The sequence below is a fragment of the Dipteris shenzhenensis genome, chromosome 19 (genome assembly GCF_047967505.1).
Source record: "Dipteris shenzhenensis isolate YYH24624 ecotype China chromosome 19, Dip_SZ_1.0, whole genome shotgun sequence".
In the NCBI taxonomy this organism is placed as follows: Eukaryota; Viridiplantae; Streptophyta; class Polypodiopsida; order Gleicheniales; family Dipteridaceae; genus Dipteris; species Dipteris shenzhenensis.
This window is the reverse complement of record NC_141614.1, coordinates 16,457,295-16,529,383: the sequence shown is the minus strand read 5'-3', so window position 1 is coordinate 16,529,383 and position 72,089 is coordinate 16,457,295. Positions and strand designations below refer to the sequence as shown.

The window sequence follows — 72,089 nt, the reverse complement described above, 5'->3', positions numbered from 1 at the left end:
CTCGTGGATTGTTGATGGAAGTTGGATGGGTTTTTGTGTGGATGTTCTATGGGAATTAAGTGGGAAGATGGCAGATCTACCATGTCAAATGCTTGTTTGTTTATTATTTTTAAGGAGCCAGTTTAAGGGGATTGACTATCAGCTTTGACCATCGTGAAGCCTCAATCTTATGCTCTGTGGGATTGACTGTTGACAGAGCCAGTCAAGAGTTGAAGGTGATAACAACATTGACCACGAGATCATTACAAATTGGACTGTTGACTATTGCTACGCATGTGGATGTGCATGTTTGACTTGAAGCATTGAGCAATTTGGAAGAAGTATCTTATGTAAAGGAGTGCATAAGGGTGTGAAGAAAATGTGGTGCTACTACTGTAAGTGATGAAGGGCACAATTCGAGTGGTTTACAAGCTTTTCTTTGCCACCGGGCACGCGTACGCCGTGTACCACTCACTGCCACCCACACTCTTTCCGGCTTATTTAGCTTTCTTTGTGAGTTCTTCAGAGGTATTTGAATTTGAGGTCCCTGTGGCTATTGTGTTTGAGCATGCTGGATCTGGAACTATGACTGTTCAGAGCAATGTTTGAAGGCTAAATTGTTGGTCAAAGTGGGCATACAGTTGACCATTTGACCTTGTTTAGCACGCAGGAAGAGTAATTTTGACCCTTGTATTAAGTGTCTCAGAGAAAGCTTTTACTGTGGGTCAGGAAGTGAAGGTGTTGATAGTATGCTGGACAATTATTACTGACAGTTGATTGTCATATATCAAGCCATGGGGAGTCTTAAGTTTGCAAGTATAGTTGACTATTGATAGAGTACAACCTATTAGTACAATCAGTTTGACCAAGAATTGCAAGAGTCTGAGAAGGGTTATTGATGCATGTTGCAGCTTGAGGTTACTGACTTGGTATCTGGGAACTGCCTCAGGAGAAGAGTTTATTGAAAACCTCTGTCAGGTGCTCGTGAAGCCTCAGTGAAAAGGGCCGCATGTGTTGGTAGGGGACTGCACTTTCCCCTTGGTTTTTTTGTTGTCTTGCAAGTGTCCTCTTACTGTGACATCATGGTGGAGGTCCTAATCTTTCTAGGCAGAGATGGGGAAGATGTTGAGGCATATTTGAGGAACTTCGTGAGGGCGAGCCGCATGTCAGGATGGCCAGATAGGATGTGGGCTTAGTACCTTCCTGATTTTTTGGAGGGGATGGCACTGGCCTGGCACTGAACATTGCCGGATGCAGTAAAGGATGATTGGGGGCTGTCACAGAAGCCTTGAAGAGATGTTTTGGGGTGGAAGAATCTCTGCATACCTTGTTGGTTCAAGTAGACCAAGTAGGCCAGTTGAGGGAGAATCAGTTAAAAGTTTCGAGGTACGTTTTGAATCAGTGTGGGGCAAATACGAGGCAGTTGTTGCAAGGGCCACAGTCGCAGAGGCGGGGGGAGGCCATGCACAGGCCGAAGGTGACCTCAGGAGGCCACCTGTGTTGGTGCCCACAGCAGGATTGGAGCACTTGAAGCTAAACCGGTTCTTGGCGGGCTTGGAACCACAGTTAAGGCAGAAGGTGCAAGGGAAAGACCCCCAGAACTATGCAGCTGCATTGCAGGCAGCTTTGGCCAAGGAAAAGAAGAAGATGTTGGAGGCCGAACCAATTCAGCGATTACCATTGGTTCCAAGAGGAGCAGGTACATTCTCGGTTGCAAATAATGCTGATGGCATGCCTTCCACAAGTGGCAGCCAGTTGGAAAAGAACCTGGAGAGGATGATGACTGAATTCAATGAACTGAAGCTACATATGGTGCAGGCCCCACTCGCTAATGTGCCAAGGATGGAGCCGAGGGTCCTGAGAGACCGTGGCAACATTGTGTGTTTTGAATGCCATGAGAAAGGCCACGTGAGATATGATTGCCCAAGCCTGGCCGCGAAGAAAGAAGATGATAGGCCCGTCTCATTGTTAGATGCAGAGGAGGAGCCAGATGGGAAGGATCTTGACGTGGAGGTATTTGCTAGAAAGAGAGGACATGAGGATGGAATGAGCAGTGGTGCAGACGAAGGCCGTGGAGGGAAGGTATATGAGAGAAGGAAGAAAAGGAAGCCCTCTAAACGAAAGATCGGTCTGATGGATTTCACATTGGGCCAAGGTGTGCCAGACTATGATCTTATCACTGATCTTCATGGGGTGAAGGCAAACATCACTGTTCTGGTCAGTCCAGCTCTAAGACAGCAATTTATGGTCAGTCCAGCTCTAAGACAGCAATTTATGAAGGCAGCCAGCTGATGAAGGGCGAGGAAGAAGAAGGGTGCCGTAGATGCTAAGAATGTGAGCCTCGATGTAAAGGATCAGGTGCCAGTTGTGGCGGCCTCAATCAATGGCCTGCCCATCAAGAATGCTTATGTTGATGAAGGAGCAGCTGTCAATGTTATAAGTGAGCAGACCATGAAACAGGTTGGTCTAAAAATTAATGCCCCGTCCTTGTACAAGATAAAGATGGTTGATAACTCTAGAACAAAGTCCCCAGGGGCTATCACCGGTGTGAGGGTGGATGTGTGTGATATTTCTGCCTTATGTACCTTTCATGTGCTTCCTACCAAGCCTGATAAGAATGCTTATCCCATCATTTTGGGAAGGCCTTGGCTGCGTCAAGTTGGTGCGGAGGAGAAGTGGGCAACAAATGAGCTGATCCTACATGATGGTGATAAGAAAGTAAAATACAGTTTGAAGAATGCGAAGAAAGAGGCGGTGAAGTAAATCTCTTCTGAATCTGCAAGTACAAAATATGATGGGTATGACTCTTGTACGGAGTCAACCACTTCTGAGGAACATGAGGTTTTGGAGGTGAAGGTGTGCACTTTAACTCTGGGTGCTTTGAGAGTCTCACAAGAGGATGCTGCTGCTGTTGATAAAGCTGAGAAGAGGGCAGCCATGTAAGAGATAGAGAATCAAGGTGGAAGCCAAAGATATGTGCTAAGCAAATCCATAATCATCAATAACAAAACTGACGGTACAATGCTCATAAGTATGAAACCCTAGACTGCCTAGACCTAGACTACCACATCATCACCTAGGTGGCACACCCTAGACTCCGGAAATACCCAACAAACCCCCCTACGGAGTGAGGGTGGAGGATGTATGAGGAGTGAGGATGGAGGATATATGAGAAATCAACAACTGTCACTATCACAATGATACAGACCATAAAGACTCAACTAAACATGGTGCAGTCTTAGAGGCAAGTGAGCATGGCTCAGAGGCTAGTGAGAGCATGGCACAACAGGCTCGAGGGCTCACCTAGCATGGCTCAAGGGCCCATCATGCATGGATGTACAAAGACTCAGTGGTCTAGAGAGGACATATCTGACCACGCATGACAACATACATCGATAATATCAACATACCCCCCCCCTTGCAATAGGGAGGATTACCAAAAAGTGAGCGGAGAAAAGTGAGCAGCCCCAAATAAGCGAGCAAGATTAAATAGGTTTCAAGCAAGCGAGAACCTCATCCAGCATCTTATTCCTCTCAATATCATTGGAACAATTGATGTGATCATAAGCAAATTAAACATATTCCAACAATGAAGGCATGCCTGAAACTCACAATTATCTTCTCTTTCATCCCCATACTATCACATTTGAGTCATCGTGGAGAGGTAGAGACACAACAATGCATAAAATTTGCGATAAAAAAAGCAAACACTACTCAGATTTGAACATCCACACAGCAAGATAATGATCGATCACAAGGTAGAATATATGACTGAAAATATGTAAACATGATCATGAGCTACATATAAATATCATGTCTTTTATGCTTGTAGAAGATCGTCCATACATTCGATCCAAAAACATGGAAACAGAACCAACTATGTCAAAAGAAAAAAAACACATTTTCATCATAAGGATTAATTTTGCTTAGTGAAAATACCTATGTAATCTGGACAATACCATGCTTTAAAAAACTTAGGGAGCCAAAAAAGGATTTTAGCCCTCCATACTTCTATTATGACCAATGTCTAAATGATAGTTCTATCGGAACTAGAAATGAATGCATCTAAACCACTATGTTGATTGCTCATCCAGTATCCTATAGACTATTATGTTAAACTTAATACGTGACCACAAACTCAAGCATAAGAGGAGCATGATTCAAGTGAAATAATTGGCAAAGACACTCTGTAACTAGTACCCTACTACATCTAACGGAAAATATGCACCAGGCGTTAACAAGCTTCTATTTCCGTCCCTATAAGCAAACTCGTATCCTGTAGTATGAAAAACTTTAAGGAAAACATTGCACTTAATGCATCAATTAAGCCAGTGACCACTCATCAAGCACAATCAAACAATCATCAAGGAAAGTCTAGTCAAGCAAGTTGAAGCAAAAAACCAAATATCTATTCGGATCTATGCCGTGGTGTATCCGCCAACCATGAGTAGCAAAAGAACCTATGAAAAAAGCAAAATAGCGATTATGCCACTCTATCATGATCACTTCCATGCTACAAATAAGGCAAATAAGGGAATACATAGTCGTTTCAGGATACTTTTAGGGTTCATTCCCAACCACTAAAAAGAGAGCCAATGCTATCTATTTATATTCATAAAATCTTTATGAACATTATCATGTTCAATATAAGGATAGGAGCCAACTCAATGGGTAGTCTTAAACAAATATAAATACTATTCGAATTTTAACCTTATGCAAAAGCTTTTTTTTTAACACAAAGTAAAACTTGATTATACATATAGATGGGAATAAGGTCACCATTGTAAGTATGTATTTAGTAATTAAGCTGAAAATATTCCCTTAGAAAAGGGTCATAGCTCAATCAACATAGTATCCATATTATATATCCAAAATTTACAAGATCTCATTCATACCATTAGAATGTTTTCATCACTTGTCATAAGTACTAACCTCAATTGACATTATGTATTTGGGTCAGAATAGTTTTTAGTATAGGATATAATGGAGCAATACATTTATGTAATATCTAGTGATCATAGTTTCTAATATAGGATAAAATGGAGCATAGAGTAATGTTGTCATTCAAAAATGATAATATACCTTCTTTGACCATATACAAGTATCATGCATTCATAAAAAAAGTTAGTCGTAAACTGCCCATAATGCATGTACATTAAATCTTCACATGTTAGAATGTGAGAAAGGGAATAATTTAACTATGAAATCAGGGATCATAATGCATTATGGGCCCATTAATATAATGTGCCCATAATGCATGTACATTAAATCTTCACATGTTAGAATGTGAGAAAGGGAATAATTTAACTATGAAATCAGGGATCAATGTAGGAAATGGTCTTCTATGCACACATGTATGCTAAGGGTCCATCTAATACAATATTGGAAATTGATGTGAGTATAAGTGTATGCATCCATCGATGATGTATATGAGTGTATGCATCCATTTGTGATGTATATTGTTGTACTAATCCATGGTGCTTTACGGCTTGAGTTGTTTGTAGCGCAATTAATCACAACAATGTTGTATTTTTTAAAAGAAATATGCCATAAAAATTTCATGCTGCAAAACACACACGATAAAATGGCATTTGTAGCATTAATCCAAGCATTTCCTGCAAGCAATCTCCATCCCTCCCTTTCCTGCTTACTCTTTCGGCCACCTCCACCCTCTTGTTGCCCTTCAAGACTGCCTCTTGTCTCCTCGCCTCCTTGCTTCCTCACCTCCTCACCTCCTTGCTTCTTTGCCTTCTCACCTCCTTGCATCATGCTTGTTGCTAGATTTTCCAAGGCCGTCCTTCCCCTCATTGGCTAGCTCCTCTACTCCTCACGTCATCCTTTCCCTCATTTTGGTATCTCCATTGAATAGCTTGGGGGTCTTGTTTCTGGAGGGGGAAGCATAAGAATGGCAGCACGTTAATGCACTATCATTTTTCATGCTTTTGCCACCCAAAAACAAGACCTGCAAAGCCCTTGATTAAGCTTGAACGAGCCTCTTGATTTTGGGCGTGTTAAGCCATTTTTGACCATTATACCCCGAAAATCAAGAGGCTCATTCAAGCTTAAGCAAGGGCTTTGCAAGCATTGCAAGTCCTATAAATGAAATCAATCAGATTAGGAATTGGCAAACTCGATTTGGGAATGGTTAGAAATACATTATCTTTGAATAATGCCTTGGATCATGGGATGGGGTCCCATGAACCTGCTGCCTGTGATGACGAATGGTTCTGCCCTCGACTAAAGGTGACGTGTGTAGTAGTAAAAGGATAGCCCTCATGGAATCTCTAAGGGGTCTTGATTTTGGCCATGATTTGCACATTCTAGCACTTGAGCCATACATCAATTTCCAACACTTGAGGCATACAGTGGCTTTGCCCACGCAACGTTTCCAGCTACAATCCAAGCATCAAGTAATCTCATATTCTGTATCCAGAGACATCATGAGGGGTAGAGCCTCTTTTTGGTAGTCTCACTAGCAATATGTATTGAAAAAAAAATGTATTCAATTATTATATTCTTCCTTGTTATATGAATGCTCTTAATGCATCCAAATTGTAGAACTACTTCAATACTACTTCTTAGTTATATTGTATAATAACCTCCATATGTATGCTCGTGAGACAACAAAAAAGAGACCTGGTAACCCAAAAATGACAGCGCATTGACGTGCTACCATTTTTGGGATACCATGCCTCTTTTTTAATGTCTCATGAACATAAGAACAAGCACTTGTGTTCCTTACCTTTCTTTCCAATGGGGATCTTACATTATTTGATGCATATAGTTTTATTAAATAGATAAAATAAGCATGAAAACATCTAAATTGGCTCTTGCCATTCGATTTGATGTATGACATGATCCCATTTGGATTTGTAATCCCAAAGATACGGGGTCTTACTTTTAGGGCTTGAATGCCTGAAATAGACGCGCTGCCTATTTCATACATTTAGGCCTCAAAAGTAGGACCCCATGTAGGACCAAATGAGGTCCTACTTTTGAGGCCTAAATGCATGAAATAGGCAGCACGTTAACAAGCTACCTATTTCAAGAATTCAAGCCCTAAAAGTAGGACCCTGTATCTTTGAACTTACAAAACCCAATGGGATCATGTCCTATATCAAATCGAACGGCAAGAGCCAATTTAGATGGTTTTCATGCCTATTTTCTCCATCAATCAAAACTGTATGCATGAATATATCCATCAAGATATGCATCAATATATGCATCGATATATACATATGTATACATACATACATATGTGTGTGTGTACACACACACACACACACACACACACACACATATATATACACATATAGATATATATATATGTATATACATACATATATACATACTTACATATATACAACAAAATTAGGACCCCATTGGTTGCCTATTTCATGCATTTTGTTGTCTCATGAGCATAAGAACAAGCACTTGTGTTCCTTACCTTTCTTTGCAATGGGGGTCTTGATTTTGGGAGGGATATGCCAAAAATTGATAAACAACATTATTTGATGAATATAGTTTTAGTTGATGGAGAAAATGGACATGAAAACCATCTAAATTGGATCTTGCCATTCGATTTAATATATGACATGACCCCATTCGGATATGCAAGTCCAAAGATACAGGGTGCTACTTTTAGGGCCTGAATGCCTGAAATAAGCAACGCGTTAATTATTTGATGAATATAGTTTTAGTTGATGGAGAAAATGGACATAAAAACCATCTAAATTGGATCTTGCCATTCGATTTGATATATGACATGACCCCATTCGGATATACAAGTCCAAAGATACGGGGTGCTACTTTTAGGGCCTGAATGCTTGAAATAGGCAACGCGTTAACGCGCTGCCTATTTCATGCATTTAGGCCTCAAAAGTAGGATCCCATTGTGTTGCCAATGGGGTCCCTCTTTTGAGGCCTAAATGCATGAAATAGGCAGCGTGTTAACACGCTGCCTATTTCAGGCATTCAGGCCCTAAAAGTAGGACCTTGTATCTTTGGACTTACAAATCCAAATGGGATCATGTCATATATCAAATCAAACGACAAGAGCCAATTTAGATGATTTTCATGCCCATTTTCTCCATATATCAAAATTATATGCATCAATATATACATATATGCATCAACATATACATACATACATACATACATACAAACATCAAAAGTAAGACCCCATTGGTTTCCCATGTCATGTGTTTTGTTGTCTCATGAGCATAAGAACAAGCACTTGTGTTCTTTACCTTTCTTTGCAATGGGGGTCTTGATTTTGGGGGGGTATGCCAAAAATTGATCAACAACATTATTTGATGAATATAGTTTTATTTGATGGAGAAAATGGACATGAAAACCATCTAAATTGGATCTTGCCGTTCGATCTGATATATGACATGACCCCATTTGGATATGCAAGTCCAAAGATACGGGGTACTACTTTTAGGACCTGAATGCCTGAAATAGGCAGCGCGTTAATGCGCTGTCTATTTCATGCATTTAGGCCTCAAAACTAGGACCCCATTGTGTTGCCAATGGGATCCTACTTTTGAGGCCTAAATGCATGAAATAAGCAACGCGTTAACGCACCGCCTATTTTAGGCATTCAGGCCCTAAAAGTAGGACCCCATATCTTTGAACTTACAAATCCAAATGGGATCATGTCATATATCAAATCGAATGACAAGAGCCAATTTAGATGGTTTTCATGTCCATTTTCTCCATATATCAAAATTGTATGCATCAATATATACATCAACATATACATATATATATACATACATACACACACACACACACACACACACACACACACACACACACACACACACACATATATATATATACATATACATACATACATACATACATACATACATATATACATATATATATATATATATATATATACACATATATATATATATGTATGTATGTATGTATGTACATACATATATACATACATACGTACATACAAACATCAAAAGTAAGACCCCATTGGTTGCTTATGTCATGCATTTTGTTGTCTCATGAGCATAAGAACAAGCACTTGTGAACCTTACCTTTCTTTGCAATGGGGGTCTTGGTTTTGGTGGGGTATGCCAAAAATTAATCAACAACATTATTTGATGCGTATAGTTTTAGTACACATACATACATACATACATATGTGTGTGTGTGTACATACATACATGGATGCATGCATGCATGCATACATACATACATACATATTGATGCATATAGTTTTACTAGATGGGGAAAATAGGCCCCACTCCGATTTTTGTGGAGAGACCCAACTAGACAAATAGAGCAAGTCCAAGGGGTTGCTAGGGACAACCCCCCAATAGATGGAGATGCCCGATATGCAATTTTAGCACCAATTTTGAGATGTAAGCTGCATAGTCATGTCCAAAAAAAGTTGTCAATTCTTGCATTAAATGTAGGGTGGTGAATATATCCTATTCCGTCATGGGGCCGGAGAAGGCGGAGGCAAAAAATTGAACCTCCAAAAAGACTTCTTTTACCGGTCTATGGGGACCGACTCTTACTAGTGTTGAGAGTGGACAAGACAGCTACCGTTGGTGTGATATGGGAATCTCCTAGTCTGCAATTTTAGCACCTTTTGGGATGTAAACTGCATAGTCAGGTCCAAAAAAAGTTGTCAATTCTTGCATTAAATGTAGGGTGATGACTATATCCTATTTCATCATGGCGCCTACAGAAGACGGAGGGAAAAAATTGAAATCCAAAAAGACTTCTTTTGCCGGGTCTATGGAGCCCAGCTCTTACTAGCATTGAGAGTGGACAAGACAGCTACCGCTGGTGTGATATGGGAATCTCCAAGTCTCAAGTTTTAGGGTACATGAAATTAGATCATGCTTACGGTAACTCTAAGAGGTTCCAAAGGCAGGCAACATTCTTCATCATAACTAACTCAAATGCAACGCAGTGAAAATGCCATGAGAGTTGCTAGGTAGCAATGATTTTGGGAAGGGATATGATGATACTTTGTTGTGTTATGTAGGATATTAATTTCCATTAAATTTAGGACATGTTAGATATAACTTCATAAAATCCTAAGTCATGAAATTAATACATTACAAGTTCAAGCATAAATAATAGTCGTGAAGTTAATGCATTAAATATTCAAGCCTAAAGAAGCATTAATTAAGACCTAATGTACCGTACCAAACTTTGGCCTTACCCTCATTCCATAGACTTGGCAACGTAAGGCCAAAATTTTCATTCTTAAGAATATGTGGAAAGACCTTACGTTTGGCCCACTTTTGGCAAAAAATTTTCATTCTAAAGAATAGGTGGAGTGAAATTGGGTTTGATGAATACAAATCAATACTCAAGTTTGGACATAAATAAAGGTATCCTTTTGAAGACATTGGAACACATGAGAGAAATAATATTGAAGATACATTAATTTTTAGACATACCATTAAAGACAAATGACCATATAATGGATGAAATCCTATTGATGACACATGAATTTTCAATAGAAATGTCATTCAAAAGATTTGATGGATTGAATGTAGCTTTAATACATTATCCCTTTTACAAGGGTGTTTGAGTTTGAGGCTTGAAACATAAGAATGAATCTGTGTTGAAGCCTAGTGGTTTGTTAAGGATATGTGAAACTTATAGTAAAAGTACTTACAATGGAAGGGATTATATCAAGATCCTATTAAGGACATGTGAACATATAGTAGAATAATTCTACATAAAATCAGTGGATCAAACTTAATGGCTCAAAAGCAAAAAAGGATGATGGTGCAACCTAGGGGCTACTCTACGGCACTATGGCAACAATCTTTGTAGTTACTATCAAAGGTAGTGTAACTTTTTTATCAAGGAAAGAGACATGAACCACTCCACATGACCTAGATCTGTATGACCTAGGTTGCACCGACTTGTTTCTTTCATGGATAAAAAGTGACCCTTAGGTGATGCTATAGCACTCCCTTTTTTGGTCCATTATTATAGCACAATTGGGGCCTTTTGACCTAATACTAGCTACCCATCAAATATTTATTGTACATATTAGGGGTAATTACCAAACTACTAGTGGTAGTTTTGTCACTACCATTAGTAATTTTATTAGAGTGTTCCTTAATGGTAGTTCTCCTACTACTACATACAATATTACCAATAGTAGTCCTAATCCCAATGAAAGTACACATAATATTATTACGACCGTCCAACTTTAATCATCATTATATCTATGAATGCATATATATAGGTCTATCTATATCTATATCTATTTATTCCTCATCCAATACATTTGCATTTATTTTTGGTGCTTTGCTTGCTTTGAAACTAAAGATAATGTGATTTCATTATTGTTTGCATTCTTGTCAAACATGAGGAGTTGGAATGCATAAGAGTTGGGAGGCACATTATAATTTCTGTGCACATTTGAGCCATTTAATAGCCTATTGATTCTGATTGTTTTCTTTCTTATTAAATCCTTGATTTGGTTATTTCACACCAAACATCGCCATATCAATTCATATTTTTTTAATTCTAGTAATGTCCTATCACAGCATAGGATCATACAAGATAAATGGGTGCTCACATTTAAGATATTTTTGAGAGTCAGAGGATAGTGGCTGTAGACTACAAAATCATCACTTTGAATAAATTTGGCAAGATTCTTCTAATAGAAGGAATAATTTCTATTACACTAACGATGAAAGAAAATTATCGAAAGGCTGATACAAGGCTCAAAATCACATTGGTGCTACTAGGCTTAATAGTCGTAGGCTAGTAGTAGTACTAGTGTATTTACTAAGTAGTGTGCGTGCCTCTCCTCATTAAAATTCATAGTCTTCAAAAATATATAATACATAAGTCAAAATATTATAATTAGTTTTATCATCCCAGTGTTGAAACTGACTTAAATTCATAGTCTTCAAAAAGGTATAATATATAAGTCAAAATATTCCAATTAGTTCCCAGTGTTGAAACTGACTTAAATTCATAGTCTTCAAAAAGGTATAATATATAAGTCAAAATATTCCAATTAGTTTTATTGTCCTCATGTTGAAACCGACTTTCTCTTCCTTTGTCTCCTATGAGCTTCAAACCTTCAATCCATTAATCTCTCAAATAGTAAGAATGGTCTTGTATTAAGAGGCGATGATATCTAAAGTGATCTACAAATACTAAGAATGGTCTTATATTAAGAGGTGATGATATCTTAAGTGTTATACAAATCGTAAGAATGGTTTTGTATTAAGAGGTGATGATATCTCAAGTGTTCTACAAATAGTAAGAATGGTTCAAGTGTTCTACAAAAGTATTAGGTACCTCTTAGTGGTTGAAGGGAAGGAGTGATGATATGTCAAGTGTTATACAAATAGTAAGAATGGTCTTGTATTAAGAGGTGATGATATCTGAAGTGTTCAAATAGTAATAATGGTTTTCTATTAGGAGGTGATGATATCTCAAGTGTTTTATAAAACTATTAGATACCTCAGTTTGGTTGAAGGGAAGGGGTTGGAAGTATGGGCAAAATCTCTAGGAACTACAAGATGGTTGCAAGAACAATTTTGAATGTCATAAATGACACTTGGGTTTTTCAACATACGGGTGAACTATTTTTAAACATTCACTTCTTTCATGATTGATAACACTTTTAATAAGAAGAACCATTTTGAATGTCATAAGTGTTGATACAATCCCATGCTATGAAGTCTACATACAGTTTTTTTTCCCCGCCTATGGGTGAAGTGATGTTTACGTTACTATGTTCAACATATCAAGCAACGCATTTGTTTTTATTATTGAAGGAGTTTGATAATAAGACCCATTTCAAATGCAAAAGAATTGTTGTATCAGTAATGGAATCCGCTTTGGAGTGGAAATTCGGTTTCTTTCAAACCCACATATTATTGTTGCATAATGTGAGTATGGCTCCAATTGGAAGTTAAGGTAGACTATAATTCGCAATGTTGGTATAGTTACACATAGTAACATAAGTTTTATTTTTGAGAATCTTCCCAAATAGTGGTTTCCACAAAGCTATGTTGAGTACCTCGATAAGGAAATTGTGGACATTGAGCTCGCTCGCTTTTTTGGGCCCGCTCGCTTTTCCTCGCTCGCTCTATCGACTGCCTCTGCAACAGGCAAGGATAGGTAGGATGAAAAAACAGACTGACTGTCCCCTCAGGCTGACTCACAAATCAAAAGACAAACTGACTCACACACTCATTTCAGGGGGACTGCCCAAGGCAGAGTACCCATGGCACACTGATAAAGACTACTGCCAATAAACAACCTCTACCTCCTCGGAGAGGGAGAGATCTTCCAGTGTAGCAAAGAGAACCTCCTCCTCGGGTCCAGTAGAAGTAGCCATGTCGCCATCAGATGATTTCGCGTCGGCCACAAGTGCGGCATGCTCTTTAGCTTGTTCCTTGGCCATCTTTTTGTAGCATTTGTCTTTTGTATGACCCAACTTCTGGTAGAAATTGCACTTAGATGGCTTGGAAGACCGCTTCCCTTTGTACTTAGAGAGAAAAGCATTGGAAGTTAAAGCGCCCTGTAAGGCTTTGATGCGACGGTCTTCATCAATGAGTATGGCTGTCATCTCATCATAAGTCATCTCACGAGCCACACGCAAGACAGGAAGAACCTCAGAATCATGGATGCTTTTTTCATGTTAGTTTCGTAAACAAGTGAAACTTTTATATTGGTGTTGAAAGTTGATATGTCCTAACAAAAATAAATGTTTGAAGTATTCGCCAGGATTTGAAACTTTTATGCCAAAAAATAGAAAGTTTCGCCCAGGAATTATATCTTTTACTTCAAAATACAAAAGAAAATATATAAAAGAATACATGGTGTATCAATAATCGTGAAACTAACAAATATAGCTCCATAAACTTTTGCCAGGATTTTATATTAATATATAAGTATAGCTTTGATAAAAACATCCATGCTCAGAATATCGAGAAATAGCCTCGATGCTGGTAAGGAGCACTACCTTCTTGTCATCCTCATCAACATGGGCACGAAGGGCCTCAAGCTGATGAGTGAGGGAGCCTAAAGTGCTCAAATGCTCAGCCAACAACTGATCATGTTCATGCGCATATTGAAGAACTTCTGCTTGAGAAATACCTTAAGAATTATTGATCTTGGTGCTGAAGATATTCTCGAGCTTGTCCCACGTATCCTTGGTTCATTTGTTGAGGTCCAAGTGATGTATGAGATTATCACCCAGCCCTAGGCCAATATGTGCCAGCACCTTGTCGTTCTTCTCATCCCAAGCACGAATAGCAGTTGAACCTTCCTCACCACAGGGGCGAGGCTCTGTGCCCTTGACGAGGTTCCAAACCCCATCACGCATAAGCAACAGTCTAATCTTCGTTTGCCACATGGGATAATTTTCACCCTTGAATTTGTCAATCATGAATATGCTCTTGCTGGGCTCCATGGGTAGAAAGAGAGAGAAAAACCAGCAAATGAAGACTATTGAATCTGAGCTAGCTGCAATGACTGGAACAGGCCGATGTTAATTGTAAGGCACAATCTCCTTGTGCCCACGAACTATTGGCTTGAAGGTGCTGACTGTAGCTTCCGTGACAGTCGTAACAAGCTCAACAGCAAATAAAGAGTGCACATTTGTTGATCAACAGATTGAAGCAAGTAGGAGCCTTGGAAGTTGGCATCGTATATCTGCGGGCTGTATAAAAAACGTCACCTTAAAAAGAAATGCTTGCGCCACCACCGTGTCTCACAGTGCTACCTCTCTTCAGAAAAAGATCACAAACCTGTCGTCACAGTAGAATCCCTAAGCCAATTGGTGGTACTAATCATCATATAGAATACTGGCGTTCTTGGAGCGACAACTATGTCCCATTCGCCAGCAAGCATGACTGTAGGTCGGTATCTGCTCCACAAAATGGATTGCTGGCCACCGAATGAATTGCTGGCGATTCTGAAATGGTGAAGATTGCAAATGAGCAAGAAGGCGGAGTGTGCTGATGTAACGTAACATGGAGGGATCCCTGAGGCGACGCTTTTGAACAACCCGTCACTTTTCTATTTCACGAGCACGACTGAGTGCCCTGGTTGGTGGAGAGAGCCAACACCAGCTCCTAATCAATGATGCTCCAACCTTACGTCCCAACGAGCACCTCTTCCTGATATCTAGTCAAGAAACATCTCCATCTTCCAGCGAATTCTAGTCTAGAATACGTGATGATATGATTCTTGATGGGTTTAATTGCTCGTTTTGACGTCACACTCCTAGCAACTGAGGGAATAGGATTTGAGCAGACAGAGGGAAATAGACGGGGCAGCAAGGTAGACTGTTGGACAGCAGGGCAGGCACGGCGACCTGCTCTGATACCATGTAAGAGATAGACAATCAAGGTGGAAGCCAAAGATACATGCAGAGCAAATCCATAATCATCAATAACAAAACTGACGGTACAATGCTCATAAGTATGAAACCCTAGACTCCCTAGACCTAGACTGCCACATCATCACCTAGGTGGCACACCCTAGACTCCGGAAATACCCAACAAGCTAATGTTCAAATGTTGAATCCTTAGTTAGAAGATTGGGAGAAGGAGGCATATATCTGGATATGTTAGATGGATTCCCTCAGCTTTTTGTTACAGAGTATTGGCAGATGCGGAGGGTTACTAAAGTCAGCACGAAATCAAGTTGAAGCCTAGAGCCAAGCCAGTGGTTCATAAGCTTAGGAGATTGGGTGTGATACAGGTGGATGCTTTGAAGCTAGAAGTTGATAGGCTGCTCAAGGCAGGCTTTATATACCCCGCGAATGATTCAAAACGGGTATCTTATGTGGTCACCCCCAAGAAAGGAAAGAAGTGGAGGGTATGTGTGGATATGTGCCCACTAAATGCATGGAAAAAGAGGGACTACTACCCTCTTCCCTTCCAGGATGAGATATTGGATCAAGTGGTTGGTCATGAGAGATACATAGTATGTGATGGCTACTCGGGCTACTTTCAAATTGGGATTGTGGAGGAATGCAGTAGCTGCAATCTTGCTCCAAAAGGGTGATCGGGGGTATACACAGCCCATCTATTATGCTAGTCGTCGTTTATTGGATGCGGAAGGACGCTATTCTGATATGGAGAAGCAAGGGTCGTCCATGATGTATGCTGTTAGAAAATTCAGGTCTTACATACTGCCTAGGCCTTTTGTGTTCCTGACGGATTCAATGGTGTTGTCCTACCTTGTGAAGAAGGCTGACCCCGTGGGGAGAATTGTCAAATGGCTGGCTGAACTTCAAGAATTTGACTTCTCATTTGTGACGGAGCATTTAACACGGGCCACAATGGGTGATATGCTCACAGGGAGGGAAATGGCAGAGGAGGTTGAAGAGCAAATCAAAGGAGGGAACAAGAAACAGGCTGTAATTCAGTCCGCACAGCAGCCCCAGGAGGAGACAGGACCCCTATCCATTTTGTATTTTGATGGGGCTTTCCAGAAGAGCACGGGGAGAGGTAGCATTGGGGTGTATATATGCGATCCAGGGGGGCAAGAGGTCACTGCTGAAGGTTGCCCCTTCCTTCAAATCAATCCGAAGATCCTCGCCTTGAAAACCCCTCATAAGAGCCTAGAGGTGATGAAGAGTTTGGGAAATTGCACCAACATCTTCCGGTAAGCTTCCTGCTCATCAACAGTAAGGTCAGTATCCAACATCTTCGAAACATAGTCCTCCTGATGGTAAGTTTTGGGTTCTAGGAAACCCTCCATCTTATCTACCATGTTGAATTTTTTCCTTAGCCCTCTTTTATCTAGAAGTATCAAGGTTCCTTTTCCCCAATCCGGAGATATCCACTTCTTATTTATCAAATCTTTTTGGAAAAAGTCCTCCTGGTGGTAGACCTGTTGTCTGGAAGCGTCTTCTAGGCCTTGACTTCTTTTTACTCGTTGACGGCTCCTCTTGCTACTTCCCCTTCTTCGATGTGTTAGACCATCTTCTCGCTCCTTCTCTCTAGCTCTTTTCACAGGTATCACTTGAGGTTCCTCCAGGTAGATAGGTGAAACTGCAAGATGCACTTCACCCACCTTCTGCTTTTCCTTTTCTTCAAGTGTCAAACCACTTAAGCGTGGCTTATCCATGATCTCCACGCCAAAGTGATTAGCTCTATTATTCAAATTACTCGGCAAAGGAAACATATCACACCCTCTTCTTAAAGGCTTATCACAATTCGGCGATGTGAATGACCCCATTCTCCACAATTGTAACATTGACAAGGCTCATACCTTCTTTGATTTGCTCCTCGTCCCAACTTCTACTCCTTGCCCTGCCTATACTCCTGGTTTTGGTATGGCGGTTTGTACCCTCTCGCTTGTCCTCTCCCAACTCCTCCCAAGAGATTGAGGCTGAGAACCCACCACCTCCTGCATCTCCTTACACAATCCATCATCCTCTGCACTTCGTCCCATTACCTACGAAACTGTAGGATTCATAGTAGGTTTCTCTCTTTTCTTAGGAGCTTATTGCACTTCCTTACCTAGCTGCTCCATGCGAAGCATCTTCCACTCCTTGCTCTTTGCCAGCTCTACTGCTTCCTGGTAAGTAGCCACCGATTTCAATTCCACTTTCATGTGAAGCAGCCTACTGAGCCCTGCTATAAGCCTCTCTTTTTTCAACAATAAAGGAGGTTGCTCGTCTCCCAAGGCAATACACCAACGGTCCCAAAGCTTAACGAACTGGTGTGCATAAGAATCGAGTGATCCTCTTTGCACAAAATTTCGAATCTCTTGCCATAGCTTAGCTGGATCCTCCACTTTCCGATACTGCTGCAAAAAAGCAAACGCAAAAGTTACCACAATAGGCGGGTTACTTGCTTATTGAGCGGCTTCATACCCCTAAAACCACTTCCTAGCATTATCTTGCAAACACTATGAAAAGATTCGCAACATGAAAGCCGCATCTTGCCGTTCCTTGATGAGACATGTTATCTCCAGTTGCTCCATAAACTTCTCGTAATTTTCTCCATGTAACCCATGGAAAAGAGGGAAGTCTTGAGCCATGGTCCCTCTTCCGAACGTTGCACCTGCCTATATGATCACGCACCTGTGCGGCTGATCTTATCCACCAACAATTGCAAAATACCTCTTTATGAAACAACAATAAGTGCCACCTTACGCATCGAACTCAAGCTATGCACTTCACACAACCATCTCCATCAAACCTTGCTAATCTGTACTTTGCGGTTTCACTGAACACCGTCAAGCTTCAGCACAAATCTCCTCTCGTTGATCGATTACAATTCTTGCAGCTTGCTACTGCTTTCTTTCGTTTTTCATGAAATAGACTTCTATTAAGTATGAAAGAAACCCGAAAGGAAAAGCTCCAGTCGGAGATACAAAAAAGACCCATCATGGTCTAAAAACTCCTCAAGAGGTAGGAGTAAAAATCCAGGACTGTGGCTGAAAATGCCAAACCAACCCTGTGGTAGACTCAAAGAAGAAGGGGGATCCCCTCCATTCCCTAAGGAAATGGGCTCTTGCTACTGCTTTCCACCATCAACCCCCGCAATCTTGATCCTCGTATTCAGCCAACACTCACAAGAAACCTCCCTCAATCACCGTATTTGTGATAGAAATTCGAGGAGCCTCGCTCCTTTGCGAACAACGGGACAAACACCTATGTCCACCTTTGCTGACCCTTCACTAGTCGCTTCACTGAACCCTGTCGAGCTCTGTAGAAAACTTCTGTAAGAGATTCCAGTGCAAACCTCCTCTCACTGACTTATCTATCACCTCCTTCTCGATTCAACCAAGCAACAGACTGCTACGCGATCTCCAGACGCCCGCTTCCGCTTCACTTCTTGAAAGACAAGCTAGCAATCGTACAAACGCTATCATAGACACCAGCAAGCGGTTCTCACCTCGCAGACTCCACCTCTCGCCAGCACACAAACAAACAACACCTCAAACTACCAGCAGCCAAGGCCATGCTGCTCAACTCCTTACTTGAATCTGCTATCGTTCCTCAATCAACAAAACGAACACCCAAGCATTTCGTGCTTCACAATCGCTGCAATCCCCCCTTCTTGTATGCCGCGGATCAGCCATAAACTGAGCACTTTCTCAAGTAAAAGCGAAGCCATACTTACATGTAGGCCGATTACCCCTTGATTAGCTTTCGCTTTTTATGCCACAAAAGGCCCAACCAAGGGTAAGGAAAAGTCAAAGGAAACTATGTAATTTTGTCTAAGAAGACGCTAGATGAAAAGGCGAAGGAGGACTTTACAAATGGTTACCTCCAATCGGAAGAACAGGAGCAATATCAGTCAGAGAACGGATGATTCTTTTGCCACACCATCGGGCACGGGCACTCTAAGGGTCAGTGCACACGGCATAAAGAATGCAAGGCTAGTGCCACTTCAAGGCCCCAAACTATATGTTGCGTGTGAACCAAAATGAAGGTGCCTTTAATGCCCTAGCTGAGCTTACTACATAGTCTCACGATCTGCAGGAAGAGCTGCAGGGTGTTGGAGACTTGTAGGTGGCAATGCTTCATTGGACAGAGAGAGCATTCTGTCAGCTCCTAGAGCATTAAAGCCAATGCATAGAAACACATGGCAAAAGCCCATTGGCTGGAGCAGGAATGGCGCACCAACGCTGAATTTTGCAACCTCCAAAATGGAGGTGCAAATTTGAGCACCAGTGGCGCTCAAACTTGACCTCGAAAATCGTGAAGCTCCCCAAAGCTAGCCACTAGCTGCGCATTCGTGGAAGCGTGTGCACTGGACCTAAGCCCTAATAAGGGCCACTAGCTGCCTCTATAAAAGAGCACCCATCCCTCTCGTACTTTTTCTTTCACATCTTGCCTCCATCCTCTTCCCTATTCTGAGCCCTACGCAAGACACTCTCTCTCTCCATGGACCACCACCCTACTCCCATCCTCACATGGTAAGTTACTTCGAGCCCATCTCACAGCAACGCTAACCTAGCCATCCACCCACCGTCATTGGTCCTCAACAATCCTGTTACATCAAGAAAGATTTGGAGAGCATTTAGGTGACCATCTCTTCCTCTCCTGTAGCAGTAATGGACCCAACTCCTCAAACATCAGAGGTTTGGTCCTTTGTCCTGCTGTCACAGTCGTAACAAAGCTCTTGAAACTCCGAGGTAGTCTCCTTAGTACCATCAAGGCCAAATGGCATGAGTCTGTCTTCTGACCAACTACTGCCAGCTGATCCCTCACCACCTTGACCCATCTAGTTGGTCCCATCTAGTTTCCCACACTCTCCGAAGTTAGGGATAGTGAATGAGAGAAAACTGGGAGGAGGAAGGGAGAGCAGGGGCTGAAGAGGCTGATTGAACCTGAATCACCCTCCTTCTCGCAAGGACACAATCCTCCAGTCGTGGAAGTCGATTCCCAAGAGCGTATGAATCAAGGTCATCCTTCAGCAAGGTCCCTGCCTCCAGGCTCCCGCACCTATGAGCCTCCTACTTGAGCTCTGATACCATGTTAGAAATGACCCAACAGAGGGTACGCATAGCAGAAGACCGATAGAATAGCCCAAGAGCTCACACAATGTGGTGTGGGGTGTGGAATCACAAACTTCTTAACTTATGTGCATAAGATAGATGTGCAGACTCATCAATAGACAATGAACCAACCAGATAGAGAAACCACCAAAATAATATATTTCCGTCCAAAGCTATGGACACAATACAAAAGAGATAGATCCAGAGTCCCACCAAAGATGTGGTCCTCTGATCTTACCACAAGGTACTTCTCCTATCTGCTGGCTATCTCTAGACTCCAGCCCGCATGCTCCACCTCGAGCGTCTATAGACTTTCTGTCCAGAATGGTTCTCTCTACCTTACTGCCTGTAGATCAGCCTAGGTAGGCAGCCCTTTCTCAGCTTTGTCTGCAACTTCTATGTGCCTCCTTCACCTCCAAGATGTAGGCCCAAGGAAGGTCCTCCTACTGCTTCAATCTGCTGGTGGTTGGCTGCTCCAGAGAATGATTTATGATGGCCTGGAGGCCCTTCTTTTATAGGCCCAGGGGCCTATCATTAAAACCGACCAGTCAACTTCATACTGGCCGACCAGGTTGGCCGACGAGTCTGCTACTGGTCCAGCCCTTTAAGGGCTCTAAAAAAGATGGCCACGTTGCTTGAACGGCACAAAGTAGTACAATAAGGATACTTTTTCAGTAGCTTCTAAAGATGTCTTCTTGAGAAGAAAGAGAAAAGCTTGGATAAACGTTTCTAGAACGTGAGACAGAATGCCCTTGTTCCGGAAACGTTTATCCAAGCTTTTCTCTTTTTCTTCTCAAGAAGACGTCTGTAGAAGCTCTCGAAAAAATATCCTTATTGTACTACTTTGTGCCGTTGAAGCAAGGGCCATCTTGAACAAGTCCGCTTGCAAATTTTGGAAGAGAATTTTGATATCATCATGGGAGGCTATCAACTTGGAGATTAGTGGATTGCTCAATCCATGAAGACTTGTACAAGCGTATAGCTTGCAGTAATCTCTACTAAAATTGTATCTTTTCTCCCCCCCCCCTTTTCCTTCTTTTCTAATATGAAGTAACGCGATTTAAAGAAAACTTGGCTATTCCGTCAAATTTAGGCCATTTTTCCTTCATCGGTTGATTTTTAAGGTCAAGAATTGAGATGCTTCTTCATTATCTATCGCCTGTGACCAAACAACAGAACCAGTGCGCTGGGATTACCTGCAAAGACCAGCGCGATAGTCTTTTCTTTAATAGATTTTTTCCCCTGCAAGACCCAGTGCGGTGGATGGCAAAGACAAGCGCTATGGTTTTTCATGGCGCAAAAATTAACGTGGTGGTCTTTTTTGCAAAAACCTCACTGTAGCGCCACCAAAACTAGCACAGTGGTGATGGTGGCGCAAGTTTCTTCAGGCATCATATCACGTGTCGAGCTTTTCTGCTGCAAAAACTAGCGCGGTGGTCTTTCTACAAAAACCTCACCAAGAGGTGGTGACGATGGTTCAAGTTTCTTCAGACGTCATACCACGCGTCGAGGTCTATGGTATACTTTTGGCAGATTGCGTCATACCATGTCAACGTGGTGGGACAGTAAAAAGCAAATGTGTGTAGTGACACGTGTCGATATCTGTGGTTTTCAAACATGGATTTTTGACAGTCATTATTACATCATTAGTTGAAAAAAAACCGACGAGAGTGCGCGTCCACCTCAAAATTCAAAATCTCACCCTCCCCAAAATAGTTCCGCGAATGGCCCGACCCGATCGTGCATCGACCCTTATGCATATGCCTATGGGCATGTGGAAGGGCATGGTGGCATACTAAAGTAAACTACTCCTACCCAACTCCAATTTGATAAGACAACAAAATAAAAAGCTGAAAGTAGATTAAAAAGAAAAAAAGAGTGGAAGGCATCGCATAGTTACACAAGAGTGGAGCATTGATATCTAATATGAATCTCATCATTTTCTTTAAATATACAAGCATCCTTAATGATTGCATCATCAACTCATTAACATATATGGGACAGACAGATGCTTTAGTCCCAAATGACATGAGATGCTCCTTTTGAAAGGAAAACTCCATGCGCTCATTCTCAATCAAATACATCTCTAGCATATCTCCATCATCATCCATCAATTGTTCAATTTCATCTCTTACTTGTAACAATAAGGTGAAGCACAATGCTAATGGGTCTATGAGCAGGTACAAGGCAAGGTTGGTGGCCAAAGGATATGCAGAGACATATGGCATTGATTATGAGGAAAGTTTCAGCCCGGTTGCAAGGATGGCACTATGAGAGTAGTAATTGTTGTGGCTGTTGCAAAAGGATGGTCTTTGCATCAGATGGATGTGAATAATGCTTTCTTGCATGGTGATTTGAAGGAAGAGGTATATATGGTGAAGCTGATGCACATGCCACCAGTTGTAGTCGGTTAAACCCAATTGGGAGACTAACCGAGTCTACCCAAAATGATCGACTGGAGGTCAGTCTCGAAATAGACCACGGACCACACGCTAGAATCGTGGCGCAAAATAGAGCAACTCGCCTACGGTCTCTGTTCCACCCAGAGCCATCCGGGATCATCTGGGGCTCCAAACGGGCCCCGCAACTCGAGAGTGGGCTGCCTCGATAAATGCTCCATCTACCCTCAATGCGGTCAGTCATGGGATGCCTTCTCGCACTTCCATGTAGCCTAGTTGGCAGTGTGCCAACTCTATCTGAAGCCGTCCAGCCATCAGGCCACACATGGACCCCATCTGGCCTTCGTGAAGATGTCCGCAACATTCTCTGTAGTCAGATAGTACACCAAGTCAAGCTCTCCATCCATGATGAGCTCGCTTACAAAGTGATATTGAAGCTCAATGTGTTTTGTGCGAGCGTGGAACACAGGATTCTTTGCAATCGCCATGCAACTCTGATTGTCACATGATAACTGCGTAGGCTTGTTCTGCACTGCACCCATGTCCCCTAAAGTCCTCCTCAACCACACTACCTCACAAGAAGCAAAACATGCTGATTTATACTCAGCCTCGGTAGAAGAAAGAGAAACTGTAGGTTGTTTCTTGTTGACCCATGACACAGCTCCAGATCTAAGTGAAACAGTAACCTGTCACTGATCTCCTACTGTCCATGTCTCCTGCCCAATCCAAGTCACAGAATTTGGTCAAGATGTTGCCCTTGGTATAGGTGATGCCATATTTCAGCACTCGCATCCCTGCCCTCCAATGGTTCTCTCGGGGCTTATTGGAAAACCTACTTAGTACACCAGTCGCAAAGCTGATGTCCGACCGCGTGTTGCACAAGTAAATTAAACTGCCCACAAGCCTTCTGTACTTTGCTTCATCCACAACTGGTGATGAATCCTCATTTGAGAGCTTCATGTCAACCTCCATAGGGGTGCCAACTGTCTTGCACTTAGCCATGCCAAATGCCTTCAGTATCTCTCCAGCATACTTCAGCTGTGAGATGAAGATCTGTTTTGGCTCTTGCCAAACTTCAATCCCCAAACAGAATTGCATCAGTCTGAGGTCTATCATTTCGAACTCTCTTCCTAGCAAATTCTTTGTCTGCGAGATCTTCTCTTCATGGTTCCCTGTTCTGACAAGGTCATCCACATAAAGGACCACGATCATACACCTGCCTCCTTCTCTAAAGATATACAAATTTGCATCAGATGGGCTCCTCCTAAACCCATTTTGTAGAAAGTAGGCATCAATCCACTGGTACCACGCTCGTGGGTCCTATTTCAGCCCGTAAAGTACCTTCTTCAATTTACAGACTTTACCTTCTGAACTGGGGATCACAAAACCTGGTGGTTGTTCCACGTATACCTCCTCCTTGAGATCTCCATTCAGAAAGGAGGATTTTACATCCATCTGAAACATGGGCCAACTTCCCTGGGCTACTAAAACCAAAACACTGCGAATTGTGATTAGTCGAGCTGTGGGAGCAAAAGTATCCTGATAATCAAAACCATGTACCTGTGCAAATCCTTTTGCCATGAGCCAAGCCTTGTACTTATCCAATGTCCTGTTGGACTTGTACTTGGTCTAGTACACCCACTTGGTGCCGATTACCTTGCATTTTGGTGGTCGATCCACAAGGTCCCAAGTGTTGTTCTTCATTATGGAGCCATACTCCGACTGTATAGCCTCTATCCACCTATCATCACCCTGTGCCTCTTCAAGACACGTGGGTTCTTCAGCACGGATCACCTCTATCATCAAAGCATAGAGCAAGTGTTCCTGTGCCCTTCTTTGCTCCTCTAATCTCTTGGACCGAGAGTGTTCAGATGGTTCCTCCTCAATGGCTGGAGGTTCTCTGCCATCCAAAAGTTGCTTTACCCAATTCGGGAATGGCCATTGCCATTGTGGTTCTACAGGCTCTTCTTCATCTTCTTTATCTTGAATCCTCCCAGGCACCATTGGGGGAGATCGGTCTACTGTTGGTGGTTGTACTGGATGGATATCCTGGTCCTGGTTGTCTGGGAAGGAAGCATCCTCCTCCAATTGATGCGGCTGTTCTGAGAAGACCACATTGCGACTTACTATTACCTTCTTGGTAACAGAATTATAGAGATGGTAACCCTTCGCCTCTTCACTGTAGCCCAAGAAAATACACTTCTGGCTCTTCGGTTCCCATTTGGTCCTATTAGCATCAGGGACATGCACAAAACAGTCACATCCAAAAACTCTGAAATGTGTAGCTGAAGGTTTCTTACCAGAAAAGGCTTGCAGTGGAGTCATCCCGTTCACAGCCTTCGTGTAGCTACGATTTAGAATGTAAATTGTTGTGTTACATGCTTCAGCCCAGAAAGTCTTTGGCAAATCTTTCCCTTTCATCATACTCCTACCCATTTCACAGATGACGCGCATCTTGCGCTCTGCTACTCCATTTTGCTGTGGTGTATGTGGCGGGGGTTTCTGCCTCTTGATCTCGTGACTTTTGTAGTAACTTTCGAAGTCACTTGATGTGAACTCACCACCTCTGTCTAATCTCAACTTCTTCACCTTCCTCCCCGTTTCTTTCTCGACCATTACATGCCATTCTTTGAACTTACTAAAAGCCTCATCTTTAGTCTTTAGGAAGTATATCCATATCCTTCTACTGTAGTCGTTGATCAGCATCATGAAGTAGTAGGAACCACCCAAAGCTTCCGTCTCCATCTTTCCGTAGAGGTCCGTATGAACGAGCTCTAAAGGAGCCTTTGCCCTGCTTGCCTCTTTAGGAAAGGGCTCCCAATGCTGCTTGCCCATCATGCAAGCTTCACATACATCAGGTAGATCTATAATTTCTGGAAGGTTTGCAATCATTCCACTTTTATGCATCTCCTTTAAAGAATTAAGGTTTAGATGACCAAACCTCTCATGCCACAGCTTAGTGTTGCTCACATCGGCTCGAGCACTGAAAGCTGAGAGTTGGTAAATGTTGTTGCGCTGTGTACCTTTACCAATGACCTGCCCTTTAAGATCCAAAATCTGTGCGCCATTCTTATCGAAGTGAACTTTGAGGTCCCGATCCGTGATTGCAGAAACGAACAACAAGTTCCTCTTGATATCTGACACATAAAGAACATCGGACAACTGTTTTACAACTCCATCTGACTTGAGAGCAATCATACCTTTTCCTTTTGCTAGACATTTTGCATCATTGCCTTGAGAGGCTGAGAGAAAGGGAGAGTGATGCACAAGATTGCTCCTAGAAGAAGTATGTATTAGATATTTCCATAGAGACATATAGGCAAGACCATAGTCAAGAATAGGTGAGATATATATAGCTCCAACATTGTTCACATCAAATGTTCACCTCTGTCTTCCACAAAAAGGGAATGCGCAAGATGTCATGCTTGAGAAGGTCTAGAAGTTCTAGGTAGCACACTGTATTGCACCATTCTCTAATAGTTTCATGAATGATATGCTTATCTTGAACTATGATTGCGTACTTAAATTGTTAACCAAGGGAAAGATAATGAAAATACAATGAAGCATGATAATTGAACGCTCAGTTTGTTGTATATTCACCTCCTTTCTTGGCTAGATAAAAGTAGACTGAACATGTGCTTTTATTTTATTTTTTAAAATATAGTTAGTTGTGCAATAGAAGCATGTAGGCACATCCTTTTTATCTATTAACCACAAACAAAGAGATGCTACATGGCATAATGAGGGACAAGTGCCACATTTTTGAAGTATAGAAAGTGATGATTCAACTTTTGAATAGACTTTTACCTTCTTGCAGGCGATTGCACTTCGTGGGAGAGTTTTAATCATTTAGTTTTCTTACTGAATAATTTAGCTCAATATATGTGGCAACCCACTATGATTGGAAGGAGGCTGAAGAAACTGTGTGATCTGAAAACATTAGAGATGTGAATTTATAATAGGGAAGCCTAGGGACTGCTTCTTTTTTTGTAGATGTGTGACCTGTTTTTCTATGCTGTTAGATGCTAGATTATTCCTAGATCATGAGTTGCAAGGTAAGGGAAAGGTTAGATAAACTTTTGGGTGCTTTCAAAGTACCACATCATGGTCCTTTCCGATTGTAGATCATGCTTGCACAAAAAATTGAGCATGCTATCAACGGAGATCGTGAGGTCAATGGGATTGTGCTTTTTTCCCATGATCAACAAGTCAACAATGAAGTAATCATAGGAGTTTCGAGCATGGAAAGTTGTCCTCTTGCCTGTATATATTGATATAAAAAGACTTCTTTTTCATTTAGAAGCTAGGGGTGGCAATTTCCAACCATCCGTGATTACATAGTCATCTCAAAATTGCATGAGGTCAAGTTATAGATTACAAGCCGGTATTTAGGGGACCTAAAGCCAATAAATATTAATACGAAATGGGGCACCTCATGCAATTTTTAGGCCCCACTATACACATATTACAAGACCAACATCTCAAACACGAGGTCATGGTACCACTCTCGAAGCATGCTCCTCATGCATGCCGTGGTAGTTTTCATGCACGGGAGAGTTGGGCTCCCCAGAAAAGTCCTGGACAAGCCTCATGCCCAAGCAGGAGAGGACCGCCAATGCAAGCAATTCTCCCACTACCCCTACAAATACACGTATTTCATGATCCATTGCCTGCACAATGCAAGGACATCACATAAGCATATGCATTGGCTCCTTGCAACCAATTTAAAGCACAAGCTCCTTGCACCCAAGGTAAAGCATGATTTGCAGAACATCATTTATGGCTGCACCTATGACCCCAGCTATTCTGTAGTTTAGCCAAGCTAATAGTTGAGCCTATAACCACGGTTCTGCAAAAAGGCACCTGACCAAAAGTGTCGGATCCTGACATTGCTTCAGAAATAGGACAAAGGGAGCAACATTTTCCAACTTTTTGGTCCGTTTATGAGCATACAAAAAGGACAAGACAAAGCAAAGACCACAAGGCAAGAAGCAAGGACAAAGCAAGAAGACAAAGAGAAGTACTCACCCAGAGAGAGGTATGGAAGCTTTGGGATGGGAGCTCTTCTTTGTTTGATGCAGGTGCTTGCGACCTCCTCTTGACACATCCTTGCTGGACAAAAGGGTGTGAAGTGAGGTTGAGAGAGTTAGAAGGCATGATATAGGAAGTGGGAAAAGACAGGTTTCTTCAAGGTTTTTAAATAGTTTTTGCGTGTAAAAGCACGGCTATAGGTGCATCAGCTTGTGTTTTAGCCGTGTTGTTACTGTCATTTAGCCGCGCTTATAAACACAAACATAGAGAAAAAAGAAATCATTCATTTTTTTGTGCCTCATGTGTTTGTGATTTGGAAATGTTTACAGGATGTCTTCATCCTCAACAAGGAACACAAGTGAGGAGTCATCTAGTGATGATGAATCCCTTTGTATCCATAATCTACAAGCATGGTTGGAACAAAAAAAGAGATGTCCTTGTGATCGATCCCAAAAGTGCATGTTTCGTTCACATAGAATTACAATCAATCACGTCGAAGAATATGGAAAATGGGATCGGGTCGTAAACCCAGTAAGTATTGAAGGAAGTTGGGAATTGTCTTCAATGTTGCATGTGTTATGTTTAAGTTCTTGATGCTCCTTTTTTTTTCACACATTATCAAATGCCACATGTGCAAATGTTGCCCTATGCTTTTCATGCGGAGGAAAATTGGTGGCGAGATCAGGTTGGATCTTCAAGGGGGACTATTATGGATGACTTTTGTGATGGTGATAGTATCCCTCCACCATTACCTCACGAGGCCATGGAGGAGGAGGTATTTGATGATATGGTTCATGATCTATTTCCCCATGATCCCAAAGGGAGTGATGATAATTTTGAGAAGGACCATCTTTTCAACGTAGCATTGACACCAGTATTTGAGGGGTGCACTTTCTCTATTCTCCGTGCCTCCCTTGAGTTACTAAACTTGCAAACAATTAATGGATGGAGAAATGCGAGTTTGAATGCATAACTCAAGTAAGCTTTCTTTCTCTCAAACATGTTGAATTATGCTCATATGGATGAAGATGAATACTTTTCTCAGTTATGGTCTTTATGTGTAGGTTATTGTGTAACATGCTTCCAAAAGAGAATAGATTACCTATCTTGAGAGATATGGTGAGGTAGGATGTGACATCTCTTGGACGGTTGGATTACAAACGCATACATGCATGCATCAATGATTGCGTGTTATTTCATGGAGCACATAAGGAGGTCGTGAGTGTCCTATTTGTGGCAAACCAAGATATAGAGTGGATCTCAAAACTTTGTATGTGCCTCGTAAGGTTATGCGACATTTTTCCATAGTCCCTTGCATCCAGCATATGTTCAAGTGCAAATCCATTGCCAAGCTCATGTCATAGCATTCCTCCTCCAATGGCAAGTGGAGAATAGCCGTGGACACTCTAACCTGGAGGCATATTGATGACACATGGCCAAGATTCAAGGAAGAACCCATGAACTTGAGACTTGGATTGGGTATGGATGGTGTGAACCCATTTGGTCTCAAAAGCACCTCCTACAGTGTATGGCCAGTGGTATTGGTGAATTATAATCTCCCACCATCTATGGTGATTAAGAAGGGGCATCTAATGTTATCCCTTCTAATTCTAGGGGGACATAAAGTGAAAAGCAATGATGTTTATCTCTAGCCTTTGATTGAAGAGCTAGAGGAACTTTGGAGAGGTATCGAGGTGCATGACATGAGTAGGCCTCCCTCATCAAGAGACTTTCTCTTGAGGGCAGTGTTGATGTGGATGATGCATGACTTCCCAGGCTATGGCGAAGTGTTCAGGTAAGAATGGGAGAATTGATTATGAGTATGCAATTGACATGGCATTGGGAACCCAGCTTCCTTATGCATACATGATTCTTGTGTAGGTCTTTCTACATTGGGTTTAAGGACATGCCGTGTTTGTGGTCCTCCGCTACTTGCTTCACGGCCAAATTTCTTGAAAAAGTGCATCTACAAGAATCACCATAGATTTCTCCCAGTTGATCATGCTAGCTATGTCTCCCCTTGGAATGCAGAACCTCCACAGTCTCTCAATGTAGGACATTGGAAGCAAATTTGGGAAAGTTGCAAAGACGTATCTCCACGTGGCATAACCCGGTAAGAGTTTGCAACTTTTGTGTTCTAGATTGTGTGGCAATAAAGATTACATGCTACCATAATCTTTTGTCTAGATACTTCATCTTCTATCGGCTAGCATATTGGCCCCAATCACTTGCTTGATCCAATGCATATCTTCAAGAATGTGGCATCTATCATTTGAGATCACATGACTAAGACGCAAGATTCCATGGGCATAAGGGAGGATCTGTGGCATGGCATGTTGAGATATCAAGCTCAGTATCTCCTGGGTGACTCTCATTTATGTCTCCACATTTTGTTGGTTGTACTTGTGGCATAGTTAAACAGCCACGTATGTTTGGATTGGGTTCACATATGAACCATGTATTATAGGGCTAGACATATAGGGTATATCACTCTCTCATTGTATTGTTGTTTTGTGCTATTTTCCAAGTAAGTGAAGACAGGCTTCAGCCTCCACATCTTGTGTCCTCTCTATCTTGTGATTGTGAAATTACTGCAAGTTGAGTCTCCTCCATCTCTCCCACATTCTTTACATTGTATCAGAGCTTGGTTTGTGGTGAGGAGCTTAGGCAGCAAGCAAAGGCAAGTGAAGGTTGCGATACCCTAGTAAGAGGATCAATGTCTTCTTTCTTTCGGACTTTTGGGGAGCATATTGGTGCAAGTACATAGTCATCGGTGCAAGGTGCACATCGTCTGATTGAGGCACCCTCCGTTGTGGAGCACGAGAGCATTACCTAGACAAAACCGAATGCATAGCAATTTCTGTCGCAAAAACTTACATTCTGGGGCCATTTTGGGGTCCGTTTTGGCATTGAAAAGTTGCGGGAGGCACATAGCAAAAGTGGTAGTTTTTTATTGTGTATGCGTGATTTTCATCTGTGTGTGAATACGCAATAGAAAGGTTGTTGTGTGTCACCAGTACAAAGATTCCGAGAAATACAGGCCAGTTTTAGGTTGCTGTGTTTATGCATTTTCGCCACTTGAAGTGACTAGTGGTTGCTTGCCACTGCCCTTGTAAGGCGTGTTGTAGCGCCTGTTTGTGATGCATCATTGCTTAACTCCATGACAGGAGATGCAGCAGATTGTAGTAATGTTTGGTATGTTGATTCAGGTGCATCTAACCACCTGACCAGTCATGGTGAGTGGTTTAGTGATGTCAGAAATTTGGACAAACCAGGTTATGTTGAAACAGGTGATGGTACTGCACATCCAATTATACAAGTTGGTAAAGTGCCACTAGAGGGAAGTACTTGGAAGATGTACTTCATGTTCCAAATATCACCAAGAACTTGGTCTCTATTGGCCAAATGGTTAAGCAGGGTTTGCAAGTTAGATTTAACCCTGATGGATGCTTTGTTGAGCACTTGAAAGATCAGTGTTGCTTGGTTGCAAAGGGCAATAGAAATGGCAGAATGTTTACCTTGGATGTTGATATGCCTGAGGTTGAAGGTGCTATGTCTATGCATGGAAGAGGTATCATTGCAGATATTGAGATATGGCACAAGCACATTGGGCACCTAAATTTGTAGAGGCTGAAATTGTTGCAAGTTTGCCTAAATTCAAAGTAGATGGAATGTAGAAGGTGTGTGAAGCATGCCAAATGGGAAAAGAGGCCAGACATGCATTTCCACACAATGGTGAAGTAAGAAAAAGAGCTTTGGAAGTGATCCATTCAGATGTTTGTACAACGAAAGCTACTTCTCTTGATGGATTCCACTACTATGTGACCTTTATTGATGATCACACAAGGAAGGTGTGGGTCTGTTTCATGAAGCATAAAAGTGAAGTGTTCAACCACTTCAAAGCCTTTAAGTCTATGGTTGAAAAGGAGAAGGGAATGCACATAAAAATGCTAAGATCTGATGGAGGGGGAGAGTATTTCTGAGATGAATTCAATGATTTTCTGAGAGAGTAGGAAATTTAGAGAAAGTACTCATGCAGATCTACCCCTCAGCAGAACGGGGTTGTCAAAAGGAAGAACATGCATATTGCAGAAGTAGCATGTGCGATGTTAAATCAAAAAAGGATGCCTAATTATTTTTGGGCTAAAGCAATTGCAGGTGCTGTTTATATTATGAACAAAACCCCCACTGCAGCTATCCATGGTATGATGCTTGAAGAAAAGTATATAGGTAGAAAACCATATATTTCTCATTTGAAAGTATTTGGTTGCATAGCTTATGTTCATGTTCCTGATGAGAGGAGAACTAAGCTGGTTCCAAAATTAGAAAAGTGCAACTTCATTGGGTATTCTCTGCAGCAAAAAGGGTATCGCTGTTATAACCCTTCCACTTGCAGGATGCAAGTGAGTAGAGATGTTTTTAATGAAATGAGTTACTGGTATTGATCAGCAAAAGTGTTCGAAGATGCAGATGCAGGAAACAGTAATGCTGCTATAAATGTAGAGCAGCAAACACAAAGTCTGAGTGGACCTGGAGAGTCTTCTAATAGTGGATCCAATGCATGGATAGGGAGACTATGATCTAGTGGATCATCACATTGCAGCCCAGATAGTGGTACACAGGTATCACGTAGAGGAAAGGAGAAGGTGGACCCTACTCTTGTATTTGATGTGTCTGCTGGGCACTCTCATATCGATGGAGAGTCAAGTGGCTCTAAAATGAGTCTAGATGAGGAACTTGGGATTCCTTCTGTTGTTACTCCTGGTGCAAGGAAAAGGAGGCATGCTTTAAAGACTCCTAGAGGTGATGCAGGTGTACGTAGGTTCACACGCGTGAAGTATCTAGTTAACAGGCTGAGATATGATGGGTTCTCAGCCCATCACTATGCTTATATGGCCAAGGTGTTAGAAGAAACAAAGCCCAAATGTTTTGAGGATGCAGTTGGGCATGAAAATTGGGAGGCAACCATGGATGAAGAGAAGGCATCCTTGGATGCAAACCACACTTGCGATTTGATGCCTTCGCTTCATGATAAGAAGGCGACTGGTTGCAAGTGGGTTTACAAGATGAAGCACAATGTTGATGGGTCTGTGAGCATGTACAAGGCAAGGTTGGTGGCAAAGGATATGCAGAGACATATGGCATTGATTATGAGAAAACTTTCAGCCCAGTTGCAAGGATGGCAATTGTGAGAGTAGTAATTGCTATGGCTGCTGCAAAAGGATGGTCTTTGCATCAGATGGCTGTGAAGAATGCTTTCTTGCATGGTGATTTGAAGGAAGAGGTATATATGGTGCAGCCACAAGGTTATGAAGCTCATGCATACCCCAATTTTGTATGCACGTTGCGCAAAGCCTTGTCTGGCTTAAAGCAGGCGACCAGGGCATGGTCAGACATGATAAGTCAATACATGCTTTATAATGGTTTTTTGGAGTTTATCTCTAATTTTGGAGTTTTTTCCCAACTCGATTACCTCATCACATATTCATCCCCCTACACTCAAAAAGGGGTAATTTTGGAACACTGCATACGTGAACTTTGCACAAAAATAGCTCATAAACACAAACAAAACACAAAGGTTGTTAAAGACAACCTTCCTAGATATAGAAATACTATATGTGCATATTATATACTAAATTTGGTTCTCAGCCCATCACTATGCTTATATGGTCAAGGTGCTAGAAGAACCAGAGCCTAGATGTTTTGCAGGGTGATGATAGGTGGATGGAGACTATGCAGCTGGAGTATGGCTCCATTATGAAGACAATGAAGAATAACACTTGGGACCTTGTGGATTGACCACCAAAACACAAGGTAATCGGCACCAAGTGGGTGTACAAGACCAAGTACAAGTCCGACGGCACGTTGGATAAGTATAAAGCTTGGCTCATAGCAAAAGGATTCACACAGGTACATGGTTTTGATTATCAGGATACTTTTGCTCCCACAGCTCGACTAACCACAATTCACAGTGTTTTGGCTTTAGCAGCAATCCACCTTTCTAAATGGAGATCTCAAGGAGAAGGTATACGTGGAACAACCATCAAGTTTTGTGATCCCCGGTTCAGAAGGTAAAGTCTGTAAACTGAAGAAGACACTTTACGGGTTGAAACAGGCCCCACGAGCATGGTACCAGTGAATTGATGCCTACTTTCTGCAAAACAAGTTCAGAAGGAGCCCATTTGATGCAAATTTATATATGTATAGAGAAGGAGGCAGGTGTATGATCGTGGTCCTTTATGTGGACGACCTTGTCATAACATGGAACCATGAAGAGAAGATCTCGCAGACAAAGCAGTTGCTAGGAAGAGAGTTTGAAATGACACTGATGCAGCTCTCAAATGAGGATTCATCACCACTGGTGGATGAAGCGAAGTATAGAAGGCTTGTGGGCAGTTTGATTTACTTGTGCAACACGTGTCAGTTTTGCGACTGGTGTACTAAGCAGGTTTTCCAATAAGCCCTGGGAGAACCATTAGAGGGCAGGGATGCGGGTGCTGAAATACATCAAAGGCACACTTGATTAGGGCATCATCTTGACCGGATTCTGTGACTCGGATTGGTGGGCAGGAGACGTGGACAGTAGGAGATCAGTGATAGGTTACTGTTTCTCACTTGGATTTGGAGATGTGTCATGGGTCAGCAAGAAGCAACCTGCGGTTGCTCTTTCTTCTACCGAGGCTGAGTACAAATCAGCATGTTTTGCTTCTTGTGAGGCAGTGTGGTTGAGGAGGACTTTAGGGGACATGGGTGCAGTGCAGAATAAGCCTACGCAGTTATCATGTGAGAATCAAAGTTGCATGGCAATTGCCAAGAACCCTATGTACCACGCTCGCACAAAACACATTGAGATTCAATATCACTTTGTACGTGAGCTCATCATGGATGGAGAGTTTGACTTGGTGTACTATCCGACTACAGAGAATGCTATGGACATCTTCACAAAGGCTCTTGGAAGAGACTTGCTGGAGAGGCATCTTCATCGACTTGGCATTGGGCCGAAAAAGTAGTTCACTTACGGGTGGACATTGAGGGGAGGTGTTAGATATCAATGCTCCACTCTCATGTAACTACGCGGGAACTAGCTAACTCTACTTGTAAGCCCCCCATATGAGGAGAAGGCATTTGAGTAGCTCGGTTATCCGGTAGGTCTTGGTTTGAACACCAGATGGGGGCCATGTGTGGCTTGATGTGTCTGGACAGCTTCAGATAGAGTTGGCACACTGCCAACTAGGCTACATGCAAGTGCAGGAAGGCATCCCATGACTGACCGCACTGAGGGTAGATAGAGCATTTCTCAGGGCAGCCCACTCGTGGGTTGCGGGGCCCGTTTGGAGCCTCAGATGATCCTGGATGGCTCTGGGCCGAACGACAACCATAGGTGAGTTGCTCTATTCTGCACCACGGTTCTAACATGTGGTCGGTGGCCTATTTGGGGACTGACCTCCAGTCGGCCATTTTGGGCCGACTGGGTCGCAGTCTCCCAATTGGGTCTAACCGACTACGACTGGTGGCTATATAAGAGCAAGCCCGTGAAGCCCATCATCATCACTGGCTACAGCAACCCTAATTCCTTAGCCTCCAGCCTCCGTCCTCTTGTTTTCAGCATGCCATCGAAGCTTCTCACACAGGAGTGCACGGCTGGGAGGCAACGCCATCTATTATATCAGTTTTACAGTAATCAAATTTTTTATTCTCCATACTATGTGCTTTTCTCTCTTGCATACAAGATCCTATTATCTATTGAGCACAGACATTGTATTGTTTTTTTGCATGGTATCAGAGCTTGGGCTCGAGTAAGAAGATTTGGTAGTATTTCTGTTTGCGAGCAGATTATGAGAGATGGCCCACCCCGCAAGACTGCGAATCCCACCGTTCAACGAAAGTGAAAAGTTGGATGGCACTAACTATCCACTCTGGAAGTTCAAGATGAGTACCATCCTGAGTGCATACGAGCTTTGGGATACTGTATTGGGGTGGACGTGAAGTCAGTTGCAAGATCGGATCCAGCCAATGCAGGATAACAGATAGTACCAACTGCGGATTAGATTCTCACCTAGATAAGAAGAAATGCAGATGCGCTGTGTTCTATTGTTTGCAGTGTAAGTGATTGTGTCATGGCGTTAATTCAACATGTCACCACAGCGGAGGAGCCATGGACGGTCTTGAAATCTTGAAAAATTAGTATAAGACCACGAATCAGACGCGGATTCAAAATCTGGAGACTCAACTCACGAACGAGAAACTGTCTGAGTCTGAAACGACAGAGAAGTTCATCACCAGGGTGAAGAATCTGCGCGATCAGATGACTGCGATTGGCATCACCATCACCAATGAGAATCTAGCATAGAGGTGCATACAGATTCTCCCATCAAAGTACGATGGTCTTGTTACGGCACTGAATATGCAGAATAAAAATCTGCCAGCTTTGAGGATTTCAGCGGGATGCTTCTAGAGGAGGAGATGCATCAAAAGACAAGGACTAGAGAAGATTCAGCTTTCTCGGTCGGATCAAAGAAAGGTAAGGGTAAGGACTCTGGTAACCCATCTTCTTTTGATAATAAAAAGAGAAAGAAGAAGATCAAGTGCTTCTATTACAACAAGGTAGGGCACAAGCAGAATGAGTGCCGGAAGAAGATTGCAGATGAGAAGAACGGAGTAAAGAAAGAGTCCAGTAACAGCGTGCAGGCAGTACCAGTAGAGCTATTCATAGCAATTGAGGAGATTTGCACGGAGGCAGTTCATGTACCTACGTATGAACCTTGGATTATTGACAGTGGTGCATCGCGCCACATGACCAGTTGGAAGGATTGGTATACCTCTCTACATCCGGTAGGAAATAACATCCTAGTAGCAGTCGGCAATGATGCAAAATATCCAGTAAAAGGAAAGGTATGATTGCTCTCAAGTCATATGGAGTTGTAAAACAGTTGTCCGATGTTCTTTATGTGCCAGATATCAAGAGGAACTTGTCCAATCTGCAATCATGGATCGGGACCTCAAAGTTCACTTCGATAAGAATGGCCCACAGATTTTGGATCTTCAAGGGAAGGTCATTGGTAAAGGTACATGGCACAATAACATCTACGAACTCTTAGCTTTCAGTGCTCGAGCCGATGTGGGCAACACTAAGCTGTGGCATGAGAGGTTTGGTCATCTAAACTTTAGTTCTTTAAAGGAGATGCATAAAAGTAGAATGATTGCAAACCTACTGAAATTATAGATCTACCCGATGTATGTGAAGCTTGCATGATGGGCAAGCAGCATCGGTAGCCCTTTCCTAAAGAGGCCAGCAAGGCAAAGGCTCCTCTGTTCACATGGACCTCTGCAAAAAGATGGAGTCAGAAGCTTTGGGTGGTTCCTACTACTTCATGACGTTGATCGATGACTACAGTAGAAGGATATGGATATACTTCCTGAAGACTAAAGATGAGGCTTTTAGTAAGTTCAAAGAATGGCATGTAATGGTCGAGAAACAAACGGGGAGTGAAGAAGTTGAGATCAGCCAGAGGTGGTGAGTTCACATCAAGTGAATTCGAAAGTTACTGCAAAAGTCACGGGATCAAGAGGTAGAAACCCCCGCCACATACATCACAGCAAAATGGAGTAGCAGAGTGCAAGATGCGCGTCATCTACAAAATGGGAAGTCCTGAGTATGATGAAAGGGAAAGATTTGCCAAAGACTTTCTGAGCTGAAGCCTGTAACACGGCAGTTTACATTCTGAATCATAGCTACACGAAGACTATGAACGGGATGACTCCACTGCAGGCCTTTTCTGGTAAGAAACCTTCAGCTGCACATTTCAGAGTTTTTGGATGTGACTGTTTTGTGCATGTCCCTAATGCTAACAGGACCAAATGGGAGAGCCGGAAGTGTATTTTCTTGGGCTACAGTGAAGAGGCAAAGGGTTACCGTCTCTATAATCATGTTACCAAGAAGGTAATAGTAAGTCGCGATGTGGTCTTCTCAGAAGAGCCTCATCAATTGGAGGAGGATGCTTCCTTCCCAGACAACCAGGACCAGGATATCCATCCAGTACAACCACCAACAGCAGACCAAACTTCCCCAACGGTGCTTGGGAGGATTCAAAATAAAGAAGAGGAAGAAGAGTCTGCAGAACCACAACAGCAATGGACATTCCCGAAGTGGGTAAAGCAGCCTTTGTACGGCAGAGAACCTCCATCCATTGAGGAGGAACCATCCGAACATGGCCGGTCCAAGAGATTAGAAGAGCAAAGAAGGGCGCAGGAACACTTGGTCAACTACGCTTTGATGACAGAGGTGATTCATGCTGATTGTGAGAGATGGCCCAGCTCGCAAGACTGCGAATCCCACCATTCGACGAAAGCGGAAAGTTGGATGATCAGGATGTCATTCCCTACCGGATGTAGAGAGGTATACTAATCCTTCCAATTGGTCATGTGGCGTGATGCACCACTGTCAATAATCCAAGGTTCATTCACAGATACATGAATGCCTCCTTGCAAATCTCCTCAATTGCTACGAACAGCTCTACTGGTACTACCTGCGCGCTGTTGCTGAACTCTTTCTTTACTCCGTTCTTCTCATCTGCAATCTTCTTCTGGCAATCATTCTGCTTGTGCCCTGCCTTGTTGCAATAGAAGCACTTGATCTTCTTCTTTTTCTTTTTATCATAAGAAGAAGATGGGTTACCAGAGTCCTTACCCTTACCTTTCTTTGATCCAGTCCAGAAAGCTGAATCTTCTCCAATCCTCGTCTTTTGACGTATCTCCTCCTCCAGAAGCATTGCGTTGAAATCCTCAAAGTTGAGGGGCGGATTTCTATTCTGCGTATTCAGCGCCGTAACAAGACCGTCGTACTTTGGTGGGAGAATCCGTATGCACCTTCGTGCTAGATTCTCATTGGTGATGGTGATGCCAATCACAGTCATCTGATCGCGCAGATTCTTCACCCTAGTTATGAACTTCTCTGCCGTTTCAGACTCAAACAATTTCTCATTCACAAGTTGAGTCTCCAAATTCTAAATCCGCGTCTGATTCGTGGCCTCGTACTGATTTTTCAAGACCGTCCATGCCTCCTCCGCTGTGGTGACATGTTGAATTAACGCCATGACAGAATCACTTACACTGTAGACAATAGAACACAGTGCATCTGCATTTCTTCTTGTCCATGTGAGAATCTCATCTGCAGTTGGTACTATCTATTGTGCTGCATTGGCTAGATTCGGTCTCGGAACCGGCTTAAGGTCCACCCCAGTAGCAGTATCCCAAAGTGCGTATGCGCTTAGGATGGTCTTCATCTTGAACTTCCAAAGTGGATAGTTAGTGCCATCCAACTTTCCGCTTTCGCCAAACGGTGGGATTCGTAGTCTTATAGGCTGGGCCATCTCTCACAATCTGCTCGCAAATAGAAACACACTACCAAATCTTATTGCTAGAGCCCAAGCTCTGATACCATGTAAGAAAACAATACAACGTCTGTGCTCAATAGATAACAGGATCTCATATGCAAGAGAAAAAAGCAGATAGTATGGAGAATCAAAAATTTGATTACTGTAAAACTAATACAATAGATGGCACTGCCTCCTAGTCGTGCGCTCCTATGACAGAAGCTTCGATGGCGATCTAGAAATAGTGGAGGATGGAGGTTGGATGCTAAGGAATCAGGGTTACCGTAGCCAGTGATGAATATGGACTTCATGGGCTTGCTCTTATATAGCCACCAGTTGTAGTCGGTTAGACCCAATTGGGAGACCGACCCAGTCTGCCCAAAATGGTCGACTAGAGGTCGGTTCTGAAATCATGACCACCGACCACACGTTAGAACTATGGTGCAGAATAGAGCAACTAACCTATGGTCTCCATTCCGTCCAGAACCATCCGGGATCATCTGGGGCTCCAAATGGGCCCCGCAACCCGAGAGTGTGCTACTGCCCCGAGAAATGCTCCATCTACCCTCAATGCGGTCAGTCATGGGATGCCTTCCCGCACTTGCATATAGCCTAGTTGGCAGTGTGCCAACTCTATCTGAAGCCGTCCAACCATCAGGCCATACATGGCCCCCATCTGGTGTCCAAACCAGGACCTACCGGATTACTGAGCTACTCAAATGCCTTCTCCTCATATGGGGGCTTACAAGTAGAGTTAGCTGGTTCCTGCGTAGTTACATGAGAGTGGAGCATTGATATCTAATAGTATTAAGAATTTTTGGAGTTTATCTCTAATTTTGGAGTTTTTTCCCAACTCGATTACCTCATCACATATTCATCCCCATACACTCGAAAAGGGGTAATTTTAGAACATTACATACTTGAACTTTGCACAAAAATAGCTCATAAACACAAACAAAACACAAAGGTTGTTGAAGACAGCCTTCCTAGCTATAGAAATACTATATATGCATATTGTTTCCTAAATTTGGTTCTTAGCCCATCACGAGGCCCATCACTATGCTTATATGGTCAAGGTGCTAAAAGAATCAGAGCCCAAATGTTTTGAGGATGCAGTTGAGCATAAAAATTGGGAGGTAGCCATGGATGAAGAGATGGCATCCTTGGATGCAAACCACACTTGCGATTTGATGCCTTTGCCTCATGATAAGAAGGCGATTGGCTGCAAGTGGGTTTATAAGGTGAAGCACAATGCTGATGGGTCTGTGAGCAGGTACAAGGCAAGGTTGGTGGACAAAGGATATGCATAGACATATGGCATTGAATATGAGGAAACTTTCAGCCCGATTGCAAGGATGGCAACTGTGAGAGCAGTAATTGCTATGGTTGTTGCAAAAGGATCTTTGCATCAGATGGATTTCAAGAATGCTTTATTGCATGGTGATTTGAAGGAAGAGGTATATATGGTGCAGCCACAAGGTTATGAAGCTGATGCACACCCCAATTTTGTATGCACATTGCACAAAGCTTTGTATGGCTTAAAGCAGGCACCCAGGGCATGGTCAGACAAGATAAGTCAGTAAATTTTTGGAGTTTATCTCTAATTTTGGAGTTTTTTCCCAACTTGATTACCTCATCACATAATCATCTCCATACACTCAAAAAGGGGTAATTTTGAAACATTGCATACATGAAATTTGCACAAAAATAGCTCATCAACACAAACAAAACACAAAGGTTGTTGAAGACAACCTTCCTAGCTATAGAAATACTATATATGCATATTATTTCCTAAATTTGGTTCTCAGCCCATCACTATGCTTATATGGTTAAGGTGCTAGAAGAATCAGAGCCCATATGTTTTGAGGATACACTTGGGCATAAAAATTGGGAGGCAGCCATGGATGAACAGATGGCATCCTTGGATGCAAACCACACTTGCGATTTGATGCCTTTGCCTCATGATAAGAAGTTGATTGGCTGCAAGTGGGTTTATAAGGTGAAGCACAATGCTGATGGATCTGTGAGCACGTATAAGGCAAGATTGGTGGCCAAAGGATATGCAGATATGGCATTGATTATGAGGAAACTTTCAACCCGATTGCAAGGATGGCACTGTGAGAGCAGTAATTGATGTGGCTGCTGCAAAAGGATGGTCTTTGCATCAGATGGATTTGAATAATGCTTTCTTGCATGGTGATTTGAAGGAAGAGGTATATATGGTGCAATAACAAGGTTACGAAACTGATGCACACCCCAATTTTGTATGCACATTGCGCAAAGCTTTGTATGGCTTAAAGCAGGCACCCAGGGCATGGTCAGACAAGACAAGTCAGTAAATGCTATATTAAGAATTTTTGTAGTTTATCTCTAATTTTGGAGTTTTTTTCCAACTCGATTACCTTATCATATATTCATCCCCATACACTCAAAAAGGGGTAATTTTGGAACACTGCATATGTGAAGTTTGCAATAAAATAGCTCATGAACACAAACAAAACACAAAGGTTGTTGAAGACAGCCTTCCTAGCTATAGAAATACTATATATGCATATTATTTCCTAAAATTGGTTCTCAGCCCATGACTATGCTTATATGGTCAAGGTGCTAGAAGAACTAGAGCCCAAATGTTTTGAGGATGCCATTGGGCATAAAAATTGGGAGGCAGCCATGGATGAAGAGATGGCATCCTTGGATGCAAACCATACTTGCGATTTGATGCCTTTGCCTGAGGATAAGAAGGCGATTCACTGCAAGTGGGTTTATAAGGTGAAGCCCAATGCTGATGGGTCTGTGAGCAGGTACAAGGCAAGGTTGGTGGCAAAGGATATGCAGAGACATATGGCATTGATTATGAGAAAACTTTCAGCCTAGTTGCAAGGATGGCACTGTGAGAGTAGTAATTGCTGTGGCAGCTACAAAAGGATGGTCTTTGCATCACATGGATGTGAATAATGCTTTCTTGCATGGTGATTTGAAGGAAGAGGTATATATTGTGAAGATAGTGGGAGAGAAGGAAGGAGTCTCACTTGCGGCTTTCTCACATACACAATGGGGGAATACACACAAAGGTGGAGGCTAAAAACAGTTTTCCTCTTCTTAGTTGTGAAAGCCAAAAGAACTCTAGTACAAAGAAATAGAAGAACCCTATATGTGGGTCTCAAACCAAACTCAGCTAACTACAGTGGCATACTAATTGAGCCATGAACTAGAGTACATAAGGATAGCTATCATCCAGCTATTATTCATGGGCGGTATACCAACTGCATCTGTAGCTAACAAGTCGGTGACATAAATGCACAACGGTCACCTTGGCATATCATGAGTGGATCTCGATATCTCAACACTCCCCCTCGAGCTCAATCCCAATTTCTGCACACCAAGCAGGTCTCTGAACTTGCACAGCTTCTCTGCACCCAATGCCTTTGTGAATATGTTAGGTACCTGATCCTCTGTGCTGACATAAACTAGATCAATAAGACCTAGTAAAACCTTCTCCCGCACATAGTGATAATGCACCTCAATGTGCTTTGTTCTGGCATGATAGACTGGGTTATTTGCCAAGTGTATACTGCTCATGTTGTCACAATGAATGACAACTGGCCCATCTGTAGACTGATGCATATCATAAAGTAGCTTATGCAACCAAGCTACCTCACATGCAGCCATTGTTGCACCCCTGTACTCAGCCTCTGTGCTCGACAAGGCAACTGTAGGCTGTTTCTTGCTGCTCCAAGTGACTGCAGCACTCCCAAAAGAGAACACATATCCACTCGTAGATCGTTTATCAAAAATACTACCAGCCCAATCAGCATCAGTGTATCCATGTAACTGTATCTGAGCCCCAGCCTCATAAAATAGTCCATACTGTAATGTGGACTTCACATACATGAGTATGCGTCTAGCCGCATCCAAATGCGGTTTCCTTGGAGCCTGCATAAACTGACTTACCATTCCAACAGCATAGCTCAAATCTGGCCTGGTAATAGTCATATAAATCAAACTTCCTACTATGCATCTGTACATAGTAGGGTCTTCTAGAAGCTCACCTGCATCTGCGCTCAGCTTCACATTCTGCTCCAAAGGAACTGAAATAGGCTTATAGCTTGTCATCCCATATTTGGATAGCATGTCCAATCCATACTGCCTCTGCAAGAGCCGTATCCCACTTGGTGATCTAATCACCTCAATGCCCAAGAAATAACGCAGCTCTCCCAAATCCTTCATCTCAAACTTCTGCTTCAATAGCATTTTCACATGAAAGATATCTTCATCACTATCACATATCCTTCATCACTATCACCTGTGATGATCAAATCATCAACATAAATGACAAGCAGCATAATACCTTTCTCTATTTTTCTCACATAAAGTGAGAAATCTGCCTTGGAAATCTGAAAGCCAATAGTGACAAGATACTGTCCTATCTTGTCAGACCATGCTCTAGGTGCTTGCTTCAAGCCATACAAGGATTTCTTCAATCTGCAAACAAACTCAAGATGAACAACATGAACATAACCTGGTGGCTGCTCCATAATGACCTGTTCTTGCAAGAAGGCATTCTTTACATCCATCTGATGTAAAGACCATCCCTTTGATGCAGTCATAGCAATGACTGCTCTTACGGTTGCCATCCTTGCAACTGGACTGAATGTTTCTTCATAATCAATGCCATATGTCTGTGCATACCCCTTGACAACTAATCTTGCCTTGTATCTGTTCACAGAATCATCTGCATTGTGTTTCACCTTATAAACCCACTTACAGCCAATTGCATTTTTGTCTTTAGGCAAAGGCACCAATTCCCATGTAGCATTTGCTTCCAAGGCATCCATTTCTTCATCCATGGCTTTCTCCCATTTTTCTTTTCCCATGGCTTGCTCAAAAGAAGTGGGTTTTGGTTCTTGTATCACTTTGACCATATAGGCATAGTGAATGGCTGTAAATCCATCATATATTAGCCTATCCACAGGATACCTAGCTCTGGTAGACCTATGCAAAATAGGCTCACTTCCAGGTGCTCTCAAAACATCCCTGGTCTTCCTTACTCCATGTGTAACAACAGAAGGAATACCCAACTCATCATCAATGCTGTGTTCTGAGCCACTGGATTCACCATCCACATAAGAGTGACCTGCATTCACATCAAACATGGGCTGATCTACCTTCTCTTTTCCTTTTTGTGATACCTGCATACCACTATCTGCATTGCTTTGAGGAGATTCTCCTGATCTCAATCTACCTGTCCATGGTGAAGTATGTGAACCACTACTAGAGGACACTGTAGGTCCACTAATATTTTGTGATTGCTGCTGTGAATTCTATGCAGCATTACCATTTTGTGCATCTACATCATCAATCACATTTACTGGTTTATACCAACTGCTCATCTCATCAAAAACAACATCTCTGCTCACTATAAACTTATGAGTAGAAGGGTTATAGCATCTATCTTTCTGCTGCAGAGAATAACCAATAAAGATGCACTTCTCAGCTTTTGGATCCAACTTGGACCTCAACTCATCTGGCACATGAACATAGGCAATGCAACCAAAAATTTTCAAATGAGAAATATCTATTTTCCTACCAGTATACATCTCCTCTGGCGTCATGCCATGTATTGCTGTAGTGGGAGTCCTGTTCATTATGTAAACTGCTGTAGCAACGGCTTTAGCCCAATAATAATCTGGTAGGTCTTTTTCATTTAGCATGGCCCGAGATACCTCTCTAATATGCCTGTTTTTCCTTTCTACAAGTCCATTTTGCTATGGGGTATGACTGCATGAATATTGCTGCTTTATGCCATGCTCCTGCAGGAACCTTGCAAACTCATTTGAGAGGTACTCTCCCCCTCCATCTGACCTTAGGCATTTTATTTGCATGCCTGTTTCTTTTTCAACTATAGCTTTAAAAGCTTTGAAATGCCCAAACACTTCACTTTTCTTTTTCATAAAATACACCCAAACTTTTCTACTGTAGTCATCAATAAAAGTGACAAAATAATGATTGCCTCCAATAGATGCAGCTTTAGTAGTCCACACATCAGAGTGGATTAATTCCAATGGCTTCTTTCTCTCTTGAACATGTCTAGGAAATGGTTTCCTTGCCTGTTTTCAAAATTGATAGGCTTCACATACCTTATGCATTTTTGCAACCTTGAATTTAGGCAATCCTGCAACAATATTTTAGGCCTGCATTGATTTAAGTCGTTGTACATTAACATGACCAATGCGTTTATGCCAGATATCAATACCTACAACTACACCGGTCCCATGTGCAAACATTGCTGCACTCAATTCAGGCATGTCCGCATCCAACATAAACATCCTGCCCTTCTTCTTTCCTTTTGCTATCAAGCGACCGTTATTTAGCTATAGAAATACTATATATGCATATTATTTCCTAAATTTTGACTTTACGTATAAATTCGTTTATAAAATTCCTAGTAAATTTTAAATGTTAGGATTAATAGTTGTGTTTACTTGATTATTTTGTGTTTTCTTTCTCACAAATCTTAATTACGCTTTTAATTAATTAGATCATTTTCTTAGTTGATAGGAAAATGTCTAGGATATGATTTAATTTATTTTTAAAGTACTCCATTTTCTAAGATAATTTAATTAATTAGATATTTAAAGATATTAAGTTAACTCTACATAAAATTTAATGACATTTTGTGAACGAAAGGCCTCATGATAAGATGCAAATTAGTTCAAGAATTGTTGATATCAACATAAAGGTGGTGTAAAAATACACCATTTTGTTGAGAGATTACTTTGGTGCTAAGCGCCAAGCACATCCTCATGGGATGAAAACTAAGTATTTGTCCTCCAAAGCCCACCACTTTGTTGCTCCCACATCACATGGCATCCAAACCCTTCGCGAAAGTGAGTTCTTGTGGCCTGAAGGACATTTATCAGTGTAAATATAACGTATTTTTTCTTAAACCTCGAACTCAAAACTCAAACACAAAGTTTAGACAATCAATAAATGAATTGCATCGGGATTCCCCTAGGTAACAAGTTCAAATACAAGCTCATCATTGTGATAATCTTCATCATGGAAGGTACGTGCAAGTAGAAGCTAGAACTGTGGGATTGTGTACACACACACACAACCTAATGAATAAAGGCATCCACACAAATACATGCATGCACACACATGAAAAATGTGAGATTTTGCAGCTGGGGGATGGGAAATATAGTGGGGAAGGGGGAAGGACAAGGATGGGAAGAGAGTGGGGGGTTAGGTGAGAGGGAAATGCAAGGATAAGGCACATGCACACACTACATGTTATATGTAAATGTATAATATATTATGTTTGTGTATGTGTGTCTAAATGAGTGCACACACACACACACACGAATGTACATAAAGAAAACATTTAAATCAATGGTAGAGGTCCAATACAAAAATTTCCTTGAAGGCATTCAAATATTGATACTTATATATTATCCTATGATTTGGCATTGCATGCAACCTAGAGACCAAACTAAAGATGAAAGATGAACACATCTTCTTAAACCCCAAGCTCAAAACCCTCAAATTTTTGATCAAATTGAAACAATAAGATGAAAGATGAACATATATTTTTAAAACCCTCAATATTTGGCAAAATTTACTCTAAATGCTACGTCCCTGAACCCTGAACCATCATATTTGAAATCAAATTGGGATTAAAAATTCAAACAAAAACTATCATGGGAAAAACTCTCAAATTTTTGTCAAATATAATATAAAAAGATGAAACCCTAAGAGTTCCATCTCTATATATTCTTTTCCCATCTCCATGTTTCTCATTATCTTCATCACTCTTTTGCTCTCGACTCCTCCTCCTCTCTCTCTCCCATCTCCTCCTCCTCCTCCCCCTTCCAAATCTCACAAGTTCTTTTTCCTCCTAAAAATAATCAGTTTGTGCATTTTGTGCCCAAGGTGAGAAAGTCTCTCATCTTGAGGGGATTTCTCCACCTTGAGCGCACATGCCTCCACACAAAAAAAAAAAGAAAGATTTTTTTTTTCCCCAGGAGAGGCACCTTGATCGTGTGCTCAAGGTGGGGTGGGCTCCCTCCACCTTCAGCTCAAGCTCCACCCAGCTCAAGCTCAAGGTGGGAAAATAATTTACTTTAAGATTGTTTGTATATGTTTTTAATGTCAGGTGGTTTAAGGACATGGTGGAAAGAGGCCCTAATTCAACTATCAGATGCCATGCAAGTGGCTTTGTAATTATTGACTCCACAAAGTTTTGGCAAAGCAGGAAGGACACACTAGTTCTACTGCAACAATGTGAGCATGTGCTCTTCACATGTATAAAAATGCTGACTTATCTATGATAATTGCAAAGCAAGGAAACTGAAATATTTGTAATTTTGATTGAATAGATTGTCTTTCAACCAATGGTGGACAATAGTAGATGGTGGTATGTCATCCCTATTACTCCACGTTCCAAAGCAATATATAGTACATTTACTAATATGGAGCGTGTGGAGGATGATCATGGCAATGGTGGTGAGGATGATACTGATACGAGTGAAGAGATTGATGATGAGATATGAGATACAGATGATCATGCCATTACCCATGAGGATGAGCCTGGCATTGGTGATGCTGATTTTCATGAGTAGAGCAGCGCTTCAAGTGGGATGAATCTATCTATAGAACTAGACATTCCAAATGGGGATATTGAAGTAGATAGTTTGGCAAGGGTGGATCTCATTGAGGATGAGATTGAACCCTAGTCCCTCATTGTATCATTCTACATTCTTCTATATTGGCAAATTTTTTATATGTATTGTCTCATTCTCCTCAACTCAAAATACTATTTTATATGCTGTCTCATTTTCATAAACTCACTTAATTTGTGTATATGAGCATTTGGCCAAATCATATACAACATTGATATTTTCATAAGATTAGGTAGTGTGACCATTGCCTGTCAAGCCTATATGTCTCAAGTTTGAAAAATGGACTCTTCTCCACGTGTATAATCATGTTTATAGTCGCGTTTAAAAACTAGTGTAGCCACGTTCATAAATGCTCAAATTTAGCGGGCTAATAAACGTGCAATATACATGCGACAATAGACGTGCCCGTCATTTTTTGCATCTATTAAATGCATCTACAGGGGAATTGTGTTGTGTATCAAAAACACTTTCCTAAACAATCTTCCACCTAGGAATGGTGGCAATTTCCTCATGCCAAAGTGGCAAAAATGGCAAGATTTCTATAGAAAGATTGCTCATGTGATGCTAGATTGGAATATGGGATAACTCTTCATTCGAAGATGATTTTAATTTACATGCCAAAAGTATTGCCTTTTTTCAGGATTATAGCTACAAAACTGTCTCATTAACCATTACTTATAAGGACAATCATAAGTGTAAATTGGTAATGTTGATCTGAGAGGTTAGATTAGAAATTGAGGTGCTCTTGTACCTTCCTTGTACCTTGCCTTGATGTAGTTGCAAGCATCATGAAGCGCCTTAATAAATCAAGAACCCTTAGATCATAAAAAATCCCTTTAAATTATGCCTTTATAATCACCTACATGGGTCTAATCTTCCTTTTCTTGTTCTCCCCCCTAAACATGATTTTGACTTGGCAATTGAGATGTACTCTAACTTTTTGTTCCTAAGAATGTGATTATCTCAAAGAACCTAGTGAATCTCTAGGTCTTTCAATCCTATTCTTTTGATACCAAAATCATAAACTTTTGTATTAGTTTTGACATTTTTCCATGTGCCATGTCACACCTTATTTTCAAATGTAGTTTGTTTTCTTCGTGATAGAACATTTCAATTAAACTTATTCAAGGCAACATAGATTCGTCAACAACTCAGCCATTTCTTGCTTGAAAGGATCCACATTTCCAAGAAGAGGCCAAAATGTGTAAGCATATAATGACTGGTAGATTGAACCACAATGTTTTCAAGTTTCAAAATGAACATAGTGAAGCTTATGCTAAGATCTAGATCCAACACCACATCCAAATAATAAAACTTGCAGTAACATTGGCTAGCCCATCAATCACCGAGTTGACACACTTTTGTTAGCAAGGAAAAATGTAATCTTTGAGTCTAGGGAGAGGTGAAATGTTTAACATTATCAAATGTTGAAAATGAGCAACATAAGGCCTATGAAAAAATTGATCGAGTTGGTTTTTCTTCAAGGTGTCTCCCTCAATGTAGTGATCTACATAGCACAGGCTCTCGGCATGGTTCTCACATTGGCTTTGCTTTTGCTAGTGCTAATGTTTCTAGTTATGGAGTGGCATTAGAAAAACACATTATCTCAAGACACTAGTTGTGCCGCTGATGAAAGCCTCTCCCTTGAGCATCCATTTGGTTGACTAGTTCAACCCTAAGACACATGCCAATATTTTAATCTACATATTGAACCTCCCCATTAGAAACTTGGAATTAAAATTATATACACAAAACTTTCCCATGGCTGGCCCATTTCCACACATGTTATCTTAGACTCTGGCTCATATGCTTATTTAAGGTAGTGTGGTGGAGTCACAAATGTTCTCCAAATGTTGAAGGTAGCATGGTAGCATGTGAGATAGGAACATTGGACTGATTTCTAAAGGCAGGGTTACTAACCATGACATTAGATACACATGCTATACAACCAACAACTCATAATCATTTCAGTATGCTAATTGAAATTGAGACCAAAGCATTGTGTAATTTGTAACTTGGATTTTGTTGTCTTGATAAATATCCTAATTTGGGGGAAACCGCTGCATCTTACCGGGATGCTCTTACAACAATTTCAAATAGTTGATGTTTTTAAAAATGGAGCTTCAGATTTAAAGTTAGGTTTTCTCAGCTTGATGGCCCAGTGGAGTAGTTTTTTGGTTGTATAACGATGGGTATGATAAACATCGAATGATGTGTGTGTCAAATGCCATGCAAGGAGTGGATCTTGGGCTATACCATGTAAATAAATCCAAAGTGCTAGAGCTCGTCAATGCACCAAAAGCATGATCGAATATCTCATTTGTAGCTATGAATCTTCCAATTTTCGTGATATTTATGAAGCTTCCATTCACTGTGTTTGTACTTGTTGAGACATTTTTTACATGAACTTAGGATTTTTGATCCAGTTTCCAACCTAGGCACATGTGCACTTTTTGGAATGCACATCATGTGTTTTCAAATCACTCCATGTAATGACAGATCGAATAGTCCTTCAAAAAAAACGTTCGACAAAAAGATAAAACCTCTAGTTATTTGGTTATTAGACATTAAAAACATAATGTCAAGGCTATGTTAAGGAAATTGTTCATAGTAGATAAGTTGAAGATACAATTGGGCATCTTGCACTCTTAGAACTGCCACCACCACTTGTGTAAAGATTGCGGGAGAGAGGGACGAGACTCACTTGCAACTATCTTCACAACACACAAAGAAGAAGGACATGAGTTGTGGAGACTAAAGCCTATGTTCACTTACTTGAAACTAGAACACAACAACAATACAATGAGAGAGGAGTATACCCCATATGTCTAACCCTAGAATACATGGTTCATATGTGAACCCAATCCAAACATACGTGGCAGTCTAACTATGCCACAAGTACAACCAACCAAGATGATGACATAAATGACAATCACCCAGGAGATACATTGGGAGTTGCACTTGATATCTCAACACTCCCCCTCAACAAGCTCAAATCCATGTCAAGTACACCAAGCAAGCTCTTGAATCTGCATACCTTCTCTGTATCCAAGGCCTTCATAAAACATCAGCCGCTTGCTCCTCAATGTTGACATATACAAGATCAACCTTGCCTACTAGAACCTTCTCCCTCACAAAGTGAGAATGCACCTCAATGTGCTTTGTTCTAGTATGATAAAATGGATTATTAGCAAGCATAATGATGTTTATGTTGTCACAATAAATGAAAATGACTCCATGTACTGGCTGACCCATATTTGTGAGTATCTTCTCTAGGCAAGCTACCTCACATGCAGCCATGGTTGCATCCATGTACTCAACTTGTGTGCTCGACAGGGAAATTGTAGGCTGCTTCTTACTACTCCAACTGATTGTAGCACTCCCAAGGGAAAACATAAAAGTGCTAGTAGATTTCCTCTCTGAGATACTACCAGCCCAGTCAATGTCTGTGTATCCATGTAATTGTATTTGGCTCCCAGCCTCATAAAATAGTCCATAATGCAATGTGGACTTCACATACCTCAATATGCACCTAGTCGCATCCAAATGTGGCTTGCTCGGTGCATTCACTCACAAGAATGTGAATTGGGAAAACATTTTTCCAACATATAAATGAATAGAGAAGGTTTTAAAAGAAAAAAAAAGATAAAAATAAATCTTTAAAAACATAACAAAATAAAAAAATATACTTTCACATCCAAAGAAAAATAAAACACTCATAAAAAAGATACTATTGCTAAGCATAATTAAGTCTTCAAATCTACTTCATCCATTTGTACACTAAACTTAACGATCCAAACCTAATATCCAAGACTCCTTAAAAACTCTTATGAGAGATTGTAAGAATTAATAAACAAACAACCATTTTACATAAACAATTATAAAACCACAAGCATAAGACTCAAGAGATCTTAAGAACTCACAAGCAAAAAAAAAAAAGATACTCACACAATCAAGCAACTATTTTCCCTCTTCAAGGATTAAAATTTCAAATGCAATTTCAAATCCTGGTTTCCTTGTTTGATTCCATTTGCTCGGTTGGAAAACCAAGCTTAGAATGGTTGGAAGAGTGTGAGCTCTTAGTATTTATAGATTTTGTTATTCATACTAATTGTGCTTTTCGTACCAATATATTGTATTTGTATAAATAAAATCTAGTCGTACGAATACCTATTTGTACAAATAAGGTTATTCATACGAATACATGTTTTTGACATGTCTCATTCATGAAAATATGTGACATGGCAATGGATTTTGACGTTTTTAAAAAGCATGAATGTATTAATCATCCGTATTCCTCTAATTAATTGAATTCTAAATTCGATTTATTCCACGTAGGCAACAATGTATCTATTGGCGATTCAGCCACCAATCAATACAATCAGCATTTTTTATGCACCTTGTCTATCCTGTGTGTACTATTCTCTACAACATGTGTCCCCATGAGCCGATGTCTTTGTTGCATTTCTTCGAGCCAATGGAAAGCTATAATTTGGGTTAGCTCAGTTGTTTCAAGGGTGCATGGGATATGGTTGTGCTACCAAAACATTATTATGCCTGTCCTATCTCTTGATTTTAAGGATAAATGAGAAACCAAAAGTGCACACATAGTGTGTTATGTGGTATTTTGCATTACACCCACACCATTGGTAATGTGAGAAGCTACACATTTACAAAACCCCACAAGTGATCATGTAACGGTCAATGCTCACATTAAATATTTTTACAATCCCTTAATATTAAGGGCATTAACTGGGATTGGATTAAAAATATTCCCAAAATGCATAGGCAATCAACTCTGAACTTGGTTTTCGACACTCACAACCGAGGCACATATCTTAAAGTGTTGATTTGTATTTAGTAGGAATGCATTTTGTGATCGGCTTCAATTCTATAGCGGTCTGCACATGCTTCCCCTCATTTAGCATCTCTCAATATAACTTACTTAATGGGGTGGTCAGCGCCTTATTTTTCATCTAGCAATTAAAGAGTTTATGAATTGTTCTTATGCACATTCTCAGAGTGGCAATACCATGTTTTGCAAGCCCATTCTAAACATGTGTTACATGTCAACCTCTTAGGCATTCGATTCAACTTAACTACGTACTAGTACAACGCACCATGGCAAATCTATGGCAAAGAAGGGGGGCAGTAACTTGACATTTCAATTGGGCTTCCATAGGAGAGAACACACGTCAATATTAGTTCTACCCTCAACTTATCGATAGTGTTGTTCAAGTAGCATGTGAAGATGGATAAAAACTTTGTAAAACCACTATTGCAAGCATTGAGTGACATATTAGAATCATAGGCTAGTATGTGGATTTTAAAGTGCAACCAATCTTAGAAAATCATGTGTAGAAATATCATTTACTCTCTCCTATAATTCCACACAAACCCTATGTAAGACAAACTCTAGAAATAAACCAAATATGCATGTGTGTGTTTGTGAAATCTCCATGATAATTGATTAAAAATATGGCAAAGCAAGAAATGAATGTGCACATTGTAGTTTGAGGTAGCACTGCCCACAATTCCATGGATTATCAGAGGCAACCATGGGCTGCCCCTTTCCTCATCGACATGAGCTTTAATGGCGGCTACTACATCAACAAAGGCCTCTGCCTACTATTATGGGTCAACTTGTCAAAGATTTTTCACAACAAGGAGGAGCCACAAACAAGAATGAAGTAGAAAGAAACAATGCAGAGAGAAGGATGTCGCACAGAAGTCAGACACAGAATATTGCTCAAAACTTGTATTACTTGGAGAAAATGTCGATACAACATCAGAGAGACAAAGCTCAAGCTACAAGCCAACAAATACAACTGAAATTGCTTTGCTTAGATTGACAATACAAGGCAAAACAGGTTGGCTGACCACAGTCCAACAACCATCATGATATAGAGATAACAAGTGTAACTGATTCTAACAGCTACCATAAGGCATAACTGTCATTCTAATAGCCTTAGTACCACTATGCCACTACTACTGTGACTCTTGAGCTTCTACTATATTCGGATTATCATATTACATTAAGATGCCATGCTTGGTGTTGGATTATCCCCTAACACCTACGCCTTATGTCTATAACACCTCCATATTCCACTTTTGCTAGAATCCTGAATCATCTTTAGCGAACAAAAATTCACAACTTGCTTCATCCATAGTTCATGCAATTAGTCTCTTGCTAAAGAAATCCAAAACATAAATCATGGAGCATGGTGTCAATGCCATGCCTTCACTCCTTAAAGAATTTGACGCTCTCCACATCTACGCAATAGAGAAGTGTGAGCATGAATCGCCCAAATACAATGGATGGGTAGATACATTCTTGATTGTATTGATAGTTACCTTCATGCCGCAACCCGATGGAAGCCATGGACACCACATGAAAGAACGCTTGCAAAGAAGTTTGCAACTGACCTGATGATACATAGGTGCTAAAAAAGCATATTTCCATGCCTCAACATCCCCATTCCACATTGGGAATTCAAGAAGGAACTAGAATTGTAGCACATATGCCCCACTCTTACACACCTGACACTTAATGTGTGATCCTCTCCAGAAGCTCCCTTTGCCACCATGCATCCTTTCCCCAAACGTTGACACATGACATCCCCATGTGGTAAGATGTACAGGCAAATGCCATGTGTTGGAAACTCATGCAAAGTGCTCAACTTAATGTTAGATAAGATATATAATATTAGAGATTCAAAGAAGAAGAGATCAAACTAGTTCCAAAGAGTCCTCCCCATGGGTATCTATCTAAGGTGCAACCAAGATTCCCATGCACCCACATGGATTACTGCTCACCGTCCCCATGGCACTCCCAAGAAACTGAAAGCATGCGGTCCTTTCAACAATCCTACAAATGTTTTGTTGCCGCCACCTTGTGACTTCCATGTGAAAGTTCATTGATGGACACATTAGCTAAGGAAAGCATGTGAACACCATATTAGGAAATTTGGGAATCTACCAAGTCCCATTTTGGTAATTCCCAAATTACCCAAATATAAATTTTCCCATATAAAAGATACAAAACATGAGGTGAAGTAGTAAATCAATCAACATAGTTTCAAAATGCACTTGTAAATTGAGCATATATTTTTGAGGGGTTTTTTCATCCACAGCTAGAGGCTCTAGTTTGAGTGGGGGTGTTGAAAATATATATAGTTCACCCTATTCTCGACTATGGCCTCACCTATATATCTCTATGAAAATATGTAATACATACTTCTTCTGGGAGCAATCTTGTGCGTCACTCTCCCTTTCTCTCACCCTCTCAACAAACAATAGTGTTGCAATACCATTCGATGCCTAGACAAAACCTTGTCTAAGACTTGATGAACCTTGTGTAGACCATGTATCGCATTGTGCATCTCAACTCATTGTCTCTCTGCATTTGGAGCTTCCTCCATCCTTAAAAACCCCTCTCCACCCATATTTAGCTAGTGGCACACTCTCCACAGATTTGCAATGCCAAATTTTGGCCATGCAATAGTGGGACACATGCAAGTGGTAGCAAGAAGTACATAGAGTAAATTAATGAAAAGCTGAGTAGAGATCAATTTCTCGCGTTGTTCAATCATGGGAGAGTTCGATTAAGTTTTTGTCTTCAGCCAAATTAGATCTCCAACAATAGTAGGCAGTACTTACTTCATTGAGCACCCACCTATGTGTCTGGGCTAAGGTAGAGTGTAATTTATTTAGAATCATTTGGAATGATTATTGTAATCCAAGTGATGGCTGGTTTTTTTAAATCCCGCACCTTCTAACTTGCACTCATGTAGGGAGATATGGAATCATTTCTGATCTTCCATGCATTCAAAACCCATCAAGACATGCAGAATATCAAATGTTTGTTGTTAGAATTCCTTCCAGTTGGCTTAAAAAACATGAAGCCATACACCACATCAAATGTCTATTGTAGACTTCCTTTTTGCTGGCTTCGACAACACATCACATGTTTTTTAAAATTTTTGGGACTCAAGACTATTGTTGGATCGCTATTTAAACACTTGAAGGATGATGAAGAAGACTGTATGCAGGTGACTTTTGATACTAAACGAAGGCAAAAGCTCCTAATTTGGGACATAAAAGTGCAAACGAGTCGTTGTGGATAGATGGTTGGTGATTTTCAAATTGGGTCAAATATATGCTTGACATGAAAGAAAAGCAAAAGATTTGGGTGGATCACATGTCAACACAATTAAACAGAGAATCCGAGTTTCAGAAAGCTTGCCAAATTTTTTGAAAGGTCAAGATAGCTCACTTGAACCACCACTATTCATCCGTATGTGATCTATGTTCGTGTTCAGCCTCAGCAACATGCATCATTATGATCAAAGAATCTCCTTGGCAAACCGAAACCACTCAAAACATAGGCTAAATGCAATGGATGTAGATAAATGTTTCATTTCTAGAATGGCTTCAAGAAGGGTCTGTCCCCCATAGTGCTAATTCTTTCTTACATAGCTCAAAAGGAGTTGTTTGAAATGGTACCTTCTTTGTTCATATACCTTCTTAATCAGGCTCCTCGATGCTACAATAGTAGGTTCCTTGCACAACACTATGGACCGGTATGCACAATGGGTCCTCCTCCATGGATACTTATTCCCGGTTGTGGAAATTTGTATCTTTCGACCAAACTTTATGACTCAGGTTTCAAGCGCATTGTGAACATTTACTTTTCCAAGGTGGTTGTATTGCTGAGATCTCGGGGGGGTCACTCATCATATGTAACCCCATCACGTGAGTTCAACAAAAGGCTATTTTTAATTCCTAAAATTTACAAAAATTAATTTACATAAGGGAATATTTAAACTAGTTTTGGAAAAAAATTACAGATTTATATAGAAAAAGTGTACATTTTATTAAGACCAAATTTACAACTAAGGGATTTTACAAATAGGCCTTGAACGCATGTGATATAGAGGGTGTATACATAGTGACCCCCTCGAGGCTGAGATGCTCACACAACACTTATGCAAACGACCAAAAATGCTTTGGAGTTCATCATGGACATGACGGAGATGCAATTTTCAAACATAGGAAACGGAGGTATAAGGCTTCTCAAAAGGAGCTTTAAGTGATGAGAAGCTAATGTAAGAATTGGAATCCCTACATTCGGCAAGGGTTGAAGTTTCTCAGCGAGCCACCCATTCCATTTACTTGGTATCCTCTTCGATTCATGTAGGTCTATCCTCCCAATCATTTCTAATGGAGAAGGAGTAGTTTGATCAATATTAGTCATATGTCTTTATAGGCCTTCATGATGACAGACGATTTGAATGACAAAAATGATGGAGTGTGGATTCAAAATGAATCATCAAAGGGAGATGTGGAAACTCAAGACTTCACGATGCTTGACATTCTAGCTCCATGAATATGAGGTGACATCTCCTTGCTGCCACCATTTGGGCATAGTCGATCTCTTTTATGTAAATGTTTGGGTATATGGATTACACTTCCTTCCAAGCAGCCATTACACTTTTTTTTTTGGCAATCATGGGAATTGGAAATATCAAATCTTGTATGGCTAGCATTTAGCCTAGCCTTTCCCTAGTGGTTCCACGTGGGCACTAGTGATCCATCCTTAATAGGATAGATACTCACACAGAGTGCATAGACCAATTAGAAATCCATCTTGGATGCATGCGTGAAAGATACATGCAAATCCAAGACAACACAATGAATTAGATGAGATCTATTGGATCAATCTTTCTACAAGTTGCTCAAAAAGGCCAGTCGTCAACATATAAATAGTGAGTGGAGAAAACAGACTCACTAATAGTGGGTATTCGAAACTTCATACAAACTAAGAACTAATTTAACCTCGCACACAACATATGTGAATCATAGATAGCAATCAAGGCTGCTTCAAACAAATTCAAAAAGTGATTCTTATTTGTAAAGGTCCATGGCAAGGTGAGATACGACTCACAGAAGCTACCCAAGGTCATTGTTGGAGGGTTGCAAGCCACACTGGTAATAACATTGTCATTTGACGGGTAGGATGGGTTTACCTCATGTGAGGTTCATGGAGATAACTATCAAAGACACCATGAGCGAGAAAAAACCAGAGGGGGAAAGGGTATGAACTCTCAATTAGAATAACGACCTAATAGTCGCTGAGTGGTTTACTTCCAAGGTAAGAGCAGTGGTAAGGTTGAGGGACACCTTGTGTGGAGATCATTGTGGAAGGTTCAAAAGTGGGTTGTCTAAAGCACTACGAGGTGGAGAGAGTTAATGATATACTCAAGGTGTTCCTAATTTGATGCTCGGTTCTATCTAGTCGGTTCTAGAAACTCAAAAATATTTGTTCTAACACCCATCTCTTTTGCATGAAAGTTATGCCTTTCTCTAGAGTTGTAGAAGCTTGTTGGTTTGCTACGTTTTTCTTTCGATTTCTCCCCTATGCATTAATCCCATGGAATTTCCACAATTGAGCGGGTATTTCAAGTTATACTATCCAAATTAGTATGCTTGATGTGTTATGGGTTAGGGTGGGTCCGAATTAGTGAGGTTTCTACCTATGATGAAGGAGCTAAGAAACAATGCGAGGATGTAAGAAAGAGTATTGGTTTTGCATTTTTTGGAAATTCTAGTTGGTGATTGACTTCTTTTTTAAAACTTTGTCTAGACTTTGCAATGGATGAACTACATAGTGACAAAATTCTGGTGGTCCAAAATTAGTACTCAAAGATTAACTTGGCAAAACATAAATCATGGGTGTCTTATGGGCTTTATTGAGTAATCTAGATAGCATTTTCATATCATGTCTTTAATAAAAATATATTTACGGAAGGGTATTTTAAAATACATTTTGACAAAAAGTTATATACTTATATAGAAAAAGGGTGTCTTTTAACCATACAATATCTAGGGAGAATGGATTTATAAAATATCGCTTCAACGCAGGTGGTACATAGGGTTTACAAATAGTGACTTTGTGACAAGTTCCTATTGGTTAAAGACATGAACAGACTAATTAAAAGGTGAATTGACCTTTGTGGTAAATGGAAGATGCTTCTTGGGGTTATTGGATTCCTAATATGTCCTTCACAATGAAGGATTAATGTTTTCATATCGATTCTTTCTTTTAGAAATTTATGCTCATGTACGCACTCTAGAGTTCACTTGAGCTCGCCATATGGTTTGAAATATGTAAATTGAGTTGTAGTTGGGCTAGGGAATGTCCCCTATATTATATTGGCACTCTTGCTAATTCGATCTATTCCCTAATTCAACTCTAAACCTTTTTGGCACTCTTTTTCTGAGCTTGCAAGAGTTTTGAATGGGTTCGAGATTGGATAATGAATGTGAAAGAGGTTTGACCGGGAATCCATAAGGCAATCCATCAGGTAATATGAGAGAGAGAGAGAGAGAGAGAGAGGATAATGAATGTGAAAAAGGTTTGAACGGGCATCCATAAGGCAATCCGTCGGGGAGAGAGAGAGAGAGAGAGAGAAATCTGCCACTTGACATTTCACAATTCTAATACGGAGAAAGTTGTACACACGCGTCCATGGACAAATGTAGCTTTTGGCTGCCAACACGAATCGCGATTTATTCCTGGGCGTGCTGATGATCGTTAGCCGCCGCTACCAGTGTACCTGACACATGCACATTCCAGGCGTCCGCATGACTCGTGAGTATGCAAAGTTCAAACGAAGGTGCTCTGCTGTGCAAACAAAGGTGCTCGATCTGCTGTGCAGCAAGTGGGGGGCGGGAGCAGGAAGATGGCATCATGCCAAAGAACGTAACTGATAAAAAGCGACGATGTTCAAGCAGATTGCTTTACCCTTATTACCTTATTACATCTTGTTCAGGTTTTAAGGGCAGGCTGGACGCCATTGGCCGCCTGCGCACCTGTACACACGCAAGTGCCAGCGCAGTTAGTTTGATCGCTGCACTGGCAATTTGGCAAGGGAGCGCTGCAGCCGTAGGCGTTGCAGGGGGCGGGGCAGGAGTATGCAGCAGCCGGTTTGAAGAAGAAGCTGGAGGGAGAAGCCACGAGCAGAACAAGCAGCAGCAGCGAGGGGAGCAGCATATTGCGAGGCATGGTCATGGCTGATGAGTGAGCGCTGGCACTGCGCAATATAGTCACGTTTTTATAGTTGCTCGGGAAGCCGCATAGCACAAACCGCAAGTGTGATCCACGCCCCGAAAAGAACCTACCCAATGGAAAAGCTTAACCGCAAGTGTGACACGCCTCGAAAAGAACAAGAACTTATTGCTAAAAGGCCACACAATCAATGTGATGATAAGTCGAAAAGGATGGCCGATAAGTTTAAGAAACTGTGGATGGCTATACAGTAGCAGGGACTCGTGCAAATCCTCCTCTGCCACACGTGTCATAGAGCCACGTCTTAGGCATGCATGGACCGTCATTTTTACCTCTCTAACCCCTGACTCCTCTGTCCCCTTGTCTATTGTGGTATTTTTGCTAAATCCGCCCCCCTAATAATTGAGAAATCAAACCGAAGGAGCTAACTACGTGAAACATAAAAGCAATGCATTTTATTTAGATGCAACACACACAATACCTGCATGGCACACATCCTAGGGGGCTTGTTGTGATCTTACAAAGCTTCTAAAACATTGTCCTGCAAAGGCCAAAACATCCTTCAAACACATGAAGTACAGAAATGAAAAAGCATCACCTAATCAAGCCAAATATATAGATGTCGTGGTAGATGCTTGAGTCGATGAGGAGCCATGATAGATGCCAGCTACATCTTCCCACTATAGGGCATAGTCGGGCACAAAGATGATCACCCATAGTATGTTGCTACCAAGAGTAGCATACACTGGCTCTCATGCGAGAGATATCAAAGCCGATCACGAACCGTGTACAGAGAAGAAGACTCGTCGATCCACTCACAAAAGTCGACTTTGTAGAAACTTGTAGAAGAATACATGTGGTGAAGCCACTTGGCAATGTACACACTCAGGGGGTTCACCTAAAAAAATTAGTATACCACGTGCGTTCAAAAGGAGAGGTATTTTAATTCAACTTTTGAAAAAAATTCATTATCACAATGACGTGTGCAACTTAGTAACCTCATTGACACACAAATATCGCAATGCCATGTGCAACTTTGAAACCTATTGGATGCAAGTAGACAAGTATTGAGTGGGAAAAGTAAATTGAGGCGATGATGAGATTAAAATGTTGGTTACTTTCGATCGCTTGGCCTGATGCAGAATGGAAGTCTTGAGGTTACAATATTGAACTTAGGGGAATATAACCGGCCCTAGCATTATCACAATTCCGTGTGCAACTTGGTAGCCTCATTGATAAACAAATATTAGAATGCCGTGGAAGTCTTCAGGTTACTTTTGATCACTTGGCCCGATGGTGAATGTAAGTCTTGAGGTTACAATATTGAAAGGAAAATATAACCGGTCCTAGCATTATCACAATTCCGTGTGCAACTTAGTAGCCTGATTGACAAACAAATATCACAATGCCGTGTGCAACTTTGAAACCTTTGGACACAACTAGACGAGTAGTGTCAGGTCTTGAGGTGACAAGGAGAGGAAAATGTACAAAAATGTGTTTGTATATTGCGCACCTGCAGCCTAATCCAAACGCTGTTTTTGACGAAGAGCCCCACGTGTAGTGAGCGTTGTAATGTGACATGTCCAGCGAAATAAAGCTCTTGCTCGCCAATAATAAAAGGAGCCCCGCTTCATTCAAGCTCCAACACAACACTCTTGAGACTTGAAGACACTCTTCACTGTTCAGCCCACAACTTACATGCAAGCAAGCAAGCTGCTAGTAAGTAGCTACTATTATGGCAGCCGCATTGTCCACCAGACCCAGACCCACTGCACTGCAAGCGATATTGCTAATGGTGTGTGTAGTAGTATCGCCTGCCTTGATCCGGTACGCCAACGGACAGGAATGCGGACCTAATATAGGATCTTGCAGTGGCATCAACTGCTGCAGCCAGTTTGGCTACTGCGGTACCGGCTGTAACTATTGCGGAGCCGGCTGCCAGTCCGGCTATGGGGTTTGCGGCGGGTGCAAATGTTTCCCAGGTGAGCTACACTGAGCTCCTGACTCCTTATATTAACGCGGCACGCCTTCAGGCTCTCATGCTGCAACTATATTAGATTATTAGTACACAATCTGATGCTAATTTGCCCTGTAATTGCAAATGGACAGCAAGCGCAATGGTACTAACGCGAGGTGGCATCACCAAGCCAATATCTGAGCTCGCCATCGGTGAGGAGGTAAGTATATATATCCAGCCTGCTTCACTAGTCCACACTTCCTACTGTATATTATGGAAATTAACGCCTCACTGCCTGAGTTTTCATCCGAAACTTAAACCGCAGGTGGCAGTTCGCAATGGCAACACAGGATCAGTGGAATATGACGCTGTGTACGCACATGGATACTCGGATCCCTACGCATTGTCGGAGTTTATTGTCCTCACACTTTCCAGTTTGCAAGATGAGAACGTGACCCAAACAATTGAGCTTACTGCTGGGCATTTCACTCTAGTTCAAGGTTTTCTTGCTTTTAGTGCTTACCCATCGTCGATCCTTTCCACAACTGAACAACCCATATATGCTTTCATCACATGTTTATACGTATATGCATGTACGTCACCATTGACAATCTTGTATGCAGGATTTGAAGACAGTACACTTAAGTACAAATTAGCCCAGGATGTGAAGGTTGGAGATCGAATGCTCACTACCCGTGATGACGACCTTCAATTCTCTACTTTTGTTGTCTCTGGTACAAAGTTCAAACCACATATTTCAATCATCAGCTTGACCAATCCAATATTCAATTCGCATGTATATTTATCTCATTTCTCAAGACTGATGCTGCAGGTATCGGGAAGGAGGTGATGAAAGGTCTCTACAAGCCGTTTACGTTGAAAGGAACTATTGTAGTTAACAATGTGCTAGCATCGTGTCATAGTGAATGGTTCCTACACTCCACCCTCAAGCGCATTTTTGGTGCACACAATCTACCCTCTATTTATCAGGTTGACCACTTTGTTCAAGTTTTAGATTCCAATCATGTTCTCTTTTTGGAGCAAAGCATTCATTTTTAAAACTTACAGCTTTCATTTGTGACTACTCCTTGTTTAATGAACTTTAGATATTTCCATGATCAATAACTAATTTCCTTTAATATATAATTTTACAGGCAATGTTGACACCTATAAGAATGCTCTACAGCGGAATGGACAAGGATGCTTACAAAGGAGTTTATACTCAAATAAATTCCCATTCTAGTATTGCAAAATTTGGAAGTGTCTTCAATGGATATTTGAAGCTCGACGTCCTCATGGGGCCTTTGTCACCAAAATCGTATGACATCCATACCACCTAATTAAGGAAGATGTATACCGAGGTTTATTATCTTTATGAATGCATGTATGCAACAAGTCTTCAAGATGCACTAGTATGTGCCAGTTATGTAATTAAATAAGGACACTTGTTGCTCCAAGTTTGACTAATATAAAGGTTCCAAGTATGCTTCATCTCTATCTATATTAGAGATTGTATTCAAAGTGTGCAATTATTATTAGATAGAAGACTTTCTTAAGTACTTAATTATAATGGTCTCCAGTATTGTATATGGATGGCATGATTTCTTGGCATCTTATATTTTAACTAAAGAGACTTATGCTCATACTATTTACTCATTCTAGTAGGATTTATGCCCTAGTTCAAGATTAAGAGATGAAGAGAACCTACGTTATTTTTTCCAAACACACAAAACATGCTTTTAAAGTTTTTAGATTCATGCTCACTAGTATAATTGAAAAGTGTTATTGTACTTGTAAATATAGAAGCACACTGTCTCTTAAGCAATGCAATATTTGCTGATGGCTCTCATTTTATATTAAAAATAAAGAAACCTTTTGAACTCTTTATGTTTCCTTGAGATGACTCGCTCTCTACTAACATCGTATACACATGATTACAAGCACTTGCTAATCACATCAAACACTAATGAAGAAATGACATTGAAATAAAAAGGATGCCCTACTAATACATGGAGGCGAGGGGGAAATTTCAATAGATCTTCTAGTTTAAGAGAAATTTGTGAATAAGAAATGAAGTATGTGCTAGCGTCAAACTATCTTCCATAAAAGGAGAACATTAAGTTCAGAATCCTTCATTATTGGCATAATTATGCCATTGCATGTATAGACTTAGTTACTCCATTGCATATCTATGGAGTAATTAAGTACATGCAATGGCATAATTATGCCTTGACATACTATGATATTAAAGATCATGGTTCTTTGACCCTAAAAATTTACGAGGAAAGTATTAACATCAAAAGCTATCATTTTTTATCAATTAGGACTAGACCTGCAATGATGTGTAAATGGTCCTTGTGAGAACCATATTGAGCCTCTTAGGTGATATCTGAAGTATGGATTCTTTAAAAATGAATGAATAGTCTTTCAGGATTCAAGGCAAGTGTAAGCCTCATTTGTCTCCAGTTTAGTATATGGTAATAATTTCAAAATCAAGGAAAAGAATGTGCCAAACCAAGCTTGTTGAAGAACCTGCATGGAATAGAGTGGATGAATGCATACACAATTTCAATTTCCATACCAAGTAAAACAAAAGTTCTCTCTAACTCCAAAGGGCTAGACACTACATTATCGACAATCTCTCTTTGTTAGTCTATGTGATATAACTATTGGGGGGACTCATGAGTTGCTACGGCATTCCACTGGCCGAGTTAGGCAACTGAGAGTTGCTTGAAGTTGAGATTCAACGTAATCTACATCATAAGTTAAGAACTCTCAATAAGATCACTAATTTGAAAGTTCTTATGCTAAGAAAGTAGACATGTCATGCCCCCCTAGAAACACTTAGGACAATGGCCCTTGGTAAGGATTTCGATTGACATTAACTATGTCCAATTGTCTACCTAATTTTAGCATGGTAAATTCATTGTTGTTTACAAATTTTTATCTTCTTGATGTGTATTGCAAGTGGGATGGATTTATGGATCAGTGACATAGGACATTCTTACTGGATTCATAATGTAAGTTTGCAGTTTTTAGTTCAATGAAGATACTCTTAAGTCAGTATTATCCTATCTCGTATGGCTATGGAGTCCCTTGGAGCAATTCACGTACATCAACATGATAGTTTACCCATTGTGAGCCCGCTTATGTGCAGTCGTTGTGCGGGCTACTAGTATTGCTACGCAATGCAATGCTAAGATTACAAAGTGCTAACAATGTAGATGTTGATGCCATTGTTTGTAGAAACATTATACTGGAAGAAATGTAAGACAATAGGCTGCAAAGTTGAGTTCATTGATTCACACACCAAAAGAACAAAAAAACATTCTGATGAAATAGGCGCGTCGTCCAGATAACTGTCATGCACAGATACAACCGTATAAAGCGTTTCTTACCATCCCTGCATAGAATTGACTATTGATATCCCTTATCAATAATAGACAACAATATTAAGGCCCTTAACACATGGCACTCATGGTGGACTATGCGAACCACACATGCAACGCTATCCCCTGAGTCATAGTTAGATGCCTTATACAACAGTTACACCTTTGGCTTTAAAACACAACCCTAACACTTTTCATCAAATCCAGAAGGATCCTGTCATCTCCCTCACTTACTGCTCAAGGAGCCTCTGGCAAGCTTGATTTAATACACCTAGCTACTATTGAAAAGTAGCAGGACATGAAGGACCTGGATGATCCGGATCGAGCCGATGACTCGGACCAGCACGTTCTTCCTCTTATCTCTTCTGCAATTGCTCAGTAACATCTCGAACGCTGCCTAGCACCCGCACTGCTTCAACATAATCCAGCTAAAACCGAGCCTCAAGATGATCAATCCAGAGAGCTCTTGCTACTCCTAGTGGCACAGGAGTTTGAACAACAGCTCCCCTTTGATGAATACGCCCTAGTGGCGCTACTGGTATAGTACCTTCCGCTTGTGCAATATCCAACAACCCTTGCAATGGATGAGAAGCATTATAATCAACAGGCTGAGTATCATGCCAGAAATCACGAGGCAACTGCTCCATGATGGCCTCCTGCCGACCAAGTCACCATCGAATTCGCTCCTCCAGTAAAGGATCCCGCCGAATACGCATAGGGAAAAGAGGAGGAATAGGTACCAAACGAGGAAAAGGAGTATGGAAAGGATAATGTTTTTCCAAAAATTGATCAGCCACTTCCCAGTATGGAGGAGTAGGAGGAAGAGTTAGAGAAAAAGAATGAGCACATAACTCAATTGAGACATCTTTCCTATTAATGACATACCAATGGTGCCCACATGGCAGCACTAGGGAAAGAAATGGAGAAATTCATGCTGCAGAGAGCAGCACGATAGATTACTTTCCAATGCCAAGGACATATGAAGCTTCAGCTTTGGCAACTTGCAAGAGAAATAGGAAACTTAAAGGCCAAGATATGAAGCATCAGCTTGCAAGAGAAAGAAGAATTGTAAATGCCAATGACTACTACTGTGAACTGAACGATAAACACCAAATGTTTGCAATAAGATATATATTGGAAGATAGATACAAAGTAGCATAGTATGCGATTGAGTTGGGTAGAAGAGCAAGAGCAAGCTGTCCTATTCCTTATAGGTATTATGTATATCATTTTGTTCAATGTATAGTTGCCATGAATTGCAAATTTTTGTCACATTTCACCCATTGCATTTGTGTTATTTCATCATTCATTACAAGATCTAGGAGAGGCATCATGGAGCACTTGATCACTAGAAGCCCCGATTTTCCCTAACATAAATGATATGAACCTTGAGAATAGATCATCTCTCACGTGTTTAACCAACAAACAAATTAAACATAAGAGACCTACAAAGGGTCTCTCCCTCCAGCTCACAACAATGACAAGCTCAGCGTTCTTTAAATCGTGGCTATGAACAAACAGATCTCTACTTTATATATTTCGTGGCCTGGAGTTGGAAAGCAACAATTTGCCGAAATAACATCAAAGTATCATATTGACCATTATTTTTTTGATAAAGTAGCATTAATTCATGTGATATTTGAGCATAAGAATTGTGTCCATTGACAAGACAATTGGAGAGTGCCATCAACAGGAACTGCACTGTGTTGAGAGCACTATCCATAGATGTTGTCAAAGAAATACCTTGTGATAGAGGTGTATATTATCAATTGGAAGGTTTGGGAGATCTATATGTTACAGTGAAGGAGATTAACCACGTCCTGAAATGCCTCCGAATGGAGAACTCATGTCATCGTACAATGGAATGTTTGTTTGCATCACCAGATAAGTCTAATTATAATGATTTGTCCCTATGAGAGTTGAAGAGTTCGCATTATCTTACACCTTTCATGGTTTTGATGATAGTAAGGTACTCAGAAAAGGACGGTAATGAAGCTAAACAATGCATATGATCGATTGACACTTTGACTGGCTCCACGAGTTGCTTACCTTAGAGCTTTTAATAGCCGATCTTCCTCTTCGATGTCTGTGAGGGGATTATAGTGGCATAGATCTTCGATGTCTATGATGGGATTAACTATACGAAGTCTATATGTAGTGTTTTTAAAAAAAATAAAATACAAATATTCCATGATTCTAATGCAACCACAACAACACAATGCCTCTGTAGCTGCATTTAATAGATGCAAAAAATGAGGGCCCATCTATAAGCGCTGTAAGTGTAGTATGCTTACGAGTGCGTCTATTGTCGCCTGTAGATTGCACGTTTATTAGCCCGGTAAATTTGAGTGTTTATGAATGTGGCTACAGTGGTTTTTAAACGCGCCTATAAACACGATTATACATGCAGAGCAGGGTCCATTTTTCAAACTTGAGACATATAGGCTTGACAAGCAATGGCCACACTACCTAATCTTATTAAAATATCAATGCTGCATATGATTTTGCCTAATGCTCATATATACAAATTAAGTGAGTTTATGAAAATGAGACAACATATAAAATAGTGTTTCACTACTGCAAAACTAGGTAGAAATGGCAGCCCAAAAGTGACATTTCTACATTATTAAATGGCACTTTCTTGCCGCCATTTCCACATGTGCCATTTTTTGGAAATGGCAACCAAAAGTGCCATATATTTTTGCCAATACTGTGTCCATAATGGCAAACAAAAGTGCCATATATTTTGCCATTTTTACGTATGAAATGGCAACTAAAAGTGCCATATAGTTTTGCCATTTCCACATACAAAATGGCAACCAAGAGTGCCATATATTTCTGCCATTTTTGTCTAAAATGGCAACTGTGAAAGTGCCATATATTTTGCCATTTTTACGTATTAAGTGGCAACTAAAAGTGCCATATAGTTTTCCCATTTCCACATGCAAAATGGCAACCAAAAGTGCCATATATTTTCATCATTTTATGTCTTAAATGGCAACCAAAAGTACCATATATTTTTCCATTTTTATGTATGAAATGGCAACCAAAAGTGCCATATAGTATTGCCATTTCCACATGCAAAATGACAACCAAAAGTGCCATATATTTTGCCATTTTTACGTATGAAATGGCAACTAAAAGTGCCATATAGTTTTGTCATTTCCATAATCGAAATGGCAACCAAATGTACCATATATTTTTACCATTTTTAATGCATGAAATGGCACTGCATTTGAGACCAATTGTGACGAAATGGCAAAAGGTGACATAAAAGTTATGTTTGAAATGACAAAAGGTGACATAAAAATTGTCACTTATTATATTCAAAATAGCAAAACATGACTTAAAATTTGCAAGATTTAATGATAAAAATGGAAATAAAGTGACATACAAAATGCTGGTTATTATGTTACAAATGGCAAGAAATGAAATCACAATTGCCATTTCTTATTTTATAAGCAATAGCATTCAAAATGGGCCCAAAAAAAAAAGCTTCTACTAGCTTTTAAAATGGGCCAAAAAGTTACATGACATTGGAATCTTAAATTACTAAAATTTTACATTTGATACTTGGTATCCATGAATGAAATTTATTATCTAAGTGTGAAAAATTAATCAAAAGTCTTAAGTGCATCAGTACTCATAGTACACAGTGTGAAGAACTCATCTAAAATTCTAAGGAATAACTTTTACCTTTTATAACACACATTTTAGTTGATAACAAATATTATTCGATAGTTGATTGAGAAATAAATAATATAATTTTTACATAACAAAATAATATATGAAATTATAAAAAAATTACATGAAGAGTTTTCCAAGAGCCTACGGCTTGAAATTGATTTCTTTTGTTACCATTACTCACACTTGGTTTGGAAAAAATGCGACTCATGGTTACAAGAAATTAGTGACTAAGTGTTTGATGTTTGACTCTTGGAATATGTATAAATATCTATGAGTAGTAGACAAGACTATTTAGGAGCTTTTGACTGTTATTTCCTATTAATGAATGGAACAGATACTTAATGCAACATGATACATAGACTTGGCATAATTCTACAAATCATTGTATTACTATTGAAAATGGAATGTTATATTGGAAATGAATTAAGAGAACTTATAGAATAAACCCAATCTCTGAATTGTAAGAAAACAATACAATGTCTGTGCTCAATAGATAACATGATCTCGTATGCAAGAGAGAAAAGCAGATAGTATGGAGAATCAAAAATTTGATTACTGTAAAACTGATACAATAGATGGCACTGCCTCCCAGTCGTGCGCTGATGTGTGAGAAGCTTCGATGGCATGCTGGAAACAGTAGAGGACGGAGGCTAGATGCTAAGGAATCAGGGTTGCTATAGCTAGTGATGATGATGGGCTTCACGGGCTTGCTCTTATATAGCCACCAGTCGTAGTCGGTTAGACCCAATTGGGAGACCGTGACCTAGTCGGCCCAAAATAGCCGACTAGAGGGAAATAGGTCACCAACCACATGTTAGAACCGTGGCACAGAATAGAGCAACTCACCTACAGCTGCCATTCCATCCAAGATCATCTGGGGCTCCAAACGGGCCCCGCAACCCGAGAGTGGGTTGCCTCGGGAAATGCTCCGTCTACCCTCAGTGCGGTCAGTCATGGGATGCCTTCCCGCACTTGCATGCAGCCTAGTTGGTAGTGTGCCAACTCTATCTGAAGCCGCCCAGCCATCAGGCCACACATGGCCCCCATCTGGTGTTCAAACCAAGCCGAATAACTGAGCTACTCAAATGCCTTCTCCTCATATGGGGGGCTTACATGTAGAGTTAGCTGGTTCCCCGTAGTTACACGAGAGTGGAGCATTGATATCTAACACACCCCCTCAATGTCCACCCCTAAGTGAACTACTTTTTCGGCCCAATGCCAAGTCGATGAAGATGCCTCTCCAGCAAGTCTCTTCCAAGAGCCTTCGTGAAGATGTCCGTAGTATTCTCTGTAGTCGGACAGTACACCAAGTCGACCTCTCCATCCATGATGAGCTCGTGTACAAAGTGATATTGAATCTCAATGTGTTTTGTGCGAGCGTGGTACACAAGGTTCTTGGCAATTGCCATGCAACTCTGATTCTCATATGATAACTGCGTAGGCTTATTCTGCACTGCACCCATGTCCCCTAAAATCCTCCTCAACCACACTGCCTCGCAAGAAGCAAAACATGCTGATTTGTACTCAGCCTCGGTAGAAGAAAGAGCAACTGTAGGTTGCTTCTTGCTGACCCATGACATAGCTCCAGATCCAAGTGAGAAACAGTAACCTGTCACTGATCTCCTGCTGTCCACATCTCCTACCCACCAATCTGAGTCACAGAATCCGGTCAAGATGTTGCCCTTGGTATAGGTGATGCCCTAATCAAGTGTGCCTTTCATGTATTTCAGCACCCGCATCCCTGCCCTCCAATGGTTCTCCCAGGGCTTATTGAAAAACCTGCTTAGTACACCTATCACAAAACTGATGTCCGACCACGTGTTGCACAAGTAAATCAACCTGCCCACAAGTCTTCTGTACTTCACTTCGTCCACCAGTGGTGATGAATCCTCATTTGAGAGCTTCACGTCAACCTCCATAGGGGTGCCAACTGTCTTGCACTCAGTCATGCCAAATGCCTTCAGTATCTCTCTAGCATACTTCAGTTGTGAGATTATCTGTTTTGGCTCTTGCCAAACTTCAATCCCCAAGCAGAAATGCATCAGTCCGAGGCCTGTCATTTCAAACTCTCTTTCTAGCAACTACTTTGTCTGTGAGATCTTCTCTTCATGGTTCCCTATTATGACAAGGTCGTCCACATAAAGGACCACGATCATACACCTACCTCCTTCTCTATACATATACAAATTTGCATCAGATGGGCTCCTTCTGAACCTGTTTTGCAGAAAGTAGGCATCAATTCGTTGGTACCATGCTCGTGGGCTTGTTTCAGCCCATAAAGTGTCTTCTTCAGTTTACAGACTTTACCTTCTGAACCGAGGATCACAAAACCTTATGGTTGTTCCACGTATACCTCCTCCTTGAGATCTCCATTCAGAAAGGTGGATCGTTGCTAAAGCCAAAACACTGCGAATTGTGGTTAGTCAAGCTGTGGGAGCAAAAGTATCTTGATAATCAAAACCATGTACCTGTGCAAATCCTTTTGCCACGAGCCAAGCTTTGTACTTATCCAACGTGCCATAAGACTTGTAGTTTTAGTCTTGTACACCCACTTGGTGCCGATGACCTTGCGTTTTGGTGGTCGATCCACAAGGTCCCAAGTGTTGCTCGCAAATAGAAACACTACCAAATCTTTTTACTAGAGCCCAAGCTCTGATACCTAAAACTGATACAATAGATGACGCTACCTCCCATCCGTGCGTTCTTGTGTGAGAAGCTTCGATAGCATGCTGAAAATAGTAGAGGTGGAGGCTGATGCTAAGGAATCAGGGTTGCTATAGCCAATGATGATGATGGGCTTCATGGGCTTGCTCTTATATGGCCACCAGTCGTAGTCGGTTAGACCCAATTGGGAGACCGACCCAGTCGGCCCAAAATGATTGACTGGAGGTCATAGGCCACCAACCACACAATAGAACCGTGATGCAGAATAGAGCAACTGACCTATGGATGCCGTTCAATCCGAGATCATCTGAGGCTCCAAACAGGCCCCACAACCCGAGAGTGAACTGCCCCAAAAAATGCT

The 72,089-nt window shown here is 41.0% G+C and overlaps 1 protein-coding gene and 1 pseudogene across 1 annotated transcript; both read left to right on the top strand.

Annotated features, from left to right (window-relative positions):
- Nucleotides 1–29,687: 29,687 nt before the first annotated feature.
- On the top strand, nt 29,688–48,015 carry LOC147890154 (uncharacterized; annotated as a pseudogene).
- Nucleotides 48,016–61,916: 13,901 nt separating this feature from the next.
- LOC147890153 (uncharacterized) lies at nt 61,917–63,328 on the top strand. The gene is made up of 6 exons (XM_087390104.1): nt 61,917–62,013; nt 62,141–62,208; nt 62,314–62,488; nt 62,612–62,722; nt 62,821–62,978; nt 63,143–63,328. Exons 2-6 carry the CDS (start codon nt 62,149–62,151, stop codon nt 63,326–63,328), a joined length of 690 nt encoding a protein of 229 aa, XP_087246230.1. The 5' UTR covers nt 61,917–62,013; nt 62,141–62,148.
- The last annotated feature ends 8,761 nt before the right edge of the window (nt 63,329–72,089 follow it).

Excerpts from the sequence above, each read along its gene's own strand:
- LOC147890153 (XM_087390104.1), top strand. The coding sequence starts at position 62,149 with ATGGTACTAACGCGAGGTGGCATCACCAAGCCAATATCTGAGCTCGCC. Across the intron at positions 62,489-62,611 it reads GCATTTCACTCTAGTTCAAG|GATTTGAAGACAGTACACTT; the intron begins GTTTTCTTGCTT and ends TCTTGTATGCAG. Across the intron at positions 62,979-63,142 it reads ATCTACCCTCTATTTATCAG|GCAATGTTGACACCTATAAG; the intron begins GTTGACCACTTT and ends ATAATTTTACAG.